Raw genomic sequence first — 72,089 nt, 5'->3', positions numbered from 1 at the left:
CTATTACAGTGAAAGAATACCCTGCTATTATTTGAGGAGAGTGCACAATTTTGAACATGAAAAGTTATTAATAAACAAATAAGGCACATTTGGGCAGTCTTGATACAAAACTTTGAACAGAAATGCAATGGTTCATTGGATCAGTCTAAAACTTTGCACATAGACTGATGCCATCTAGTGTCCAAAATCTAAATTGCACCTGGGCTGGAATAATACATTATGGCCTTTCTCTTGCATTTCAAAGATGATGGTACAAGAAAATACAAAAGATTGGTTGGTTTTCTCTTTGTATTATCTTTTACCAGATCTATTGTTTTATATTCTACTACATTCCTTTCACATTTCCATAAACTCCAAAGTGTTTCCTTTCAAATGGTACTAAGAATATGCATATCCTTGCTTCAGGGCCTGAGCTATAGGCAGTTAGATTTGGGTGTGTCATTTTAGACATAACTTTAAAAAAGGGGCTAATCCTTAAGAGTTGTTAAACAAATCAAAATATATTTTATATTTGAGATTCTTCAAAGTAGCCACCCTTTGCACACTCTTGGCATTCTCTTAACCAGCTTCATGAGGTAGTCACCTGCAATGCATTTCAATTAACAGGTGTGCCTTGTTAAAAGTACATTTGTGGAATTTCTTTCCTTCTTAATGCTTTTGAGCCAATCAGTTGTGTTGTGACAAGGTAGGGGTGGTATACAGAAGATAACCCTATTTGGTAAAAGACCAAGTCCATATTATGGTAAGAACAGCTCAAATAAGCAAAGAGAAATGACAGTCCATCATTACTATAAGACGTGAAGGTCAGTCAATGCGAAACATTTCAAGAAGTTTGAAAGTTTCTTCAAGTGCAGTTGCAAAAAAAAGTCAAGCGCTATGATGAAACTGGCTCTCATGAGGACCGCCACAGGAAAGGAAGAGCCAGAGTTACCTATGTTGCAGAGGATAAATTCATTAGAGTTACCAGCCTCAGAAATTGCAGCCCAAATAAATGCTTCACTGAGTTCAAGTAACAGACACATCTCAACATCAACTGTTCAGAAGAGACTGCATGAATCAGGGCTCCATGGTCGAATTGATACAAAGACACCACTACTAAAGGACACCAATAAGAAGAAAATACTTGCTTGGGCCAAGAAACATGAGCAATGTACATTAGACCGGTGGTAATCTGTCCTTTGGTCTGATGAGTCCAAACTGGGCGCGTTCCCAGTCATCAGCGTTATCTGCATTGCCTCTATTCAAATGACTCTCTCCTAACACACACGCCATATGTTGCTGCTAGTATTATTATTTTTTGATCCTGCATATAACTACCTCATTGTCACGCCTACTCCAGCTCTTCCCCTCCGGCGTTCAACGTCGCCGGTATACTAACCACCGGTCCTGGGTTCCACCATGATACTCACCTGGACTCCATTACCTTCCTGATTACCACCCCTATATCTGTCACTCCCTTGGGTTCCTTCCTCAGTAAGTATTGTTACTGTGTTCATGTGTAAACTCTACTGTTATGTTGTCTCGTTTCATGTTTGTTGTTTTATTAAACGTTTCTCCTGCACCTGCTTCTCGACTCACAGCGTCTCCGTTACAGAATACTGACTCAAACAATGGAAGCTGCAGGAAAACCGAATATCTCTCAGATGGTCGACAAGCAGGGTTACCTTCTACGTTAACACCATGACCAGCAGGCACAACTGGGGACGGATATGGAAGAGGTTCTTCGCAGTTTGCAATGTTTCGAACACACCCGGGAGGTCTTGCCTTCAACTAACGGAGGATACTCTACAACCAGCCGACCCAGCGAGCCAGCACAACAGCCCATTCAGCAACCCGCTCAGGTCAGCGATGCTCGTCTGTCCCTCCCAGATAAATATGACAGTACCTCATCCAAATGCCGTGGCTTACTACTTAATGTGCTCCCTCTTCTTTACATATCAGATGGGAGCTCCCACCACCGAGAGGACCAAGGTTGTCACGGTTATTTCTCTGATGACTGGGCGGGCGTTGGAATGGGCTACGGTCGTATGGGAGAGAGGAGGAGCTAGAATCCTATGAGGGGTTCATGGCTCTATTTAAATGTATCTTCGATCATCCCCCGGAGGGCAGAGTAGCGGGGGGGGGGACGGGGGTGGTGAGTGTCTACTTCAAATACGGCAGGGGCACCAGACGGCTGCCGAGTATGCGCTCACCTTCCGGACAGTGGCAGCATTCCAGCGGATGGAATGAGCTGGTGCTACATATGCTATTCAGAAGAGGTCTAGGTGAGGAGGTCCAGACGGAACTGGCATGTCGACACGAAGACCTCACCTTGAAACAAACTCATTGCGATGGTCATCCGTCTGGATAACCCACTTCGTGAGTGTCAGTACTCTCATCACATCTCTCCCTCCCTTAGCGAACACTCGGGATCAGAGCCTAAACCCATGGAGGTAGGGGTCACACGCTTCCCCGCGGCGGAGCACCGCAGATGGATACAGCTGGGGCTCTGTCTGTACTGTGGGCAAGGAGGGCACAAGCTCCAGCGGTGTCCGGCACTTTCGATTCCGGGATCCACAAGAGCAGAGGGACGGTCACGTGATCTTCCACCCCCTGGGGCAGCAGTGAGTATTCCATCTTCATCACTTTCTGCTAGGTTCTTTTTGGTGTCCATCACACTAGTTGACTGTCCCTCATGTACTGTGTCTACGCCATTAGTGGATTCCAGGGAGACGCAGCTAAATTTATTGACCAGACCCTTGTCTCCTCTCTTAATATCATCTCATACATGCTCTCCTCTCCTTTTCCGGTTCAAGCCCTCGATAGTTGACCATTAGGATCTGGAACCGTCACACACATCACCCAACCACTCACCCTCACCATGGAGTCCACTCATCAGGAGAACATCCCCTTCTGCATTACCAGTGCACCAGTTCACAAGATCATCCTTAGCCTCCCTTGGCTTCAACGCCATAACCCTACCTTCTTATGGTCGAGGATGAGAATCACAGACTGGTCACCCGAATGCCGGAGCACCTGCTTCCCTGCTTCCCTGTCCCCTGTGGTTCCACGTCAGTTGAGAGTCCTGTGGTTGCCCTTCAGCCCAACATCCTGGAGGTATACCAAGACCTGCGGGAGGTATTCTCAAAGACCTGCGCCACCTGTCTTCCTCCTCATTGCCCCTGGGACTGTGCCATCGACCTGCTTGCAGGTTCAGCACCTCCGTGCAGACGCATCTACCCTCTGTCGGTGGCTGAGACCCAGGCCATGGAGGATTACATCCAAGAGGGGCTCCAACAAGGTTTTATCCGCACGACCACTTCTCCTGCGTCGGCTGGTTTCTTCTTCGTGGCCAGGAATTGACTACAGTGGACTCAATGAGATTATCACAACGTATCGGTAGCCTCTCTGGTTGTTGCCAGCAGCCATCGGACAGCTCCGCGGGACCCGGATTATTACCAAACTGGACCTGTGGAGTGCTTACAATCTCATCCGTATCCGGGAGGGGGATGAGTGGAAGATTGCGTTTAGCACGATGTGTGGTCACTACGAGTACTTGGTGATGCCATTTGGCTTAGCCAATGCTCTGTCAGTGTTCCAGGCATTCATTAACAAGGTGTTCAGGGACATGCTCGGACTCCAGGTGGTCATGTATATCGAAGACATCTTGATCTACTTGGCTAACCTGGAGGATCACATCACTCACGTTCGAGCAGTCCTGGAATGCCTCCTGGCTAACCACCTGTAGGTCAAGGATGTGAAGTGCCAATTTCATCAGAGGGCTGTCTCCTTCTTATGCTACCAAATCAGCCTGCAGGGAATTGAGGATGGATGACAAGAAGGTAGATGGGGCAGGGGCACCAGACAGCCCCATCAGGTCATGGCCAGTCCCAACCACCATAAAGGGGTTACAATGGTTTTTGGGGTTTGCCAACTTCTACCGTCATTTCATCAAGAACTTCAGCTCTGTCACCAGTCCTCTCTCCTTAAGGCAGGCCTCGTAGGTTGTTGTGGAGGCCAGCAGCCGACGAGGCCTTCTGTCTACTCAAGGGATGTTTCATCTCCGCCCCATTGCTCAAACATCCAGATCCCACGATATCCTTTGTGGTGGAGGTGGATGCTTCATAGGTAGGCATGTGGGCAGTTCTGTCTCAACAACAGGGTAATCCATAGAAGTTGTACCCGTGTGCTTTTTACTCTAAGAAACTGTCCCCTGCAGAGAGGAATTATGACGTCGGTGATCGTGAGCTCCTGGTGGTGAAGTTGGCATTAGAGGAGTGGAGACACTGGCTGGAGGGCACCAATGAACCATTTGTCATTCTCACCGACCATCAGAACCTGGAGGACATACGGACAGCAAGAAGGCTGAATCCGCACCAAGCAAGGTGGGCCCTTTTCACAAGGTTTGACTTCACGCTGACCTATCACCCAGGTTCAAAGAACACCAAGGCCGATGCTCACCTCTACAATTCGGGAGAGGGTCCTGTCCAGAATGCGCCTATGATCCCATCCTTCCGAGTTGTAGCTCCTGTGGTCTGGGATGAAGATGTGGACATCCGCCAGGCTCTGGAGAGGGGGCCCGCATCCAACTCTCCTCCCGAGCACATTTACATTCCTACAGGGATAAGGGTCTGGCTGATGACCTGGGCAAACACAGCTGTTGTCGCTGGACATACATGTATTTCTCGCACTACCCAATCCATCTCTGGGAAATACTGGTGGCTCACCTTAGCACAGGATGTAACTTGCTACGTCAACTTCTGTTCCGTATGTGCCCAAACCAAATCCCCCCGGAATGCTCCAGCAGGGAAGCCCCCTCCCCTTCCTGTGCCTCAGCACCCCTGGTCCCATCTATCCATTGACTTTGTTACAGATCTCCCCTCCTTTGATGGTTTCACCACCATTTTGGTGGTTGTGGATAGATTTTCAAAATCCTGTCGTTTAATTGCTCTTACTGGTCTCCCTACTGCTCTCCAGGTCACTGAGGCACTCTTCCAGCAGGTCTTCCAGCATTATGGCCTTCCCGGAGGACATTGTCTCCGACCGTGGCCCCCAATTCACATCATGGGTATGGAAAGCCTTAATGGAGAAGCTCTGTGTCACGGTCAGCCTCACTTCCGGGTACCGACCTCAGTTCAACGGGCAGGTGGCGAGGATGAACCTGGAGCTGGGGAGGTTCCTGAGGAGTCACTGTCAGGACCGGCAGGGAGAGTGGGCACGATTCCTTCCATGGGCAGAGTATGCCCAGAACTCGCTATGTCACTCCTCCACTGGGTTGACCCCCTTGCAGTGTGTTCTGGGCCCTGGCTCCGTGGACCCCGGGCCAGACCGATGCTCCTGCGGTTGATGAGTGGTTCCGGCAAGCAGAAGAAGTGTGGAGCGATGGTCACTTGAGAATCCAGCGAGCCGTCCACCATCAAAAGGAGCAGGCAGAACGCCACCGCAGTGCGACCCCTGTGTTCCAGCCTGGGGATCGTGTCTGGCTTTCTACCAGGAACCTCTCACTCCGCCTGCCCTGCAAGAAACTGAGCCCTCGGTTTGTGGGGCTGTTCAAGGTTCTCCGGAGGGTCAACGAGGTGACTACCGTATCTCACCTTCTTTTAATGTCTCCCTTCTCAGGCTGGTGGTTCCTGGTCCCCTAGCTGATGCTGTCCCCACGACACCCCTCCACCCCCCCGGACATCGAGGGGAGTCCGGCATATGCCGTCAGATCCCGACTGGACTCCCGACTTTGTGGGTGTCGGCTCCATTTCCTGGTGGACTGGGAGGGGTATGGCCCAGAGGAGCGGTGTTGTGTTCCGGTGGAGGACATTCTGGATCCCAACATTATCCGTGATTTCCACCTTCGCAGCACAGACCAGGCCGCTCCTCATCCTCAGGGTTGTTCCTCTAGGTGGTGTCGTCCTGCGGGACGGAGGAGCCGCACGTCAGGGGGGGGGGGGGGGGGGGGGGGTGTACTGTCACGTCTACTCCTGCTCCTCCCCTCCGGCGTTCAACATCGCTGGTATACTAACCACCGGTCCTGGTTTCCATCATTACGCGCACCGCACCTGGGTTCCTTCCTCAGTCAGTATTTTTCCTGTGTTCATGCGTAAACACCACTGTTATGTTGTCTTGTTTCATGTTTGTTGCTTTATTAAATGTTTCACCTGCGTCTCCATTACACTCATCTATCACTGATATCGTTATCGATATTGTTCTTGTACATATAATTTTTTAAAATATTGACACTATCTAATTTGGATATTGCTACTATGCAAGTAACCATTTCGCTGTACAGTTAACACCTTCTGTAGAGACCCATCCAGATGTGGCTGGGGGTTATAGCATTTCTTTCATATGACCCATTAATTTAGACAAGTGTATCTGGGTAAGCGTCATCTAATATTTATTAAATATTTTTATCTGGACACTTGCTGTTTACCTGCAATTTTTCCTGAATGTAGGCTATTACTTTAACCTCTCTTGGGTAGGGGGCAGTATTTTCACGTCAGGATGAAAAGCGTGCCCAGAGTAAACTGCCTGCTACTCAGGCCCAGATGCTAGGATATGCATATTATTAGTATATTTGGATAAAAACACTCTGAAGTTTCTAAAACTGTTTAAATGATGTCTGTGAGTATAACAGAACTCATATGGCAGGCAAAAACCTGAGAAAAAATCCAACCAGGAAGTGGGAAATCTGAGGTTTGTAGTTTTTCAACTCTTTGCCTATCCAAGATACAGTGGAAATGGGGTCATATTGCACTTCCTAAGGCGTACACTAGATGTCAACAGTCTTTAGAACCTTGTTTGATGCTTCTACTGTGAAGTGGGGGCGAATGAGGTCAGAGGTCTGCCAGAGAGCCACGAGCTGACCAGGCGCGTTCACGTGAGAGAGTTAGCTTGCGTTCTATTGCATTTCTGAAGACAAAGGAATTCTCCGGTTGGAACATTATTTTGAAATCTGACAGCGGTTGCATTAAGGAGAAGTGGATCTAAAATTCCATGCATAACAGTTGTATCTTTTAGCAATGTTTATTATGAGTATTTCTGTAAATTGATGTGGCTCTGCAAAATCACCGGATGTTTTGGAACTACTGAACATAATGCGCCAATGTAAACTCAGATTTTTGGATATAAATATGAACTTTACCGAACAAAACATACATGTATTGTGTAACATGAAGTCCTATGAGTGTTTATTTTATCTCTATTTCTGCTTTTTGTGACTCCTCTCTTTGGCTGGAAAAATGGCTTTTGGTTTTTCTGGTTTTTCTGTGACTTGGCTCTGACCTAACATAATCATCTGGTGTGCTTTCTTCGTGAAGCCTTTTTGAAATCGGACACTGTGGCTGGATTTACAACAAGTGCATCTTAAAATGGTGTAAAATACTTGTATGTTTGAGGAATTTTAATTATGGGATTTCTGTTGTTTTGAATTTGGCGCCCTGCAGTTTCACTGGCTGTTGACGAGGTGAGACGCTACCGTCCCATATACCCTGGAGAGGTTAAGAGCTTTCACACATTATATATCAGATGTACATCTAAATGTTGTAAAACTTATATGATTAAATATGAAACTATTTTTGAAAAGATAGAAATGTGATTTTAGTCTTCTAATGAGATAATGTTTTCTCATGTCTGTTGCATACTAAGACACGCCACTAATGAGGTCAGAGTTCGTGTCAACATGATGGAACCACCTTTCAGGCCAGAGTGCTTAAAAGGACTCGCTGAGAATGTAAATACAGACCAGAGAACGTAAGGATGTGGTCCACACAACATTTCAGATGTCATACCCTCTAAGTGTTTGTCTAACTTTTTGGAAAAGTGGTCAAAGTAGCTGATTTATGGCAAGTGACATTGTTTACAGTGAATGTTGGATGTCATGATGTCACAATGGGGAGCTTTAGAATGTTGAAAGAAGGGTCATTAAAGTGAATGAAAAAAATGGTTTAAAAAGTATAAAAGATATCAAAAAGTTAAATGAAAGCACACTATTCCAGATCATAATACACTTTTTAAAGTTTGAATGGCGTTTCCAGCTTAAACGGTGTAAGAAGAGTAGTGTGCAGAATAATAATAATAAGATGAAGTGTGACAAAGATTTTAAGTCGGGAATTTGCTTCGCAAGTCTTATCTAATAATTTTAAATGACGTGCCTATGTATCATCAGTAATAATAGTATTCTTAGTGCTTGCTAGAGCATTATTAACTGCCGTAGCGCAGTGGTCTACGCGGCGTGCTCCAGCTCCGAGCCTCATGAGTTTGCGCCCAGTGCTGGCAATCTAGTGACAAGCCTGAGCCTACATTAGGCCCACAAGTTAATTGCATTTATTTAAATATTTTCAAGAAGTTAAATGAATAGTGTGATTTACACATCAGAGAAAAACTTCTTAGCTCAACTAAATCGTCTTTGGATAGGCTCAAATGTATAAACATATTGACAGCTTTACGAAATTAAATATTAAAGCCACACAATACAGGCTTTCAATCCACACCAAAGATCATAACTAAATCAACAAAATATACATAACCTAACTATAAAACGTGGGCGAGCATCCACGAGTATCCACACTGGACAAAAGTTTATCGTTCTACAGTAGGCCTACATCTGTCAATCAACTGATGGCCTAAATCAATTTAGCCAGGGAAACACAAACAAATCAAATCAAATTATTCACATGCTTACTCACAAGCCCTTAATCACACCTTTCATTTTGTGCCAATGGATAGGCTAATGGGTAGCCTACAGAATGTAGCCTGTTGGAATATAGCCAAATAACAAGGGGCTTATTGCAAACATCGATGGTACTAGATTAATGCTGGCTGACGGCTCTGGCAGGTCATGGCTGGCTGACGGCTCTGGCAGGTCATGGCTGGCTGACGGCTCTGGCAGGTCATGGCTGGCTGGCGGCTCTGGCGGCTCCTGTCTAGCGGACGGCTCTGGCGGCTCCTGACTGACGGACGGCTCTAGCGGCTCCTGACTGACGGACGGCTCTGAAGGCTCAGGACAGACGGGCGGCTTTGAAGGCTCAGGACAGACGGGCGGCTCAGATGGCGCTGGGCAGACGGGCAGTTCAGACGGCGCTGGGCAGACGGGCAGTGCAGATGGCGCTGGGCAGACGGCAGACTCTGGCCGGCTGAGGCGCACAGTAGGTCTAGTGCGTGGTGCCGGAACTGGTGGTGCCGGAACTGGTGGTACCGGGCTAAGGACACGCACCTTAAGGCTAGTGCGGGGAGCAGCAACAGGGCGCACAAGGCTCTGGAGACGCACAGGAGGCTTGGTGCGTGGTGCCGGAACTGGTGGTACCGGGCTGGAGACACGCACCACAGGGCGAGTTCGTGGAGGAGGAACAGGGCTCTGGAGACACACTGGAAGCCTGGTGCGTGGTGTTGGCACTGGTGGTACTGGGCTGGAGCGGGGAGGTGGCGCCGGATATACCGGACCGTGAAGGCTCCCTTGAGCACCGAGCCTGCCCAACCTTACCTGGTTGAATGCTCCCCGTAGCCCGACCAGTGCGGGGAGGTGGAATAACCCGCACTGGGCTGTGTTGGCGAACCGGGGACACCATGCGTAAGGCTGGTGCCATGTATGCCGGCCCGAGGAGATGCACTGGAGACCAGACGCGTTGAGCCGGCTTCATGGCACCTGGCTCAATGCTCAATCTAGCCCGGCCGATACGTGGAGCTGGAATGTACCGCACCGGGCTAAGCACACGTACAGGAGACACCGTGCGCTTTACCGCATAACACGGTGTCTGCCCGTACTTTCGCTCTCCACGGTAAGCTAGGGGAGTTGGCGCAGGTCTCCTACCTGACTTCGCCACACTCCCTTGTGGCCCCCCCCAAGAAATTTTTGGGCTTGACTCTCAGGCTTCCGTGCTAGCCGCGTACCTTCATAACGCCGGTTCCCTTTCGCAGCTGCCTCCGCTCTCCTAGCTGCCTCCACCTGTTCCCATGGAAGGCGATCCCTTCCAGCCAGGATCTCCTCCCATGTGTAGCAACCTTTTCCATCCAACACATCCTCCCAAGTCCATTCCTCCTGACATTGCTGCTCCTGCCGCTTACCACGTTGCTTGGTCCGAGTGTGGTGGGTGATTCTGTAACGCTCGTCTTTAGGTGGAAGAGAGGAGGACCAAGGCGCAGCGTGGTGAATGTTCATGATGTCGAATTTTAATGATATCCAACAAAACAGAACACTGACAAAATACAAAATAACAAAACGACGTGAACAGACCTGAACTTGAGAACATAAAACATGAACGCACGAACAGGTAGGAACAAACGAACGAACGAACGAAACGAAACAGTACCGTGTGGTGAAACAAACACAGACACAGCAACAATCACCCACAAACAAACAGTGAGAACAGCCTACCTTAATATGGTTCTCAATCAGAGGAAACGTAAAACACCTGCCCCTGATTGAGAACCATATCAGGCTAATGCAATGAACCCAACATAGAAACACATAACATAGAATGCCCACCCAGCTCACGTCCTGACCAACTAAACAAGGCTAAACAAAGGAAATAAGGTCAGGAACGTGACACCTATACTGTATGTGCACACTGCACGTAGCGTGCCAAATCGCTAGAGCACCCCAGGCCGCATTTGAACTTCCTCATTTGAATTTCCTGGTACAGTAGGAAAATCCTCAGTGACAAAAGAGTGATCAAGTTAAGAGCTGACATCTGTAGATGCGTGTTGATTCACAACATTGTGAGACATGTACTGTTGGACCTATATACATTCATCAAATTCACTTTCAAAATAGTTGTATATAAAGCTGCTATAAATAAAATAATCAATAATTCAGTGATTTACTGAGTCCACCCTCTCCCCCAACACATTGTTTCAAATAATGACACTTAAAATGGTTTAAAACGGTTTCAGATACTCTAGTTATTGGGGATACATTTTTCAAACCTGTCCAAGTATTTACATAAATACCTGTTGACATTTCTCTAAGATATTGAACTTTTTATATTTAACCATGTTAAAACAATTTAGGCACTACTGAAACTACTACTTTGTGATTGAAAACATGTCCAATGAAGGCTTATGAAGATTTAAAACAATAGCCTATTCTAATTAGGTGGGCATGTCTGTCAAAATTGTACAATCCGACACCCAGTTTTGATCAGAAGCAAGCTTCTGGAACTCCTGTTGCAATATAATTTCACTATAGTCACTTCAGGAGATTTTAAAACGCCTTTTAAAATGGACCCCATATTTAGTTTTGGCAACTAAACTGACCAGACTGATTCTGAGCAATTGATAGGCTACATATTTATTTAAGCATAAACATGTTTTACAGAAGTTGTTGTTGCTGTGGCTGTTTTTATTAGCCTGTTGTGTTGCATAAATGAATGCATTATAATTCCCAACAAGAAAAACAAATGGCAGCCCTGTATATTTGGAGTAGGCTGTATTTGAAAAGCCTTGTTTGAATACAATCTTAATATCATTCACATAGTGGTCCTTTGTAGCTCAGTTGGTATAGCATGGTGCTAGTAACTTTAGGGTAGTGGGTTCGATTCCTGTGAACACCCTTTGTAAAATGTATGCACATATGACTTTAAGTCACTGGATAAAAGCATCTGCTAAATTACAGATATTATGCAACCTATACTCATGTATAATAACCTATAGCACTATAATAGAAAATGTACATGTATTTGTTAGATACAACATAGGCCTATACTACTAGGTGTGACAATTTGTTATGCATATTGAAATTGAATATAACCCAGTTGCAACAAGCCTCATTTACATTCAGTAGCATACATTAGACTAATCCAACAATCACATATCGCCGCAGTTATGTGCACTCGCCTTTGATAGGAAAGTGTAGGACGAAAAACCTGGCTCACCGTATGACAGTCTTCCCAGTGTCTTCCCGTCAAGGTCCAAGGTAACCGAGGCTTATCGCCATCACATTTCTTCTTCCCTTGTTATCTAGTGTCGCGCCCTGTCGGTGAGTCACTGTGGATCTTGAGGTCCCATCTGCCCGTGTCCGACTGCTATCTCCCCTTCAATGCGGTAGCGCGAGCACCGTAGCATCAAGACCTGCACAGATTTATCTTCAGTGGTTGCTGTGGCAACAACACAAAGTGCAAGCTGCATGCAGCTGAGCTGCGCAAGACTCAACCGTCAAGCGTGGCTGTGGTCTGTTATGGCTGGAGACAGCAGAACCATTCAATTTCACTGTCAATCAGTGGTAGGCTGTATAAATCTTTGCATGAAAATATATGTTTTGTTTGCAATTTAAATGCTCATATCACAATTTGTTTTTGTCCAGGATATGTATATTGATGAATAAGCCTGTACACCAATAGCCTACACAGGGCAGTAACCAGGGTTAGAGTTTCAGACCTCACAAAAATTTCATTTTTGAAAGTTGGAAAAAAAATTGGAAGTTGAAGCTCATTTACTGCATTTCTATACAATTTATGAGTCATGACCTCAGTAAAATTACACGTGACTGTTTGAGTCACATATCTCCTCTTATGCCCCCTGGATATACGTTGGTGGTACCCAACTCTCTAACGACCAGTGCATCATTTGTAAAACGGGAGGGGGGGGGGGGGGGGGGGGGGGGGGGTTCCCAAACACAATGTAGCAGCGCAGCAGACTAGACGACTAGTCTACTGTCTATGGTGGTGAAATGGACGGCACTCTCCAAGGTGCTGATTCATTCAAACACTTTAGACAACACTGCAGCATGCCCACATACTTGAGTGTAGCTGCGGGGCTTACACAAGTCCAAATTTTTCATAGCTTAATTTTCTAGACACTAGTGTACAGCAACAATTTCAGATGCCACTGCAGAACACCCTCCATTTGCCAATGCACACATACTCAGCTGTGGTGCTTACAAGACCCGAATTTCATATCATTTTCAAGACATCAATGTAGCAGTAGAACAAATATCACAACATTGGAATATAACTTTAAATAAAATAAATAAATGTAGGCTACACCAGCACACACATTTGATAATATATAGGCGTCCTGCCTATGTGATAATATGAGGCACATATTCCGATTAACTTCACACTACATAGGTTTTCAAAACCTCCCACAATGACTCTTCCCATGCCAAGTCCATTTAACTCCTGACAGTCACTTTCTTGCTCATAGCCATGAATGGGCTTGTGGCTGTGACGTTTAGTCTCCTAAGGATGTTCGGAAGACTGGCTTTTTCCTAAGAGCTCTTCATTTTTTTATGTCGGAGGCAGAGGATGGGGCGGCAGGAAGGCTAGGGGTTAGAGTGTTGGTCTAGCAACCAAAAGGTTGCAAGATCAAATCCCTGAGCTGACGAGGTAAAAATCTGTTGTTCTGCCCCTGACCAAGGCAGTTAACCCACTGTTCCTAGGCTGTCATTGAAAATAAGAATTTGTTCTTAACTGACTTGCCTAGGTAAAAGAAATGTTACTGTACATTCCACCCACACTTTTGATACCTCCCGTTGTTTCTAGACCCAAGCTCCCTACTTTTTTGCATGTTGAATTCTGCATGACAAGCCAGGGGTTATATGTTTGCTTGTTCTTGAACTGTAAAGTGCACCTGCTCCGAGCACTTGTTGGTGGATGCACTGTCCCGTCTCAAATCAAATCAAATTGTATTGGTCACATACACGTTTAGCAGATGTTATTGCGGGTGTAGAGAAATGCTTGTGTTTCTAGCTCCAACAGTGCAGTAAAATCTAACAAGTAATATCTAACAATTGTGGTGGCTTATCCCAGTATTACCAAATGACAAAAGAGAGAGACAAACTTCACACACAGTCAGAGTTATACTTAAACTACATCTTTAATGAGCTTTAAGATTTAGCCTTTGACTTTCAACAATTCACTATCTATAATGAATTTTGAGAGTGACTACAGAAGAATACAAAGATCTTTTATAGCCAAAATACACCCCTCTCAACTTACATGATGAACCACAGATCTTAGGAACTCTTCACAAAGGGACTTTTACTTGAGAAAGGAGTATCCCTTAGCCAGATAGCATTCACTATAAATTATCGCTCAGTTTGGTCTCTAAAACGAGGTTATAATCTCGTTCCTGGTACTTCATAGTCCAAAAACATTACCTCATCCAAAGCATAACTCAATTGTCAACTCTAGATACTCCCATCTCAAGTAAACCCCTCTTGACCCCACTCCTGGACAAGCTCACTGAGGGGAGTGAGCCTTTAGGTCATACACTATCCCAGGATAAGTGTAAGATGAGAGAGGACCTACAATGTTTCCAGACACTGCCATACACCTCCCCCCAATGGGAAAAGGAGGGAGTGACTGGCGCACAGACATTGTGGAGACAAGTAATTGGTTCCCCATTAATCACGCCATCCCTTCACATGGTTTAAGAATAGGTAAAGACACATTCACATATGAAGACAATGTTCCATTCTGTTCTCTTCCCTTTCTGATATTCTGCATAACACCAGGGACATGTGAAAGACAAGCTTGACCTCTCCCCTCTCTGGACCCCAAGTGACTGAGCCCTAGCTGAGGGAAAAGTGCAACTGCCAACACTATAGTCCAAAAGGATACATTCTAATGACAAGTATCTCACATTAGCATATTATATAAATAAAACATCTTATTTATCTATGTTACCCAAGTAATTCTGATTAATCCGCCACACAATTCACAACAATACACAAAAATCTAAAGTAAAGGAATGGAATTAAGAATATATACATATTTGGACCAGCAATGTTGGAGCGGCATAGACAAAAATTCAGTAGAATACAATAGAATACAGTACATACTTAAATATGAGATGAGTAAAGCAAAATATGTAAACATTATTAAAGTGACTAGTATTCCAATATTCAAGTGGCCAGTGATTTCAAGTATATGTATATAGGGCAGCAGCATCTAAGGTGCTAGTGATGGCTATTTAACAGTCTGATGGCCTTGAGATAGCTGTTTTTCAGTCTCTCGGTCCCAGCTTTGATGCACCTGTACTGACCTTGCCTTCTTGTTGACCTTGCCTTCCTTGTTGTCCTTGATGATCTTTTTGGCCTTCCTGTAACATCGAGTGCTGTAGGTGTCCTGGAGGGCAGGTAGTGCCGGTAGTGCCCCCGGTGATGTGTTGGGCAGACCGTACCTTCCTCTGGAGAGCCCTACAGTTGTGGGCGGTGCAGTTGCTATACCAGGCGATGATACAGCCCGACAGGATGCTCTCAATTGTGCATCTGTAAAAGTTTGTGAGGGTATTAGATGCCAAGACAAATTTCTTCAGCCTCCTGAGGTTGAAGAGACTCTGTCGCGCCTTCTTCACCACACTGTTTGTGTGGGTGGACCATTTCAGTTTGTCAGTGATGTGTACACCAAGGAACTTGAAGCTTTCCAACTTCTCCACTGCGGTCCAGTCAATGTGGATAGGGGGGTGCTACCTCTGCTGTCTCCTGAAGTCCACGATCAGCTCGTTTGTTTTGTTGACGTTGAGGGAGACGTTATTATCCTGGCACCACACTCCCAGTGCCCTCACCTCCTCTCTGTAGGCTGTCACGTCATTGTTGGTGATCAAGCCTACTACTGTTGTGTCGTCTGCAAACTGGATGATTGAGTTGGAGGCATGTGTGGCCACGCAGCCATGGGTGAACAGGGAGTACAAGGGGGCTGAGCATGCACCCTTGTGGGGCCCCTGTGTTGAGGATCAGCGAAGTGGAGGTGTTGTTTCCTACCTTCACCACCTGGGCTCGGCCCGTCAGGAAGTACAGGACCCAGTTGCACAGGTCGGGGTTCAGACCCAGGGCCCCAAGCTTAATGATGAGCTTGGAGGGTACTATGGTGTTGAATACTGAACTAAGTACCGATACAGATATAGCCCTTGGTTCACTCCAGACTTGACTGCCCTTGACCAGCACAAAAACATCCTGTGGTGTACTGCATTAACATTGAACAGCCCCGGCGATATGCAACTTTCAGGGAAGTCAGGAACCAATATACACAGTCAGTTAGGAAAGCTAAGGCTAGCTTTTACAAACAGAAATTTGCATCCTGTAGCACTAATTCCAAAAAGTTTTGGGACACTGTAAAGTCCATGGAGAATAAGAGCACCTCCTCCCAACTGCCCACTGCACTGAGGCTAGGAAACACTGTCACCACTGATAAATCTATGATAATCGAGAATTTCAATAAGCATTTTTCTACAGCTAGCCATGCTTTCCACCTGGCTAACGTGAACCCGGCCAACAGCGCTGCACCCCCCGCAGCAACTTGCCCAAGCCCACCCCCCGCTTCTCTTTCACCGAAATCCAGATAGCTGATGTTCTGAAAGAGCTGCAAAACCTGGATGCCTACAAATCAGCTGGGCTAGACAATCTGGACCCCCTCTTTCTAAAATGATCCGTCGAAATTGTTGCAACCCCTATTACTAGCCTGTTCAACCTCTCTTTTGTATCGTCCTGCCTTTCTAAAGTCTTCGAAAGCCAAGTTAACAAACAGATCACCGACCATTTCGAATCCCACCGTACCTTCTCCACTATGCAATCTGGTTTCCGATCTGGTCAAGGCTGCACCTCAGCCACGCTCAAGGTCCTAAACGATATCATAACCGCCATCGATAAAAGATAGTACTGTGCAGCCGTCTTCATCAACCTGGCCAAGGCTTTCGACTCTGTCAATCACCACATTCTTATCGGCAGACTCAATAGCCTTGGTTTCTCAAATGACTGCCTCGCCTGGTTCACCAACTACTTGTCAGATAGAGTTCACTGTGTCAAATCGGGGGGTCTGTTGTCCGGACCTCTGACAGTCTCTATGGGGGTGCCATAGGGTTCAATTCTCGGGTCAACTCTTTTCTCTGTATATATCAAATGATGTTGCTCTTGCTGCTGGTGATTCTCTGATCCACCTCTACGCAGATGACACCATTCTGTATACATCTGGCCCTTCTTTTGACACTGTGTTAACAAACCTCCAAACGAGCTTCAATGCCATACAACACTCGTTCCGTGGCCTCCAACTGCTCTTAGGTGCTAGTAAAACTAAATGAATGCTCTTCAACCGATTGCTACCCGCCCGACGGATTAGCATCACTACTCTGGACGTTCTGACTTCGAATAAGTGGACAACTACAAATACCTAGGTGTCTGGTTAGACTGTAAACTCTCCTTCCAGACTCACATTAAGCATCTCCAATCCAAAATTAAATCTAGAATCGGCTTCCTACTTCGCAACAAAGTCTCCTTCACTCATGCTGCCAAACATACCCTCGTAAAACTGACTATCCTACTGATCCTTGACTTCGGCGATGTCATTTACAAAATAGCCTCCAACACTCTACTCAGCAAATTGGAAGTATTCTATCACAGTGCCATCCGTTTTGTCACCAAAGCCCAATATACTACCCACCACTGCGACCTGTATGCTCTCATTGGCTGGCCCTCGCTACATATTCGTCGCCAATCCCACTGGCTCCAGGTTATCTATAAGTCTTTGCTAGGTAAAGCCCCGTCTTATCTCAGCTCACTGGTCACCATAGCAACACCCACCCGTAGCACGCGATCCAGCAGGTATATTTCACTGGTCATCCCCAAAGCCAACACCTCTTTGGCCTCCTTTCCTTCCAGTTCCCTGCTGCCAATGACTGGAACGAATTGCAAAAATCACTGAAACTGGAGACTTATATCTCCCGCTCTAACTTTTAGCATCAGCTGTCAGAGCAGCTTATCTATCACTGTACCCGTACATAGCCCATCTGTAAATAGCACACCCAACTACCTCATCCCCATATTGTTATTATTATTTTTTTCTTCTCTTTTGCACCCCAGTATCTCTACTTGCACATCATCATCTGCACATCTATCACTCCAGTGTTAATGCCAAATTGTAATTATTTCGCCACTATGGCCTATTTATTGCCTTACCTCCCTAATCTTACTACATTTGTACACACTGTACATAGATTTTTCTATTGTGTTATTGACTGTATGTTTGTTTATTTCTAACTCTGTGTTGTTGTTTGTGTCGCACTGCTTCTCTTTATCTTGGCCAGGTCGCAGTTGTAAATTAGAACTTGTTCTCAACTGGCCTACCTGGTTAAGTAAAGGTAAAATCTATTATTTTAAATGTCAGGGATAGGCAACCCTGTTCCTGGAGTGCCGCAGGTATGGGGGGCATAGCGGGGAATATAAATATGATTCAAATTTATTTAGCCTGTTGTGCATGTTATTTGGGCATTCATACGTATCACATATCACATACGTATCACATATCAGTTTGTGATACATAGTGCTTTGTGTGCTGGTGGGGCAGCCAGCGGAAAATACAGAGCATAGAGGTTGGTAATGTTCTCTAATTGCGCCGTGATTGGCTCAGTGTTCTGTCACTCATGGGGACATTACATCACCTCAAAATCTACAGGGAGAGCTCAAAAATTCAAGCTCCTTGGGTGCTGCCATAGAAGTGCCCATCCAAGAAGGTTCAAGGTCATTGGGCACAGATAAAATAACGTCAAATCATGTTACCTACCGTAGTTTTGATTGGACTGATCATGTCAACATCATACTTTCAAAATCTTAGCTAGCAAGCTAGCAGTCATCATGAATCAAGTCGATAATCTACAGGCAAATCCTTCTCAATTCTTGTCATATGAAGAGAAATTATGAAGAGAAATTATAGATAAAATGTGTCGGTTTTCATCGGCAATTGGACATAAACAAGTTAAACAATGAGTTGTTTGGAAGGAATCAATGGCTAACTGCAAGCATTGCAAAGCAATTACTAGCCTGCTATTTAGTGGAGTGGTGTGTGGTCCAAGTCTGGGTTTAAGGGTCTCTTTTCCAAGTGTCGTGTCTTGACTATCATTAATGTTAAGATGCCTCCTAGGAATCAGGAGCAGGAGAGCAAGGAAATCCCAGTGGCAAAAGTTTAACTTCTCTGCGCTAAGGATCCCTTTAGCGGGATCATTTTCCTAAACAACCGCTGAATTGCAGGGCGCAAAATATTACTACAAATATTTATAATCATGCAATCACAAGTGAAATATACCAAAACACAGCTTAGCTTGTTGTTAATCCACCTATCGTGTCAGATTTTGAAAATATGCTTTACAGCGAAAGAAATCCAAGCTTTTGTGAGTGTATCAATCAATGCTAGAACAGTTAGCCCCAAATTAGCATGGTCACAAAAGTCAGAAAAGCAATAAAATGAATCGCTTACCTTTGATAATCTTCGGATGTTTGCACCCACGAGACTCCCAGTTACACAATAAATGTTCTTTTCGTTCGATAAATATTACTTTTATAACAAAAAAACGCCATTTGGGTTGCTTGTTAGTTCAGAAAACCAAAGCCTCGTTCCGTTCGACGAAAATTCTAAAAAGTATCCGTAATGTTCGTAGAAACATGTCAAATGTTTTTTATAATCAATCCTCAGGTTGTTTTTAACCTGTTTGGGCTGCAGCCCGACACCGGTACACTTATGACAACATCCAGCTCAAGTGCAGGGCGCGAAATTCAAAAGATATTTTTTTTTAAATATTTAACTTTCACACATTAACAAGTCCAATACAGCATATGAAAGGTACACATCTTGTGAATCAAGCCAACATGTCCGATTTTTAAAATGTTTTACAGGGAAGACACAATATAGCGTTATATTAGCATAGCCACAATAGCCAGAAACACTTGGGCGCCGACGACCAGTTCACATGCACGACAGATATTAGAAATAGCATCATAAAATGTTTCTTACTTTTGGTGATCTTCCGTCAGAATGTTGGACAAGGTGTCCTTTGTCCAGAACAGTCGTTGTTTGGATCTGGAACGGCAAATTTCCCTCTTGATTTAGCATGGGCACTTGCCAAGTGGCACGGATCTCTCCAACGTCAACAAAGTCAGAGAACGGAACACGGCAAAACTCCCGAAAAAATGTCAATAATCTGATTAAACTATATTGAAAAAACATACTTTACGATGATATGGTCACAAGTATCAAATAAAATCTAAACCGGAGATGTTAGTCGTCCATAACGACAGCTAAACAGAAGGCAAATCCATGTCCCCTTTCGCGCGCTCCAGAAACAGGAAATGGACGGTCACGCCATACAAAGAGCTTTAATTCCACCTCAGACCAAGATAAACACGAAATTTCTTCTCTCACCGCCTCTTGACAACCAGGGGAAGGTGTATGAAGTGTACGTAGACTCTTACGTATCATGCCCATGTATAGGCAGGAAGTTGAACAGAGCATCGATTTCTGACATTCCACTTCCTGGTCAGGAAATGTGCTGCAGAATGAGTTCTGTTTCACTCAGAGAAATAATTCAAACGGTTTTAGAAACTAGAGAGTGTTTTCTATCCAATAGTAATAATAATATGCATATTGTACGAGCAAGAATTGAGTACGAGGCCGTTTGAAATGGGCACGATTTAACTGGCTACTCAATACTGCCCCTTGCAGCCATAAGAAGTTAGCAAACATAATCGATAATATTTCAACCGGACCGTAACCTATTCAATAAAAGAGAGAAAGAAAATGGAGAGCTACCCCTCTCGCGCGCAGGAACTAATCAAAGGAGATCTCACTAGTTTTGAAAAATCTCGCTCATTTTTCAAAATAAAAGCCTGAAACTATGTCTAAAGCCTGGTCACAGCCTGAAGAAGCCATTGGAAAAGGAATCTGGTTGATACCCCTTTAAATGGAAGAAAGACGGGCAAGGAAACACAGATTAAAAAAAGTGTTCCCTTTATTTTTTTGAGCAGTGTATATATATCACTTCCGGGTTAGATTTCCTCAGGTTTTCGCCTGCAGAATCAGTTTTGTTATACTCACAGACAATATTTTGACAGTTTTGGAAACTTTGGAGTGTTTTCTATCATAATCTGTAAAATTATATGCATATTCTACGATCTGGACCTGAGAAATAGTCAGTTTACCTTGGGAACGTTATTTAAAAAAATAAAAATAATAATCTGACCCCTAGCGTCAATGAGCAGTCCCAACACAACTACAACATGGGACTAAAACACGCCCAAAACGAGATTGCCACACACACAGGGAATAAAGCGTAACACACACGGAGGAGAAACCTCTACTACTAAACTCAATACCAAAACTGCAAAACTGCCGAGAGAAAAGAAACCCTGTGGTGCAGACACGCACCCCTAAATAATATCACCACAGAAAACAATCCCGCACAAAGACTCGCAGGCAGCGGAGGTAAATATACCCACCGAAATCAACTAACAAGACACAGGTGTAAACAATACAGACAGACACAAACGAAAAGGAAAAATGGATCGGTGGCAGCTATTAGGCCGGCGTCGACGACCGCCGAGCACCGCTCGAACAGGGAGAGGAGCCACCTTCGGTGGAAGTTGTGACAGTACCCCCCCCCTGACGCGCGGCTCCTGCAGCGCGCCGACTCCGGCCTCGAGGACGACCCAGAGGACGAGGCGCAGGGCGTTCCGGATGGAGGTGATGAAACTCACTCAGCAGAGATGGGTCCAAGACTTCCTCTATTGGCACACATCATCTCTCTTCCGGACCGTACCCCTCCCAATCCTCGAGGTACTGCAGGCCCATCATCCGACGCCTGGAATCCAGTATGGATCGTACTGTGTACGCCGGGGCCCCCTCGATGCCCAGGGGGGGCGGAGGGACCTCACGCACCTCAGCTCCTTGAAGCGGACCAGCTACCATCGGCCTGAGGAGAGACGCATGAAACGAGGGGTTAATAGGGTAATAAAGGGGAGCTGTAACCTATAACACACCTCGTTTATACTCCTCAGGACTTTAATGGCCCCACAAACCGCGGACCCAGTTTCCGGCAGGGCAGGCGGAGGGGCAGGTTTCGGGGCGAGAGCCACACCCGGTCCCCCGGGGCGAACACCGGGGCCTCACTGCGGTGGCGGTAAGCGCTCGTTTTCTGTCGCCCTTCGGCCCATTTCAGGTGCCCGTGGACTGCCTCCCAGGTCTCATTCGAGCACTTCACCCAGTCCTTCACCACAGGAGCCTCGGATGCCACGGTACCAGGACCGGCTGATATTCTAACACGCACTGAAAGGGCGAAAGGTTAGTTGAGGAGTGGCGGAGTGAGTTCTGGGCCATCTCTGCCCATGGCACGTACCTCGCCCACTCCCCTGGCCGGTCCTGGCAATACGACCGCAGAAACCTACCCACATCCTGGTTTACTCTCTCCACCTGCCCATCACTCTCGGGGTGAAAACCAGAGGTCAGGTTGACCGTGACCCCCAGACACTCCATGAACGACCTCCAAACCCGAGACGTGAACTGGGGACCCCGATCAGAAACTATGTCCTCAGGCACCCCGTAGTGCCGGAAGACGTGAGTAAACAGGGCTTCCGCAGTCTGTAGGGAGACCGGGCAAAGGGAGGAGACGACAGAACATAGAAAACCTATCCACAACAACCGGGATCGTGGTGTTACCCTGGGACGGAGGAAGATCGGTCAGGAAGTCTACCGACAGGTGTGACCAAGGCCGCTGTGGAACGGGGAGGGGTTGTAACTTCCCTCTGGGCAGGTGTCTAGGAGCCTTGCACTGAGCGCACACTGAACAGGAGGAGACATAAACCCTCACGTCCTTAGCTAAAGTGGGCCACCAGTACTTCCCCTTAAGGCTTCGCACCGTCCTATCAATACCCGGATGACCAGAGGAGGGTAACGTGTGCGCCCACCGAATCAACCTATCACGGACACCAAGTGCGACGTACTTCCGTCCAGCTGGGCACTGAGGTGGGGAAGGCTCTGACCGAGATGCCCGCTCAATGTCCGCGTCCACCTCCCACACCACCGGCGCCACCAGACAAGAGGCCGGAAGTATGGGGGTGGGATTGATGGACCGCTCCTCTGTATACAGACGGGACAGTGCGTCTGCCTTAGCATTCTGGGAACCCGGTCTATACGATATCGTAAATCTGGTGAAAAACATGGTCCACTTTGCCTGGCGAGGGTTCAGTCTCCTCGTCGCCCGGATGTACTCCAGATTACGGTGGTCAGTCCAGATGAGGAAAGGGTGTTGAGCCCCCTCAAGCCAATGTCTCCACACCTTCAGGGCTTTTACGACAGCCAGCAACTCCCGGTCCCTCACGTCATAGTTTCGCTCCGCCGGGCTGAGCTTCTTCTAAAAGAAACCTCATTGGCGGAGCTTCAGTGGCGCGCCCGAGCGCTGGGAGAGCACTGCTCCAATCCCAGCCTCGGATGCGTCCACCTCCACCATGAATGGCAAAGAGGGATCCGGATGAGCCAACACGGGAGCCTCGGTAAACAGAGTCTTCAAGCGACAAAACGCTCTGTCCGCCTCAGCCGACCACTGCAGACGCACCGGTCCCCCCTTCAGCAGTAAGGTAATGGGAGCAGCCACCTGCCCAAAACCCTGGATAAACCTCCGGTAGATATTGGCAAACCCTAAAAACCGCTGCACCTCCTTTACCGTGGTGGGAGTCAGCCAATTACGCACGGCTGCAATGCGGTCACACTCCATCACCAACCCTGATGTGGAAATGCGATAACCCAGGAAGGAGACGGCCTGTTGGGAGAACACGCATTTGTCAGCCTTGACTTATAGGTCATGCTCCAACAGTCGCCCAAGTACTCTGTGCACCAGAGACACATGCGCGGCGCGTGTGGCGGAATATATCAAGATGTCATTGATATACGCCACCACACCTTGCCCGTGCAGGTCCCTGAGAATCTAGTCTACAAAGGATTGGAAGACTGCTGGGGCATTCTTTAACCCATACGGCATTACGAGGTACTCATAATGGCCAGATGTGGTACTAAATGCTGTCTTCCACTCATCACCCTCCCGGATACGTACCAAGTTATACGCGTTCCAGTTTTGTGAAGAAGCGTGCTCCGTGAAATGACTCAGTCGCCGTAGCGATGAGAGGTAGCGGGTAACTGTACCCCACCGTATTAGAATTTAGACCTCTATAGTCAATGCACGGACGCAGACCTCCCTCCTTCTTCTTCACAAAAAAGAAACTCGAGGAGACGGGTGACGTGGAGGACTGAATGTACCCCTGCCTCAGAGATTCAGAGACATATGTTTCCATAGCCACCGTCTCCTCCTGTGACAGGGGATACACGTGACTCCTGGGAAGTGTGGCGTTTACCTGGAGGTTTATCGCACAATCCCCTTGTCGACGGGGTGGTAATTGGGTCGCCCTCTTTTTACAGAACGCGATAGCCAAATCGGCATATTCGGGGGGAATGCGCACGGTGGAGCTTTGGTCTGGACTCTCCACCGTCGTTGCACCGATGGAAACTCCCACACACCTACCTGAGCACTCCTCTGACCACCCCTTTAGAGCCCTCTATTGCCACGAAATAGTGGGTTGTGAAGGGCCAACCAGGGAATCCCCAGCACCACCGGAAACGCAGGTGAATCTATGAGGAAGAGACTAATTCTCTCCTCGTGACCCTCCTGCGTAATCATGTCCAGTGGAGCCGTGGACTCCCTGACTACCCCTGACCCTAATGGTCGACTATCTAGAGAGTGCACATGGAATGGCATCTGAACCAGGGGAATCCCTAACCTATGCGTGAAACCGCAGTCCATGAAATTCCCCGCTGCGCCTGAATCTACTAGCACCTTATGCTGGGAATGGGGAAAAAACTCAGGGAAAGAGATTAACACATACATGTGACCAACAGGGGGCTCTGGGTGAGCCTGGTGCTGACTCACCTGGGGTGCCCAAATAGTACTCGGCCTGCCGTCTCGACTCCCAGACGAGCTCCTGCAGCACCGTTCGGCAGTGTGCCCTCTCCGACCACACCCAGTGCAAGAAGAGTCTCCTCCTCCGATCGCCCTCGCTGCAGCACCCCCTAACTCCATGGGGGTTGGAGCGGAGGCGCTGGGGGGTGGAACCAACAGGACCCGATCCGGACGCCCGTGTGTAGCCAGCAAGTTGTCCAACCTGATGGACATGTCCACTAGCTGGTCCAGGGTGAGGGTAGCGTCTCTACATGCTAACTCCCTGCGGACGTCCTCACGTAGGCTGCACCTATAGTGGTCAATCAGGGCCACTATATCGTTCCACCCTGCGCCAGCGGCCAAGGTCCTGAACTCCAGCGCGAAGTCTTGAGCTCTACTCGTCTCCTGCCGTAGATGGAACAGACGCTCACCCGCCGCTCAACCCTCGGGGGGGTGGTCGAACACGGCCCGGAAACTGCAGGTGAACTCTGGGTAGTGGTCCCTCGCTGAGTCTGGTCCATCCAAGACCGCGTTGGCCCACTCCAGAGTTTTGCCGGACAGGCAGGAGACGAGGGTGTTCACGCTCTCACCTCCCGAAGGAGTCGGGTGCACGGTTGCCAGGTAAAGCTCCAGCTGGAGCAAAAAACCCTTGCATCCGGCAGCCGTCCCATCGTACTCTCTCGGGAGCGCGAGCCGAATAACGCTGGGTCCGGATGGCGCCGGAGAAGGTGGTGGTGCTGATTGGAGTGTGGTAGGTGGAGGCAGAACCGCCTATCTCCCATCTCTCCATCGTTGCCATCACTTGATCCATAGTGGTCCCGAGACGATGGAGAACGGTGGTGTGGTGTTGAATGCGCTCCTCCATAGAAGTGGAGAGCGTGTCAGCTCCTGCTGATTCCATAGCTCTTGGTGCGGGATTCTGTCAAGGTGCCTCCTAACGGAGGGAGGTGCAGGAATCAGGAGCAGGAGAGCAAGGAAATCCCAGTGGCAAAAGTTTAATGAGCAGTCCCAACACAACTATAACATGGGACTAAAACGCACACAAAATGAGATTGCCACACACACAGGGAATGAAGCGTAACACACACGGAGGAGAAACCTCTACTGCTAAACTCAATACCAAAACTGCAAAACTGCCGAGAGAAAAGAAACCCTGTGGTGCAGACACGCACCCCTAAATAATATCACCACAGAAAACAATCCCGCACAAAGACTCGCAGGCAGCGGAGGTAAATATACCCACCGAAATCAACTAACAAGACACAGGTGTAAACAATACAGACAGACACAAACGAAAAGGAAAAATGGATTGGTGGCAGATAGTAGGCCGGCGACGACGACCGCCGAGCACCGCCCGAACAGGGAGAGGAGCCACCTTTGGTGGAAGTCGTGACAATTAAAAGTGAAGACTGTTATATTATCAAATCAATTCTCTAGGTTTAATTATTACGGGATTAAACTAATCATGTAAACATTAACTAGGATTTCGGGGCACCACAGGAAAATGTCGTTACAGAATTATTATTTCCCGAAAATAACTCTTCTGATATTTTTGAATCTTGTCAAAACAGTCGCTTGTTAATGAAATTTTCCTCGATCAGTTTCGTTCTTGAACGTCGTAATTCCTTCGTCTGCACGAATCCAGACTTTACTTGATGAATCATCCATCCAGAAATTGGCTCAATTATTTATTTACTAGCTAATTAAACAATTACAGAATATATAAAACATCCTAACATTATACAGTAAATACTGTCCCTAGAGGACTTAACAAAACATGACAGTTTGGTTATAACACAATAGATACAGAGAGAAAAGGGGGTGGAAGGAAAGGAGACAAATAATTCGGTCTATAGGACAATGGGGAAGCTACTCTCACGGAAATGCAAATTCACTTCTTTTGTGATCAATAGTTCAGAGTTCATACCATTTCCAGCCGTGTAGCTCACGCTCCACGCCGTCTGGTCTTTTGGTAGAGTTGTAGTTTCAAACCATTTGTAACACCTGGCTTACACCGTGGTTTGCATGGTCTGGTGTGAAATGCGTCACAGGGGCTTTAATGCTTGGGTAGAAAAGGGGCCGTCTCATCATGTTCGTGCCCACATGGGCATGGCTATTGACTGTGCATAAGTTACCATTAAACTAACTAGCTAGCTTGCCTACTCCAACAATAACTCCACAGATAAAAGGGTAAACCAAGTTTGTTTCTATTAATCCCTCCTTCAGGCTTCTAATTCTTCTTTGAACTTTATATGGCGGTTGGCAACCAACTAAGGTGCATTACCACCACCAACTGGACTGGAGTGTGGACCTCAGTTCATCTTTCAATCACCCACGTGGGTATATGCTTCTAAAAACCAATGAGGAGATGAGAGAGGCGGGATTTTCAGCGCATCAAGCGTTACAAATAGAACCAACTTCTATTTTAGCACCTGGCTATGCAGACCCTCGTTGACGCGCGCAAGTTGTGTGGGTGCAATGATTGAATAACATGTATGTGCATATTTATTTTGCAAAGCACGTGACGCATGTGGTGTGGTCAGCATGTATGTGTATGTTATCCTACGGTTCTGACTTGGTGTACAGGGAGAATACTGTAAAAATGGCCCATGTTCTGAATTCTGTCACTGTACATTTCAAAAGTTTGTGGGCACCTTTTGTCACCATAATTATGCAATTAATGTATTGTTTAGTGTTGTGTTGTGTAGTAGCTTTGCTGGCATGCATCAAAAACATTTTGGGGGAGTTTGCTCCACCAAGATTTACAATGCCTTCGGAAAGTATTCAGACCCCTTACCTTTTCCCACATTTTGTTACATTACAGCATTATCGTGCTGAGGTTTTTTTTCAGCGGCAGGGACTGGGAGACTAGTCAGGATCAAGGGAAAGATTAACAGAGCAAAGTACAGAGAGATCCTTGCTGAAAACCTGCTCCAGAATGTTCAGGACCACAATTTCTGGGGAAGGTTCAACTTCCAACAAGACAAAAACTCTAAGCACACAGCCAAGACAATGCAGGAGCGGCTTCCTTAAGTGGCCCAGTCAGAGCCCAAACTTGAAGCCGATCGAACATCTCTGGAGAGACCTGAAAATAGCTGTGCAGCGACGCTCCCCATCCAACCTGACAGATGTTGAGAGAATCTGCAGAGAAGAATGGGAGAAACTCCCCAAATACAGGTGTGCCACGCTTGTAGCGTCATACCCAAGAAGACTCGAGGCTGTAATTGGTACCAAAGGTGCTTCAACAAAGTACGGAGTAAAGGGTCTGAATACTTATGTAAATGTGATATTTCAGTTTTTTATTTTTAATACATTTGCAACTCTGTATAAAAACCTGTTTTTGCTTTGTCATTATGGGATATTGTGTGTAGATTGATGAGAAAATTAAAACAATTTAATCAATTTTAGAATAAGGCTGTAAAGTAAGAAAGGGGTAAAGGGGTCTGAATACTTTCCAAATGCACTGCAGATAGGACCCATTATTTATGGACTGAATACATTTTCACCCAAATATAATTGCTTTTTAAACATAGCAATTCGGGGTTGTGATCATTAGGCACGAAACAGAAGAAAAACTGAAACAGAGAGTACCTGGACCTATAAGAAACGGTCATTTTTGTTTCTGTTGCAAAACATTTTAAAGCATTTTCTGTTGTGTGAATGAATACGGACAGATTTCAGACTTTCACTTTTTTTTTCAAGTGAAAAATAAGTGCGTTCTCTGGCCTCCCGGGTGGCGCAGCGGTCTAAGGCACTGCATCGCCTCGTGTTCGATCCCAGACTATGTCACAGCCAACCGTGACTGGGAGCCCTATGGGACGGCGCACAATTGGCCCAGCGCTGTCCGGGTTTGGTTGGGGAGATTTCCTTGGCTAATCGTGATCTAGCGACTCTTTGTTGGCGGTCCGGGCGCCTGCAAGCTGACTTTGGTCGTCAGTTGGATGTGGTTTCCTCTGACACATTAGTGCGGCTGGCTTTCAGGTTAAGCAAGCAGCGTGTCAAGAAGCAGTGCGGCTTGGCAGGTCATGTTTCGGAGGACGCATGCCTCTCCCGAGTCCGTTGGGGGGTTGCAGCGATGTGACAAGATTGTAACTACCAATTGGATATCATTAAATATTTTGTTATCCGTAAAAGTGTCCATAATTTGCAGGATGCTGGATGAGTACTTTGAGGAGCAGATGAAGGAGATCATCAGGATGTGTGCCTACCAGACAGACCATGCTCTTCTCTGCCACCATGAGCGAGGAATACAGACACAACCTGTATTCCTTTATTATCACATTGGTCACCAAACCCGGTCTTGGGGAGCTACAGGGTGTGCAGGCTTTTGTTCCAGCTCAGCATTAACTCACCTGATTCGACTTGTCGCCGTCATCTTGATGATTGGCTGATGAGTTTGGTCATGTGTGGTAGTGTCTGGTGATGGTATGCCATTATGGTTTGTGTTGACAAATATGGCATATTGTTCAATTAGATTCTGATCGTCGTTGCTTTGTTTTTCCATTACTTTACCCTCTAGTGGCTGCATTGTTTATTGAAATGGTGTTATCTTTCTCTCTCTTTGTCCTCCAGGTGAAAGACTTGGCGTCGGTCTCTCTGAAGCTGCCAGTGCGTAATCTTTGTGAAAAGCAACACAGGATCCGACCAGCCAGGGAAGGAGACAAGGAGGCCGTTGTGGGCGGTGAGTTGTCTGGACAACTATCACAATACAGTGCTGAGTTATTGTGAAGTAAAGTACAACATGTAGCAGAAAGTTCACTGCTCACCTTTTTCACCTTCGTCATTTTCCATTGAACAGAAATGGAAAACCATGAGGTTGAAAAAGGTGAACATTGAACTTTCTGATACATGTAGCAATCTTGACTAACTGTGGGTGTGTCACCAGTTAGTGCATGTGTGTCTCTTGTGTCTCCTGCCTGTGTGTGTTTTGTGTTTATCTCCTGTGTCAATGTCTGTGTGTCTCAGCCCTGCTGACGCAGACGTTCCAGGACCACGTGATGGTGTTCACCCAGACTAAGAAGCTGGGCCTGATGGGGCTAAAGGTGGGGAAGCTGCACGGGAACCTGTCCCAGACCCAGAGACTGGAGAGCCTCAGGTACCTAGACACTTTCCAACTAACTGGCCTTACACCTGGGCTTGCGCTGCTCCGCAAAGAATTACACTCTGTTTTTATTTTCAACAATTGAACGTGCGGCTCACGCCCAAGAACACTTGATAAATTGCTATGCAAAAGCTATGCATCCAGTGTAGCAGCTTAAAACCTACTCTTTTTGCGATGCCACAGGGTAGCTCCCCTGTAACACTTACAGTGTTATACACTATTACCTACTTACACACTATTGCCTGATTTACACTATTGGACCAAGCGAAGTCGAGCTGTACTGAGCTGGCCTGGTTACGCATCCACCATAGTTGCGGCAACCGTGCTGAAAAGGACAATGTGAAATGAAACTACGTTTTGTGTCGTTTGTTTTGTGTCAATCAGGCATTTGACATTGCTAAAATAATAAGTAGGCATAATACATACCCAGCCATCTTTTCTCAGAAATTAATCGAGTAGCTGGTGCAAGATTTTTGTTCTGTTGTGCTGAGATAAGTGAGTGAGGTCAGGGTGGGAAATACATTTTTGGGTCAGCCAGCAAAAAATCTACCAGCCACTCAATATTTACCAGCCCAAATATATATTTTTACATACATTTTTTTAAATCAATGGATGAGCATGCTTTGTAATGTTTCTAAAGCAAAAATGTATTACTAGTATGTATTACATTCTCAATCAAGCACGAACATTTCAGCTGTCCCTTTAAAGGACGGGACGTTACCGTGGTAACTGGGCACACTCTTGTCTTCCTAGCAGCAAACTCAAACTAACATTGAAAAACAACCTAGTGTGTGAACAAAACTATGTAACTGGCCAAGAAACACAACGACAAAGTCACACTTTAGTAGCTTTTCTTGTCAATTGTGACCAACTTCTACATGTGGGCTTTTGATTGAAAAAACGGTTCCCAAATGCTCTGTGACTACCCACCAACGTGGCAAATGAAATAGTCATTCTTACCCACCAATGACAAAATTTGCCCGCGTTTGGCCGGTGTTCATTTTCCATCCTACTTGTGGCTATAGTTTATATAAAAGCTGCCCTTCACTGTAGAAATTAACCATTTCTCCTCAGATGATCAACTTGACCATGCCGATGAAGCCATTTTCAGATTGAGATGCACCCGCTAACATCGTCGTTCTCCTCCACAGGTGATCAACTTCACCATGCCCAACACAATGAAGCACTACATTCACAGGGTGGGCCGCACAGCCAGATCCGGCAAGGTGGGTTGCTCTGTGTCCATGGTGGGCGAGACAGAGAGGTAGATGCTCAAGGACATTGTCTGGAAGGCCAATACTCCTGTGAAGGCCCGTGTCCTGGCACAAGATAAAAGCTCAACGCCAAGACCCTTTTAAAATAGTGCAGAAATGCATCTTTCCTTCCTTGTGTACTTGAGATAATATCTATAAGTGTTTGGATAGGTATAGGCAGGGATATCACCCTGTTAATTTGAAAAATTCAAACAATTTAGATCACTGATTACTGAAAGGAAGGTAAGGATTCATTTCTAAAGTTTTAAAAATGTTGAAGTCGATTTCTATTGCAACGGGACTCATCTGACTAAATAAAATAAAAGGAACCTCGGCATACCTACTCCTCATTCAAGAGGGACTCTAGTCCTCCAAATTTGTAGAATTTTATGTTATTCTTAAAGGATTATTCAATTTGATGGCCACAAGGTCAATTGATCTTTTTTCTCTGGTTGTGCTTTTGTGATGACTGAGCTGTTCTCTCTCTTCTTCAGAGGTGATTTAAAAATTCCGAGACCTGATTGAGAAGCTGGAGAAGGACGTGTACGCCGTGATGCGCCTGGAGAGAGAGGAGAGGGCCATGGCCTACTCGGAGGCTCAGGTAAAAAGCAGCATATTGTGTGTATTCAAATACATGGTAGTGTGTTCCTGTGGTCATATGTGTGTATGTGTATTTTGTGTGTGTGTGTGTGCGCGCACGTGTCATTCAGATCAGTGTGTCACAGAAGCAGCGAGCACAAAACGCAGACGAGACAGACCTCCAGAGGACGTGGTTCCAAATGCACGACGAGCGCAAGACCGCAGTGAGTACCGACGACCAATACTTACTATAGGCCTACCAACCCCCCTACCATGTTCCTCGCTGCTACAAGATGGCATCTTCATATCACAACATCCTGCCCTTTCGATGTTATATACACAGTACACGCAGTGCATTACCATGGACAGCATAGCTCATCTCACTGCAACCAATGCCCACGACCTCGACTACAGCTCAACTAAAACCGGCCCTTGACCAGACCCATAATTCATGATTTAACCTTTGTTTCTGCCAGTGACCAAAGCTCTGGCGGACTTTGACTTGACCCTAAGGGGAAAGAAGAGAGAGAAGTTCATCAAAGAGGGGAAAAAGAAAGAGTTATCGGTACGAGTGCTCATATTAGTTCCCTGTTTGACTGGTACCATGTTTTCATTTTGTATGTTTTTTTCCTAGATTTTTCGGTCTTTTTTTTCTGTATAATTAAAATGAATGTTAACAGAATTCCCCATCAACGGTGTTTCCACTCAGGAATCTTTTACTTAATCATTTACATACTTTATAGCATCGAAACCATTACATTTGACTAATAATTTGCTATTTATGTCCTCTGTACACTAGATATGGTTTTGAACTAGTTATAAACTGGTAAGGGATGCAACAGTTGAAAGTTCAACTCAGGCAAGCCAGCTCAAATCTCCAAGCGGTCAGTTCTGTCATATAGCTAAATTACATTTATGTTTACTTAGCAATCTTAGAGTATCCTGTAGTTATCCGGGTATACATCAGTCCATATAGTAAGGAGCCTTGTCCGAGCCAGAACGGTCCATATGGCAGGAGCCTATCCTCTGTCTGTAGCGCGAGGCAGCTTGATGTACAAGTACACTTCCTGGATAGGACGCTACTCTATCTCAGCGTTATTACTTTGACTATGCAGTTGGAGCTAGATACCCTTTTCTTCCCTAGTCGTCTCCACTGAAATTCAATTTGCTAGAGTGACATTTACTGTATTGTGCACGTCTCTCTATAATTTCCGTATAACATACAACTACATAAACATTGTAAAGCAAAGCAGACGTGTGTGTATATACATCATCTTTGGGTCAAGTACTTTTTCAGTTAGCTGTGTATCTTGTCCAATCACCGTTTTCTCTTTGTGCCTCTCAGTCTGAGGACAAAGCCCAGTTTGAGATCCTCAAGTCCCAGATGTACGCCGAGCGAGCAGCCAAGAGGGACCGCACACCCAAACGAGCCAGGGCCATGCCAGAGGATGAGCCTGTCCAGAAAGGTGGGCTTTTATCACACACTTTTAAACAGCTAATTACTCATATTCTATAAAGAACTGGGCCGTGTTCGTAAAGCATCTTAGGAGTAGGCGCTGATCTAGTATCAGTTTGTCTTCAAGATCAAAATGAATGATTACATGGAGTATAGTACTCCTACTCTGAGACACTAAGAATATGAACCATGGTTTTTCATATTTTGTGTTCCAAGTAGGTGGCTTATTAAATTAATGTTTTACTACTTTAATGGCCATCACCATCATCACAATCTGGCCATGAACAAGGAGAATTGCATTGCTCCCCGCTCTTCTATGCTGCTGCTACTCTCTGTTATTAACTATGCAAAGTCACTTTAATAACTCTACCTACATGTACATTCTGTCACGCCCTGATCTGTTTTACCTGTCCCTGTGATTGTCTCCACCCCCTCCAGGTGTCGCTTATTTTCCCTGGTGTATTTATCCCTGTGTTTCCTGTCTCTCTGTGCCAGTTCGTCTTGTTTTGTCATCCAGCGTGTTTTTCCCTTGCTCCTGCTTTTTATTATCTCTCTTTTTCTAGTCCTCCTAGTTTTGACCCTTGCCTGCCCTGACTTTGTACCCACCTGCCTGACTGTTCTGCCTGTAGCTCTCTACCTCCTGGACTCTGACCTTGTTATGAACATTTTGCCTGTTTACGACCATTCTCTTGCCTGCCCCTTGGATACTAATAAATATCAGAGACTCTAATCATCTGCCTCCCGTGTCTGCATCTGGGTCTCGCCCTGTGCCCTTATAGTACAAACTGGCCATGACAGACCGAGCAGACTTGGACCGGCTCCGACACGCTGTCTCCCTGAGACTACTGAACCTTTTGGAATGGCTTCGTTCCATGACGAATGCCACGACCAAGGGTTTACCTTCTTATGGCTGCAATCCCGTTAATGGGATGATATGACAACAGCCAGTGAAAGTGCAGGGCGCCAAATTCAAACAACAGAAATCTCATAATTAAAATTCCTCAAACATACATGTATTTTATACCATTTTAAAGGTAATCTTCTTGTTAATCCCACCAAAGTGTCCGATTTCAAATAGGCTTTTCAGCAAAAGCACCACAAACGATTGTAAAATCACAGACAAACACAGTCATTTTTCCAGCCAAAGACAGGAGTCACAAAAAGCAGAAATAGATAAAATGAATCACTAACCTTTGATGATCTTCATCAGATGACACTCATAGGACTTCATGTTACACAATACATATATGTTTTGTTCGATAAAGTTAATATTTATATCCAAAAACCTCACTTTACATTGGCGCCATGTTCAGAAATGCCTCCAAAATATCCGGAGAAATTGCAGAGAGCCACGTCAAATAACATAAATACTCATCATAAACTTTGATTAAAGATACATGTCTTACATAGAATTAAAGATACACTTGTTCTTAATGCAACCGCTGTGTCAGATTCCGGCAAAAGAACAATATTCAATAATCTGAGAACAGCGTTCAGCCATAAAAGCAAGCCATACAGTTACCCGCCAAATTGTGCAGTCAACCAAACTCATAAAAAGCATTATAAATCTTCACTTACCTTTGCTGATCTTCTTCGGAATGCACTCCCAGGACTCCCACTTCCACAAGAAATGTTCGTTTTGTTCGGAAATGTCCATCATTTATGTCCAAATAGCTATTTTTGTTAGCGTGTTTGGTAAACAAATCCAACGTCAGGAAGCGCGTTCACTAAAAGCAGGCGAAATGTCAAAAAGTTCCGTAACAGTCAGTAGAAACATGTCAAACTATGTATTGAATCAATCTTTAAAATATTTTTAACATAAATTTTGAATAACGTTCCAACCGGAGAATTACTTTGACTTCAGATGTGTGATGGAACGTAACTCCCTCTCATGTGAACGCGCGTGGTCAGAGCATGGTCAGGTCATGATAGACCTGACTAATTCCTGTCTCCTTCAGCCCCACTTCACAGTAGAGGCATCAGACAAGGTTCTACAGACTGTTGACATCTAGTGGAAGCCGTAGGAAGTGCAAACTCATCCATATCTGACTGTGAATTCAATAGGGTCTTGGTTGAAAATCGACCAGCCTCAGAATTCCCACTTCCTGTTTGGATTTTTTCTCAGGTTTTTGCCTGCCATATGAGTTCTGTTATACTCACAGACATCATTCAAACAGTTTTAGAAACGTCAGAGTGTTTTCTATCCAATACGAATAATAATATGCATATATTAGCAACTGGGACTGAGGAGTAGGCAGTTTACTATGGGCACCTTTCATCCAAGCTACTCAATACTGCTCTGCAGCCATAAGAAGTTAAGGCTATTATGGAGGAAATCAGGGAGTTAGCTTATAGGCAGCCTGCCACCTCTGAGAACCTCCAACCAGCCAGTAAACTTTTTTTTATTCGTGGTGAGTTTCTACAGCCTACCCCAGCTCCCCAAGAACCCCACTTACCTCCTCCGGAGTGATATTCTGGGGATCCTGGAACCTGCCTGGGTTTTCTTTCTCAGTGCTCCCTTATTTTTGAGCTACAGCCATCTTTGTTCCCTTCGGACCAATCAGAGATAGCGTATATTATTACGCTAGTGTCGGGAAGTGCGCTCTCCTGGGCTACGGCAGTTTGGGAGCAACAATCCACCATTTGTCATCATCTAGAGGATTTCTTGGCAGAGGTGAGGAAGGTGTTCGATTCTCCGGTATCCGGGAGAGAGGTGGCCCGTAAACTTCTTGAATTACGTCAAGACTCCCATAGTGTGGTAGACTACGCTGTAGACTTTTGCACGTTGGCAGCCGAGAGTGCCTGGAATCCAGAGTCCCTTTTCGGTACCTTCCTGAATGGATTATCAGAGGTAATAAAAGATGAGCTAGCTGCTCGGGAATTACCGGTTGACCTCAATTCCCTCATCGCTCACACCATTAGGATTGATGGACGTGTACGGGAACACAGGAGTGAGAGGAGGTCTGGCCTAGGTCACACTCGTTCATCTGCTGTGGCTCGCACACCTCCAAGGGAATCCGGAAGTCTGGATTTCTGAAGAGAGGATCTGAAGCCACCCGAGCTGCCTCGAGAATCATCGACGATGGGTGAGTCGGATACACCGGAACCTATGCAACTGGGAAGAGCTAGATTATCGCCTAGGGAACATTCACATAGGCTAAGCTCCAACAGTTGTCTGTATTGTGGTGCTGTGGGGCATTTCATAGCTACCTGCCCAGTGAAGAGACCTAAATCATTAGTAGGTACAAGTACACTGGAGAGCCAGACTGGGAATACTCTACTTCCTATTACCCGTACCCCTTTTGCTCTTATCCTGCTGTGGGGAGACCAGTCAAAGTCTCTTCGGGTGCTCATTGACTCGGGGGCTGATGAGAGTTTCATGGACGCTACCCTTGTATCGGAATTTGGTATTCCCACTTAACTCCTCTCCATTCCCATGGATGCCAGAGCACTGGATAGCCGTTCCATTGGGAGAGTCACGCACAGCACAGTTCCCATTAATCTGCGGATATCTGGTAATCACAGTGAGTCAATACAGCTTCTCCTCGTTGAGTCTCCTCACATCCATGATATTTTGGGATTTTCTCCAGTAGCACAATTCCGATATTGACTGGACCACGGGTCCAATCCTGGGTTGGAGACCGTTCTGCCATTCACACTGCCTAAAGGTGGCGCAGCCTTCCCCGGAACGTCTGCCTCCAGGGTTAAGGGATTCCTTCCGGTTTGGAGCGAGTAGTCGCATTCCGCTTTGCTCCACACGCTTTGCTCCACAGGTAGTATTACCATTACCATTTCATTTTCATTACAGTACAACGGTTTGATTTGTTTGATCTTAGCTAGCTACATAGCCGTCTTTGTATCAAAGATAATTGTGTAGTTATTGAGGTTCGCTAGCCAGCTATTTTCGTCCTAACGTAACGTAACGTAGTCAACACTGCTAGCTAGCCAGCTAGCCAGCTAGCCACCGAATAGCAGCACTGCAGAAACGATTACATTACAACGGAACGACTTGATTAGTGTAGTGTTAGCTAGCTACATAGTTGTCTTTGCTATCTTTGCATCTAAGATAATTGTGTAGCTTAGAGTAGTTTAGAGTAATTATTCGGTTAGCTAGCCAGCTATTTTCGTCCGCCGCGCTGCCGTTCTCCTACCTAGTCAACACTGCTAGCTAACACTGCTAGCTAGCCAACTTCTACCGAATAGCAGCACTGTAGAAACTCACATTACAACTTACATTACAACGGAACGACTTGATTAGCGTAGTGTTAGCTAGCTACATAGTTGTCTTTGCTGTCCTTGTATCCAAGATAATTGTGTAGTTTTGAGAAATTGTCGAGGTTACCTAGCCAGTTAGAGGTTACCTAGCCAGCTACACTTTCAAACAAAGTCAACAACGCAGCCACTGCTAGCCAGCCTACTTCACCGCCAGCAGTACTATATCATTTTAGTCAATAAGATTTTATTTTATTTTTGCAACGTAAGCTTAACTTTCTGAACATTCGAGACGTGTAGTCCACTTGTCATTCTAATCTCCTTTGCATTAGCGTAGCCTCTTCTGTAGCCTGTCAACTATGTGTCTGTCTATCCCTCTTCTCTCCTCTCTGCACAGACCATACAAACGCTTCACACCGCGTGGCCGCCGCTACCCTAACCTGGTGGTTCCAGCGCGCACGACCCACGTGGAGTTCCAGGTCTCCGGCAGCCTCTGGAACTGCCGATCTGCGGCCAACAAGGCAGAGTTCATCTCAGCCTATGCGTCCCTCCAGTCCCTCGACTTCTTGGCACTGACGGAAACATGGATTACCACTGATAACACTGCTACTCCTACTGCTCTCTCCTCGTCTGCCCACGTGTTCTCGCACACCCCGAGAGCTTCTGGTCAGCGGGGTGGTGGCACTGGGATCCTCATCTCTCCCAAGTGGACATTCTCTCTTTCTCCCCTGACCCATCTGTCTATCGCCTCCTTTGAATTCCATGCTGTCACAGTTACCAGCCCTTTCAAGCTTAACATCCTTATCATTTATCGCCCTCCAGGTTCCCTTGGAGAGTTCATCAATGAGCTTGATGCCCTGATAAGTTCCTTTCCTGAGGATGGCTCACCTCTCACAGTTCTGGGTGACTTTAACCTCCCCACGTCTACCTTTGACTCATTCCTCTCTGCCTCCTTCTTTCCACTCCTCTCCTCTTTTGACCTCACCCTCTCACCTTCCCCCCCTACTCACAAGGCAGGCAATACGCTTGACCTCATCTTTACTAGATGCTGTTCTTCCACTAATCTCATTGCAACTCCCCTCCAAGTCTCCGACCACTACCTTGTATCCTTTTCCCTCTCGCTCTCATCCAACACTTCCCACACTGCCCCTACTCGGATGGTATCGCGCCGTCCCAACCTTCGCTCTCTCTCCCCCGCTACTCTCTCCTCTTCCATCCTATCATCTCTTCCCTCTGCTCAAACCTTCTCCAACCTATCTCCTGATTCTGCCTCCTCAACCCTCCTCTCCTCCCTTTCTGCATCCTTTGACTCTCTATGTCCCCTATCCTCCAGGCCGGCTCGGTCCTCCCCTCCTGCTCCGTGGCTCGACGACTCACTGCGAGCTCACAGAACAGGGCTCCGGGCAGCCGAGCGGAAATGGAGGAAAACTCGCCTCCCTGCGGACCTGGCATCCTTTCACTCCCTCCTCTCTACATTCTCCTCTTCTGTCTCTGCTGCTAAAGCCACTTTCTACCACTCTAAATTCCAAGCATCTGCCTCTAACCCTAGGAAGCTCTTTGCCACCTTCTCCTCCCTCCTGAATCCTCCTCCCCCTCCTCCCCCCTCCTCCCTCTCTGCGGATGACTTCGTCAACCATTTTGAAAAGAAGGTCGAAGACATCCGATCCTCGTTTGCTAAGTCAAACGACACCGCTGGTTCTGCTCACACTGCCCTACCCTGTGCTTTGACCTCTTTCTCCCCTCTCTCTCCAGATGAAATCTCGCGTCTTGTGACGGCCGGCCGCCCAACAACCTGCCCGCTTGACCCTATCCCCTCCTCTCTTCTCCAGACCATTTCCGGAGACCTTCTCCCTTACCTCACCTCGCTCATCAACTCATCCTTGACCGCTGGCTACGTCCCTTCCGTCTTCAAGAGAGCGAGAGTTGCACCCCTTCTGAAAAAACCTACACTCGATCCCTCCGATGTCAACAACTACAGACCAGTATCCCTTCTTTCTTTTCTCTCCAAAACTCTTGAACGTGCCGTCCTTGGCCAGCTCTCCTGCTATCTCTCTCAGAATGACCTTCTTGATCCAAATCAGTCAGGTTTCAAGACTAGTCATTCAACTGAGACTGCTCTTCTCTGTGTCACGGAGGCGCTCCGCACTGCTAAAGCTAACTCTCTCTCCTCTGCTCTCATCCTTCTAGACCTATCGGCTGCCTTTGATACTGTGAACCATCAGATCCTCCTCTCCACCCTCTCCGAGCTGGGCATCTCCGGCGCGGCCCACGCTTGGATTGCGTCCTACCTGACAGGTCGCTCCTACCAGGTGGCGTGGCGAGAATCTGTCTCTGCACCACGTGCTCTCACCACTGGTGTCCCCCAGGGCTCTGTTCTAGGCCCTCTCCTATTCTCGCTATACACCAAGTCACTTGGCTCTGTCATATCCTCACATGGTCTCTCCTATCATTGCTATGCAGACGACACACAATTAATCTTCTCCTTTCCCCCCTCTGATAACCAGGTGGCGAATCGCATCTCTGCATGTCTGGCAGACATATCAGTGTGGATGACGGATCACCACCTCAAGCTGAACCTCGGCAAGACGGAGCTGCTCTTCCTCCCGGGGAAGGACTGCCCGTTCCATGATCTCGCCATCACGGTTGACAACTCCATTGTGTCCTCCTCCCAGAGTGCTAAGAACCTTGGCGTGATCCTGGACAACACCCTGTCGTTCTCAACTCACATCAAGGCGGTGACCCGTTCCTGTAGGTTCATGCTCTACAACATTCGCAGAGTACGACCCTGCCTCACACAGGAAGCGGCGCAGGTCCTAATCCAGGCACTTGTCATCTCCCGTCTGGATTACTGCAACTCGCTGTTGGCTGGGCTCCCTGCCTGTGCTATTAAACCCCTACAACTCATCCAGAACGCCGCAGCCCGTCTGGTGTTCAACCTTCCCAAGTTCTCTCACGTCACCCCGCTCCTCCGCTCTCTCCACTGGCTTCCAGTTGAAGCTCGCATCCGCTACAAGACCATGGTGCTTGCCTACGGAGCTGTGAGGGGAACGGCACCTCCGTACCTTCAGGCTCTGATCAGGCCCTACACCCAAACAAGGGCACTGCGTTCATCCACCTCTGGCCTGCTCGCCTCCCTACCTCTGAGGAAGTACAGTTCCTGCTCAGCCCAGTCAAAACTGTTCGCTGCTCTGGCACCGCAATGGTGGAACAAACTCCCTCACGACGCCAGGTCAGCGGAGTCAATCACCATCTTCCGGAGACACCTGAAACCCCACCTCTTTAAGGAATACCTAGGATAGGATAAAGTAATCCTTCTAACCCCCCCCCTCCCCCTTAAAAGAGTTAGATGCACTATTGTAAAGTGGTTGTTCCACTGGATATCATAAGGTGAATGCACCAATTTGTAAGTCGCTCTGGATAAGAGCGTCTGCTAAATGACTTAAATGTAAATGTAAATGTAAGTACATTCATTCGACGCCATCACCTCACGTTTCAGCATGATGATGCACGGCCCCATGTCGCAAGGAACTGTACACAATTCCTGGAAGCTGAAAATGTCCCAGTTCTTCCATGGCCTGCTTACTCACCTAACATGTCACCCATTTAGCATGTTTGGGTAGCTCTGGATCAACGTGTACGACAATGTGCTCCAGTTCCCGCCAATATCCGGCAACTTTGCACAGCCATCGAGGAGGAGTGGGACAACATTCCACAGGCCACAATCAACAGCCTGATCAACTCTATGCGAAGGAGATGTTTTGCGCTGCATGAGGCAAAAGGTGGTCACACCAGATACTGACTGGTTTTCTGATCCACACCCCTACTTTTTTAAAGGTATCTGTGACCAACAGATGCCTATCTGTATTCCCAGTCATTAGGTTCTACTGAATTTGTTTGAATTTACTGATTTCCTTATATGAACGATAACTCTGTGAAATCTTTGAAATTGTTGCCTTTATATTTTTCTTCAATGTATTTTTTAAGATAATGTGGGCTATTTACTTCATTTTTCTGTTTTAATCAAATACAAAATTTGAAGAACAAACAAGTTTGTGGCAATTCATATCTTGTAGTAAAACTGTAAATAAGAATTTAGACTCAAGAGAAGACCGGTTAAATGTTAACTTACTTAGAAAATAGTCCTGATCATATAGGCCTGGACCTAGACAATATTCGAAACAACTAATGATCCACTGAATTCATACATTTTCAATCATTTAAATGGTAAAGCCATGTCTTTCTACACAAGACCACAACACATTTTTCCAATCTGGGAAGAAAACTCATTAAAGTATTCAATAATCTTGCTGTGTATTTCGGATGGAGTCAAGTCATTGGAATGTACCAGAGGCACCAAAATAGAGCTCCTTCTGAGAAAGAAAATGTAAACCCTGCATGGCTGGCTACTGTATCTCTTTGTGGAAAACACTGAGAAGCTGCATTTTGGTATTCAGGCACATTCATATCTGATTGCAGTACTATGCTTTTCCAGTTTTACCCAGCGGCGAACACATTGCCAGTTTTCATATTTTTATTTGTTTGCTTTCTTGAGACAATTACACAAGTTTACAGGGCACCCCTCCTGACAACTCTATTAGTCCAATTCACCTCTGATCTCCAACTCCATACTACCTTGTTGGCTGCATAAATACTGGGTCCTACAACAACTCAGGAATGAAACAGAAAACCGGTAGACCAGCCAAGAAGTTTATTTGACAAGGAACTTACAAACACCAGTAAGAAAGCACTCAAGCAATACAGAGTTGGATAAGTGTCTCTTTCATAAACTTAGTTAATACCTTAACACCACTGAGACATTGACAACAAAACAGGGAACCTGGCTGTATGTACAGTTGAAATCAGAAGTTTACATACACCTTAGCCAAATACATTTAAACTCACTTTTTCACAATTCCTGACATTTAATCCTAGTAAAAATTCCCTGTCTTAGGTCAGTTAGGATCACCACTTTATTTTAAGAATGTGAAATGTCAGAATAATAGTAGAGAGAATTATTTATTTCAGCTTTTATTTCTTTCATCACATTCCCAGTGGGTCAGAAGTTTACATACACTTGTCGTAGCTGAATCAGAATTAGTTAGGTAACATAGATAAATAAGATGTTTTATTTACTTTCATAATATGCTTATGTGAGATACTTGTCATTAGAATGTCTCTTTTTGGAGTATACTGTCAGCAGTTGCATTTTCCTTTCTTCTCTAGGGAAAAGTCACTTGGGGCCCAGAGAGGGGAGAGGTCAGGCTTGTCTTTTACATGTCTGGTAATATGCAGAATATCAGAATGGAACATTGTCTTCATATGTGAACAGGTTTGAACATTGTCTTCATATGTGAATGTATCTGTTAAACCATGTGAAGGGCTCCACAATGTCTTTACTCCAGTCACTCCCTCATTTTCCCATTGGGGGAGGAGTATGGCAGTGTCTGGATCCATTGTATTACCCATCTGATGTTGAACTTATCTTGACCTAGTATATGACCTAGAGGCTCACTCCCCTCAGTGAGCTTGTACAGGAGGGCGTGTATTTGAGATGGGAGTATCTAAAGTTGACAATTGATATATGCCATTGGATGAGGTAATGTTTTGGTACTATGAAGTACCAAGAACGAGATTAGAACCTCGTCTTAGAGAGCAAACTGAACGATAATTTACAGCTAATGCTATTTGGCTATGGGATACTCCTCTCTCAAGTAAAAGGCCCTTTGTGAAGTTCCTAAGATCTGTGGTTCGTCATGTAAGTTGAGAGGGGTGTATCTTGGCTATAAAAGATACTAGAAATCTTTTGTAAGGACTCTCAGAGAATTCATTTATAGACACTGAATTGATCTGAGAGTGAAAGGGCTATGGTGAAGCTCATTTGATTAAAGATGAAGTGTAAAATATAACTCTGACTTGTGTGTGGTTTGTAAACTCTCCTCATTTAGTAATACAGGAAATTACCACGACACACTCAATTAGTATTTGGTAGCATTGCCTTTAAATTGTTTAACTTGGGCCAAACATTTCGGGTAGCCTTCCACAAGCTTCCCACAAAAATGTGGGTGAATTTTGGCCCATTCCTCCTGACAGAGCTGGTGTAACCGAGTTAGGTTTGTAGGCATCCTTGCTCGCACATGCTTTTTCAGTTCTGCCCACACATTTTCTATAGGATTGAGGTCAGGGCTTTGTGAAGGCCACTCCAATATTTGACTTTGTTGTCCTTAAGCCATTTTGCCACAACTTTGCAAGTATGCTTGGGGTCATTGTCCATTTGGAAGACCCATTTGCGATCAAGCTTTAACTTCCTGACTGATGTCTTGAGATGTTGCTTAAATATATCCACATACATTTCCTACCTCATGAAGCCATCTATTTTGTGAAGTGCACCAGTCCCTCCTGCAACAAAGCACCCCCACAACATGATGCTGCCACCCTCGTGCTTCGTGATTGGGATGGTGTTCTTCGGCTTGCAAGCCTCCCCCTTTTTCCTCCAAACATAACGATGGTCATTATGGCCAAACAGTTCTATTTTTGTTTCGTCAGACCAGAGGACATTTCTCCAAAAAGTATGATCTTGTCCCCATGTGCAGTTGCAAACCGTAGTCTGGCTTTTTAATGGCGGTTTTGTAGCAATGGCTTCTTCCTTGCTGAGCGTCCTTTCAGGTTATGTCGATATAGGACTCGCTTTACTGTGGATATAGATACTTTTGTACCCGTTTCCTCCAGCATCTTCACAAGGTCCTTTGCTGTTGTTCTGTGATTGATTTGCACTTTTCGCACCAAAGTACGTTCATCTCTAGGAGACAGAATGAGTCTCTTTCCTGAGCGGTATGATGGCTGCGTGGGTCCATGGTGTTTATACTTGCATACTATTGTTTGTACAGATGAACGTGGTACCTTCAGGGGTTTGGAAATTGCTCACAAGGATGAACCAGACTTGTGGAGGTCTACAATTGTTTTCTGAGGTCTTGGCTGATTTCTTTTGATTTACTCATGATGTCAAGCAAAGAGGCACTGAGTTTGAAGGAAGGCCTTTAAATACATCCACAGGTACACCTCCAATTGACTCAAATGATGTCAACTAGCCTATCAGAAGCTTCTAAAGCCATGACATCATTTTTTGGATTTTGTCCAAGCTGTTTAAAGGCACAGTCAACTTAGTGTATGTAAACTTCTGACCCACTGCAATTGTGATATAGTGAATTATAAGTGAAATAATCTGTCTGTGAAGAATTGTTGGAAAAATGTATTGTGTCATGCACAAAGTACATATCCTAACCGACTTGCCAAAACTATAGTTTGTTAACAAGAAATTTGTGGAGTGGTTGAAAAACGAGTTTTAATGACTCCAACCTAAGTCTATGTAAACTTCCGACTTCAACTGTAGGTGACATGTACAGGGTTGTTTTAATCCTCAGACCCTCCTTTGAGGATAAGAAGAGGCTGAGAATTGCAAGAAACAAGAAAGGAGGCCGCTTCAAGTCGAAGGCCAAGTAAGTGAATGGGTCATCTGTAGTGGATTCATCTTGACCATAGTACAATATCCATTGAAGACGCATCATGCAATGGCTCATGTTATACACATGCTTTTCTGTAGTTTTTGCAGTGACTTAATTTATACCGGTATTGAAATATAATGCCAATGGCATGCTAAGTAAAACCTTGACGTGACTAGTGATTATGAACAATGAATATTCCCAGCTTTTGGGCTGTCGAAGTGGGGGCTTGGCAGGTGCTTTGAGTCACTGTTCAAATGACCCTAACAGCTGCTCTAGTGCTATATCAATGTGTACTGTGTACATGTGCACTGTAGTAATCTTTTGATATGTTTGTTCTGTTTCAGGTTTAGGAGAAAGTAAGGGTCACATCGATGGGAAAATGACAAGAAATGCAGTTTGGATGGATCGATTCACCTTCAGTGTATTTTTTATTGACGTTAAAAGTATCTTTCTTTATAAAGCAGTGCTTTCCCACTTGTCAGCGAGGGCATGATAAAAAAGACACTCACACAGGTTGTGTGGTTGCGGTGTGTAACCATACCAGGGTTTCATGTAACCTGTTGAAGCCTCACAAAATAAAGATATAAAGTTTTCCTTTTTAGATAAAACCATACTAAATATATTCATTTCACCAAATAATTGATTAAAACACTGTTTTGCAATGAAGGTCGACAGTAGCCTCAGCAGCACTCCGTAGGCTAGCACCATGGTCTAGCCGGAGGACAGCTCACTTCTGTCCTCTGGGTACATTGACTTCAATAAAAATCTAGGAGGCTCAAGGTTCTCACCCCCTTCCATAGACGTGTACAGTAATTATGACAACTTCCTAAGGAAGTCCTCCAACCTATCAGAGCTCAGGCAGCATGAACTGACATGTTGTCCACCCAATCAAAGGATCAGAGAATGAATCTAGTACTGAAAGCATACAGTGCATTCGACAAGTATTCAGACCCATTGGCTTTTTCCACATTTTGTTACTTTATAGCCCTATTCTAAAATGTATTAAATAGTTGTTTTCCCCCTCATCAATCTACACAAAATACCCCATAATGACAGAGCAAAAACAGCTTTTTAGAATTTTTTACAGATGTATTAAAAATAAAAAACAGATATCACATTTGCATTCAGAAAGTATTCCGACTCATTGAATTTTTCCAGATTTTGTTACGTTACAGCCTTATTCTAAAATGGATTAAATAAATAAAAACTCTTCATCAATCTACACACATTACCCGATAATGACAGAGTGAAAACAGGTTTTTATAAATTGTTGCTAATTTATTAAAAATAAAAAACATACCTTGATTACATACAATACCAGTCAAAAGTTTGGACACCTACTCATTCAAGAGTTTTCTACTATTTTATACATTGAAGAAAAATCGTGAAGATATCAAAACTAGGAAATAACACATATGGAATCATGTAGCAACCAAAAAAGTGTTAAACAAATCAAAATATGTTTTATATTTTAGATTCTTCAAGGTAGCCTCCCTTTGCCTTGATGACAGCTTTGCACATTCTTGGCATTCTCTCAACCAGCTTCACGAGGAATGCTTTTCCAACAGTCTTGAAGGAGTTCCCACATATGCTGAGCACTTGTTAGCTGCTTTTCCTTTACTCTGCGGTCTAACTCATCCCAAACCATCTCAATTGGGTTGAGGTCGGGTGATTGTGGAGGCCAGGTCATCTGATGCAGCACTCCATCACTCTCATTCTTGGTCAAATAGCCCTTATACAGCCTGGAGGTATGTTTTGGGTCATTGTCCTGTTGAAAAACAAATGATAGTCCCCCCATGCGCAAACCAGATCGCTGCAGAATGCTGTGGTAGCCATGTTGGTTAAATGTACCTTGAATTCTAAATAAATTACAGACAGTGTCACAGCAAAGCACCATCACACCTCCTCCTCCATGTTTCACTGTGGTAACCACACATTCGGAGAAAATCCATTCACCTACTCTGCGTCTCACTAAGACATAGCGGTTGGAACAAAAAATCTCACATTTGGACTCCTCAGACCAAAGGACAGATTTCCACCGGTCTATTGTCCATTGCTCGTGTTTCTTGGCCCAAGCAAGTCTCTTCTTATTATTGGTGTCCTTTAATAATAGTTTCTTTACAGCAATTTGACCATGAAGGCCTGATTCATGCAGTCTCCTCTGAACAGTTGATATTGAGATGTGTCTGTTACTTGAACTCTATTAAGTATTTATTTGGACTGCAATTTGAGGTGCAGTTAACACTAATGAACGTATCCTCTGCAGCAGAGGTAACTCTGGGTCTTCCTTTCCTGTGGCGGGTCCTCATGAGAACCAGTTTCATCATAGTATTTGATGTTTTTTTTTGCAACTGCACTTGAAGAAACTTTCAAAGTTCTTGAAATTTTCCGCATTGACTGACCTTCATGTCTTAAAGTAATGATGGACTGTCATTTCTCTTTGCTTATTTGAGCTGTTCTTACCATAATATGGACTTGGTCTTTTACCAAATAGGGCTATCTTCTGTATACCACCCCTACCTTGTAACAACACAACTGATTGGCTCAATCACATTTCGAAGGAAAGAAATTCCACAAATGTACTTTTAACAAGGCACACCTGTTAATTGAAATGCATTCCAGGTGACTGCATCATGAAGCTGGTTGAGAGAATGCAAAGCTGCCATCAAGGCAAAGGGTGGCTACTTTGAAGAATCTCAAATATAAAATATATTTTGATTTGTTGAACACTTTTTTGTTTACTACATGATTCCATATATGTTATGTCATAGTTTGGATGATTTCACTATTCTACAATGTAGAAAATAGTAAAAATAAAAAACCCTTGAATGAGTTTGTGTCCACACTTTTGACTGGTACTATATATGCTTGTCAACAACAGCCAGTGTTAATTAATATTATATTTTTTTTTTACCTGAACCCTAATTTGACTGACTGTTACCATCAATCAAATGCTTTTTAACAACTGATCACGGTGTGGTGGGGGGGACTAAATAGCCTATCTAGAACTGCTAAAAAGTTGTCATGACGTGCGGGCCTCTCTCAGTCACGTGATTCATCCAATAGTGGACTAAGCTGCCTGCTGCAGCCCTCTGAACACACACACACCCCTCCCCACAGCCTGATAGTCAGCAGAAGCAGGTCACAGTGAAATATAGATAAGCCTATTTTTTTTTTTTATTTAACTAGGCAAGTCAGTTAAGAACAAATTATTATTTACAATGACGGCATACCGGGGAACAGTGTGTTAACTGCCTTGTTCAGGGTCAGAAGGACAGAATGACTTCGTCAGCTCAGGGATTCGATCCAGAAACCTTTCAGTTACTGGCCCAACGTCCTAACCACTAGGCTACCTGTCATGGCTGCAGCAATGCAACTTAGAAGTAGCCCAAAAACCTGCAACCAATACATTTTCATCCACAACATCGTTTTCAAAGTAGACCAATTTCGGGAAAACCTCGAACATGGCAACCCTGTGCGTACTTGAAGTATAGCAAATGTTTATAACTAAGCCAAGACAGACCACAGCCTGCCATTCCCATGGGAACAAATGAGTCATAGGGCAGAACAGGCAAGGAGAGGGGCAGAGCCAAGAACGAGCTAGCGGGACCCTGCTTGCTCCTTGTAGCATGTATTTGCATATTTCTGTTCGGGAACACCTACGCTGTGAAGTGCGGGTGTGCAAAAACTCAATTCGTCCTAAACAACACCATTTTATAAACATTAACAAAGGATACAGTCTACAAAACTTAATTCACTCTGTTCGTAGCAGATTCTAGGTTTGGGAATAGAAAACTGTATTGACATCAAATATTTCATCAGTGAGAACATTTGCAGAATGTCCTCTAAAATCCATCTCATTCCCTCTACCGGCCTGAGATTCCTCTCACCATCATATCTACTATTTTTTTTATTTTTTTATTTTATTAATCTTTATTTAAAAATGCAAGTCAGTTTAAGAACAAATTCTTATTTACAATGACAGCCTACACCAGCCAAACCCTGCTGACGCTCGGCCAATTGATGGCGCTGGGTCAATTGTGCGCCACCCTATTGGACTCCCAACCACAGCCTGGACTTGAACCAGCAGTGCCTTAGACCACTGCACCACCCGGGAGCCCTTTTGGTAATGAGCGGAACCGCTAAGCAGATGCTTCACATTTATACATCTAGTGAAATATCTGTCTCATTGTTCTATTTGTGGTATAGGCTTTATTGGCATTTAAAGCGCACTTCCGGGTTTTTCTATCACTAGTAAATCGTATTACGAGTTTAAAGTGTGATAAAACGGATACAACGAGTTCGGCACACGCCTACTGTATATTGCTGCATTCAAAACAACTAGGAACTCCGAAAAATACGAGGTCAATTCATGACTTCAGTGATTTTAAGGTCGGAAATTCAGAGCTCTAGAAAGAGGCCAGAATCCCGAGTTGGCATTCCAAGTTGTGTGACCGTTCAAATCGATTTTTCCCAGCCAGGAGCAATTTTTTCCTGAGTTCCCAGTTTTTTTTCGAACACTCGGAAGTCGAACATTTCCGACTTCCCACTGGAACGCAGCATATAATTTGGAAAACGAAACTAACAGGAAACGGCCAGGGCCCATTTGAAAAGCGCCTCATGGAATCAGTGTTGCCAACAATTTTTATGTGAGAATCGCTATTGGCTCCTTGATTTGAAGCTAGATTACGTTTCGTTGCCGCGACGACATCACAGCACCAATTTGGCTTGCTGCGGCACGACCGCTGGACGAAAAAGGTATTCAAATGTATGCAATCACTACTGTAACTCGCTCTGGATAAGAGCGTCTGCTAAGTAGTACATTTTTGCCCGACGTTACGTTATCACCCCCTCTGGGCACCGCACCTATGTGAAGCTGGCCACAATAAGAATGATCTTTGCCACAATAGCGGAATTTGCTTGTTGCCTTCAAAATAAAAGTCCTCAATTGAAAGTAATTCCAACGGATACAAATAGTGGAATCATGTCATATTTGAACTAGACAATGATAGTCAAGGTCAGAATATTGTTCAATAAATTCAACAAAAGTCAATAACTAGATAATTTGACCAAAAAAAAGATATTGAAATTGCACTGTTGATGTACTGTATGAGACTTTAGAATTGCATTGGGGGCATACTTATATACACTATACAGCCGCCCTAACCTATGGATGTTGGACCCATGAAATGGGGTATCAGCCTACTTAGTGATACTCACAGAACACAACTATGTAGAGTTTACACAAATATTAGCATCTTAGTGTAACAGTCTTGCTTCCGTCCTCCCTTTGCCCCAATCTGGGCTCGATCCAGGGACCCTTGAACAAATCGATAACATTCACCCCCGAAGCATCGTTACCTGTCGCTCCACAAAAGCTGTGGTCCTTGCTGAGCAAGGGAAACAACTACTTCAAGGTCTCAGATCGAGTGACGTCGCCGACTGAAACACCACTAGCATGCACCGCTAACTAGCTAGCCATTTCACACTGGTTAGCCTCACAAATTTATGTAAACTCTAGACAGTTGTGTTCTGTGAGTGTCACTGAGTAGGGTGATCTCCCATTTAATGGGTGCAACATCCACAGGCTGTACAGTGCTATAATACAGTTCAAACGGCCCAAAACAAACTAATGACAATTTATTCTCAAGCTCAGCTCTAGGACGGCATTGGTCCTAATCATTTCAGGGAACTGAACTGGCTTCCAGTTGATCTCCGCATAGTGCAGATCAAACTGTTGATGGTCATGACCTTGCCCCCAGTTACCTGTCTGGTTATTTTAATTTCATGAGAGGTTCAAGCCATGGATTACAGGCAACATTTGCACTGAGCTAAAGGGTAGAGCTTTCAAGGAGCGGGACTCTAACCCGAAAGCTTATAAGAAATCCTGCTATGCCCTCCGACGAACCATCAAACAGGCAAAGCGTCAATACAGGGCGAAGATTGAATAGTACTACACTGGCTCCGACACTCGTTGGATGTGGCAGGGCTTGCAAACTATTACAGACTACAAAGGGATGCCCAGCCGCGAGCTGAGTCTGTAATACCAACATGTTTCAAGCAGACCACCATTGTCTCTGTGCCCAAGAACACTAAGGGAACCTGCCTAAATGACTACCGACCCGTAGCACTCACGTCTGTAGCCATGAAGTGCTTTGAAAGGCTAGTCATGGCTCACATCAACACCATTATCCCAGAAACCCTAGACCCACTCCAATTTGCATACTGCCCCACAGATCCACAGATGATGCAACTCCACACTGCCCTTTCCCAGCTGGACAAATGGAACACCTACGTGAGAATGCTGTTCATTGACTACAGCTCAGCATTCAGCACCATAGTGCCCTCAAAGCTCATCACTAAGCTAAGGACCCTGGGACTAAACACCTCCCTCTGCAACTGGATCCTGGACTTCCTGATGGGCCGCCCCCAGGTGGTAAGGGTAGGTAACAACACATCCGCCACGCTGATCCTGAACACGGGGGCCCCTCAGGGAGGCCCTAAAAATTGCCAAAGACTCCAGTCACCCTAGTCATAGACTGTTCTCTCTGCTACCGCATGGCAAGCGGCATGCCAAGTCTAGGTCCAAGAGGCTTCTAAACAGCTTCTACCCCCAAGCCATACGACTGCTGAGCAGCTAATCAAATGACTACCCAGACTATTTGCATTGCCCCCCCCCCCCTTTTAGGCTGCTGCTACTCTCTGTTTATTATTTCTGCATAGTCACTTTAACTGTACCTACATGTACATATTACCTCGATTAACCGGTGCCCCCGCACATTGACTCTGTACCGGTACCCCCTGTATATGGTTTGATACTTTTATTTTACATCTATTTTTTACTTAACACTTATTTTTATTAAAACTGCATTGTTGTTTAATGTCTTGTAAGCATTTCACTGTAAGGTCAACACCTGTTGTATTCGGCGGGTGTGACAAATAACATTTCATTTGATAGTCATCACACCAGAGCTAGTGTTGCCAGTATCAGACCGCTGCGCTATAGGAGCATGGCAGTAAAACACTTTTTCCTTAACACTGGTGCAGAGGAATGGGATGGTGTACCAAACCATATAAAATCTATCCCTACGCTAGAGAGTTTGAAGATACAGTGAACCTTAAGTAATGGTTTATGGGCAAAATGCGTAGGCTTAAAGAAAGTATAATTATTTCAATGAATGTTACTTGGTAATCTATTTTATTTCTTGTACGGTTTCCTCCCTATTGATGAGATGTATTTTGTTTTCATGTTATAATCTTGTTTAGGTTTTATTTTCATGTATTTTCATGAGGACCATAATGGAAATACGTCTTAACTTTTTTGTGTCATCCTTGATGATTTTAATGGCATTGTACTGTATCCACATGTGTGGTTTCATTGTGCCTAAAATTGTTTAAAAAAAAATATATAATAATAATATAAATGTCCAACACATACAATAGACAATAGATAGTGATTTCCCACAGTCAAAGTCCTGCAATGAGAGCTAAGATGCTGGTATTTGTGTAAACTCTACACAGTTGTGTTGTGTGAGTAGTCTGATACCCCATTTCATGGTTTCAACATCCAATTAGGCTGTACAGACAGTGCTTATAAGTATGGCCCCATAGCCATTCTAAAGTCTAATACATCGACAGTGTTGTTGTTGTGTCAAATTAACTAAATATTGTCTCTTGTTGGATTTATTTAACATTATTATGACCTTGTTTAGCATTATTTACTTCAAATATGGAATGATTCCACTATTTGTATCCATTTGATTCACTTTCAAATGGGGGACTTTTATCTTGAAGGCGACCTGCAAATTCCACTATTGTGGTTTATTCTTATTGTGGCTAGCTTCACATAGGTGAATTCACCAACACTGACCAGCAGAGAAGGACTAAACTGATCATTACTGTCAACCAGACAAGGACAACTGAAATCCACATATTAAAACGTTTGATGTAGTCTGAAAATTGGGACAGGAATCACAAAAACAATCACAAGTTCATAACAAGGTATGTTTTTCCTTTTACATCGCTTTGTTTTATCGAACGCTCTAGAATAGAAAATGTATCAGGCGACCACACTTTCGGCTCTAGTAAATAACGAGTAAATATATTGAATAAAAATATAAACGCAACATTCAACAATGTCCGGTTTTACTGAGTTACAGTTCATATAAGGCAATCAGTCAATTGAAATAAATGCACGAGGCCCTAATCTATGGATTTCACATGACTGGGAAGGGGCGCAGCCATGGGTGGGCCTGGTAGGGCATAGGCCCACCCACATGGGAGCCAGACCCACCCAATCAGAAGGAGTTTTTCCCCACAAAAGTACTTTATTACAGACAGAAATACTCCTCAGTTTCATCAGCTGTCCGGTAGTCTGGTCTCAGACGATCCCGCAGGTGAAGAAGCCGCATGTGGAGGTCCTGGGCTGGAGTGGTTACACGTGGTCTGCGGTTGTGAAGCCGGTTGGACATACTGCCAAATTCTCTAAAATGACGTTGGAGATGGCGTATGGTAGAGAAATTAACATTCAATTCTCTGACGAGAGCGCCGGTGGAAATTCCTGCAGTCAAGCATGCCTATTGCACGCGCCCTCAACTCGAGACATCTGTGGCATTGTGTTTTGTGACAAAACTGCACATTTTAGAATGGCCTTTTATTGTCCACCACAAGGTGCACCTGTGTAATGATCATGCTGTTAAATCAGCTTATTGATATGCCACACCTGTCAGGTGGATGGATTATCTTGGCAAAGGATAAATGCTCACTAACAGGGATGTAAACAAATTTGTGCACAACATTTTAGGGAAATAAGCTTTTTGTAGGTATGGAACATTTCTGGCATCATTTATTTCCGCTCATGAAACATGGGGACCAACACTTTACATGTTGCGTTTATATTTTTCTTCAGTGCACAAAATTGTATGTAATATCACAGTCACTTGGTTTACACACTTGGCAAAAAAAAAAAAAATTTCAAAATTAGCAAAGGATTCACAATTTGCATCATTGCATAACTGTCATAAAAAGACAGTCCATGCTAAAACTGACATTTTGAGGGTGAAATCGTCACCTTTGGTTTCGAAGGTATACAGATTTAGTTTGATAACAGACTGTTACATTGTATCATGTATTCACTGACTGTATCCAAGTGATGTAATTTCTGTAGAAATTAAACCAATGCCATTTCAATGTAATCTCTTGTTGTATCCATTAGATGGCACACGTCATCCACCACAATATAAAATAACCATGCATAAATATCAAGTTTGCCTCTGTTTTGGAATCCATTTGAAGAAATTGTAAATTCCATTGTTATAAACATTCAAATTGTTTTGGGTTTCATTACTTGTCTTAGAGGACCAATAGTAAGTCATCCTGAATGGATCCCCCAAACAGAGGGGGGCAACGGAGAGATAGAGGAGGAGCCAACCATGTCGATCACAGAAGAGGTAAGGAGATTTATTTTTTCTTTTGGACAAGCAAAACATGATTGGCATTTCCTTCTTTAGATTGATATAGATTTCCCTGTTGTTTGCCTCAGGTGCTGAGGCTGGTCAGAGAGAAGAGGAAGGGATAGCCAACCAAGGGAGAGGGGGAAGAGGTAGGGGGGCCAGGGAAGAGAGGAGAGGGGTTAATGGGGGGAACCCGAGGGAGGATAGGAGAGAGCGAGATGACAGAGCAGGGAAGGGAAGAGGAAGAGCAGGGGAGGATGCCAGGGGTAGGGGTGGTCGAGCGGGAGGAGGAGGAGGAAGGGAGATAGTGGGAGGCAGAGAAAATAGAGGGGGAGGGAGAGGCAGAGGAGGAGTGAGGGGGCGAGGTAGAGGAAGAGGGGGAGGGAGAGAAATATCTATAGGCGGTGGCACCCCTCAGGTTCATCCAATGGATTACCCAACCTTGGAGGAGCTGTCAGGGAAAGACCCTTTAGAGCTAGCCATCACTCTGTACTCTATGAACCATGAACTGCAAGCTCTCCTCGACGAGAGAGAGATGCGACAGGACCTTGTTCAGCTTCTCTGCCAAGTATTATGCAAGGCCTTCTTGTCCAAAACCAACCACCAAACCGTACAGTACTTGACTGGCTTAATCAAGGATTCCGGATTCCTCCGAACCATCCTGCCCCATTACGTGATGGGAATGGGATCCGAGTTTGACCACACTCGCCGGGAACAATACCCCCAGCACTTGGACAACATCATGATCCTTCTCTCCAAGGTGCTCAGCGTCTTCCCAGCTAGCTCTATAAAGGGCGTGTCCATGATAGTTGCCCTCTTCAGACCAGTCATCATCAGCCTGCGAGCCGTGGGGGTGGACGTCCTGGAGCAGACGGAGGAGAACCTGGATAGGATCCAGGGCCTGGTCGAGCACCTCCAGGAGAGAGCCAGGGAGGGCACCCTGAGGTCTGACAACTACTCCTTCATCACCCCCCAGGAAGACGCCCCACCCGGGGAGGCCGACTTCAGGACCCTGCCAATCTACCCCATCCCCAAAGAGTTCCACCAGGACCAGAGATCCTACCTCAGGCCCAACCTCATCTCCCAACGCTACGCCAGCGGACTGCTCTACCTGGACACGCACTTCCGGCTCATGCGAGAGGACTTTGTGAGGCCTCTTCGAGAGGGCATCCAGCAGCTGATTCAGAGCCAGCAGGACCTGGGCAATAAAGACATCCCTTTGAGAAAGTGCCGCTTTGATGACATCAGAGTGTACTTTGACACTCGACTGGTGGTTCCATTGTGCACCCCGTCTGGTTTGGCCTATAAGGTCCAGTTTGACTCCCATCCTCTTAAGGTCAGTGAGTTTGATTCAGAGTATTTGAATAGAAAAATGATAACTTACCAACATTGTGTAGTTATATAACTTAAAATATAGTGAGATTATACAATACTCTTTGAAATTACATTAATACATACAATGTTTATCCATATCCGAAGAGTGTATTCAAATATATGTTCATGTTCTTCTCTGTCCCGCACAGTTTGTCCGCTGGCAAAACTCCAAGCGGCTGATATACGGCTCCCTGCTCTGCATGTCCTGTGACAACTTTGACACCTTCCTGTTTGCTACTGTGTCGGACCGGGACCCCAAGGAGCTAGAGAAGGGCTTTGTCCAGCTCAGTTTCTTAGGGGAGAGCAGGCGAGCCCTGGCCGGAGTGGAGGCCCACCAATCGTTCCTCATGGTGGAGACCACAGCCTACTTTGAGGCCTACCGCTACGTCCTCGAAGGGCTGCAGGAGCTGGAGGTAGAGGATCTGCCCTTTCAGAGGTCGGTGAACTGTCTGTCTGTCGTTCTTAATTTCAGCAATTAGCTTGTGAATGCACCAGTGTTGTTGATGCTATGACATAGAGAGTCGGCTAATCAGCCTTGGGACAAGCTTAAGACAAAATGTTGGGTTTTCATCATGCTTTTCTGACAATGAGAATTACAGATTGTATTGATACAGTTCCATGCTTCTGATCTTAAAGTGCTTAACATGGTTTGTGAGTGACTTAATTCTTCCACCAGCTGCTAGATGAATTTGGCTGAAATTATGTTCACCACATGTCAATTCTTGTAATGAAGAATGACATTCGTGATTTATGACGACATGTAAATTACAGGTATATAGTGGAATGCAGCTCAGACGTCGAACCTCCTGCCTACCTGCCCAGGGCAGATACGTATGACTTGTCTGCTATTGCAGTGCCTGAGTTTAAGAGCAGTATCAAGAGCTTCCACACCCTGGATCCTGAAGCCTGGCCCCCCATGGAGCAGCTGGGATTGGACGAGTCTCAGATGAGAGCCCTTCAGCTCGCACTCACCAAGGAGCTGGCTATCATCCAGGGACCCCCAGGCACAGGTGGAATACATTTTGAATAAGTCATACATATTGAATAGATCATGTTTACGTACATGTACAGTACCGGTCAAAAGTTTGGACACACCTACTCATTCAAGGGTTTTTATTTATTATTTTTTAAACTATTTTCTACATTGTAGAATAATAGGGAAGACATCAAAACTATGAAATAACACATATGGAATCATGTAGTATCCAAAAAAGTGTTAAATCAAAATATGTTTTATATTTTATATTTTTCAAAGTAACTACCCTTTGCCTTGACAGTTTTGCACACTCTTGGCATTCTCTCAACCAGCTTCATGTGGAATGCTTTTCCAACAGTCTTCAAGGAGTTCCCACATATACTGAGCACTTATTGGCTGCTTTTCCTTCACTCTGCGGTCTAACTCATCCCAAACCATCTCAATTAGGTTGAGGTTAGGTGATTGTGGAGGCCAGGTCATCTGATGCAGCACTCCATCACTCTCCTTCTTGGTCAAATAGCCCTTACACAGCCTGGAGGTGTGTTGGGTCATTGTCACGTTGAAAAACAAGTCCCACTAAGCGCAAACCAGATGGGATGGCGTATCGCTGCAGAATGCTGTGGTAGCCATGTTGGTTAAGTGTGCCGTGAATTCTAAATAAATCACAGTGTCACCAGCAAAGCACCCCCACACCATTATACCTTTTCCTCCATGCATCACGGTGGAAACCACATATGCAGAGATCAACCATCCACCAACTCTGTGTCGTACAAAGACATGGCGGTTGGAACCAAAAATCTCAAATTTGGACTCATCAGACCAAAGCACAGATTTCCACCGGTCTAATGTCCATTGCTCATGTATCTTGGCCAAAGCAAGTCTCTTTTTATTGTTGTCCTTTAGTAGTGGTTTCTTTGCAGCAATTCGACCATGAATGCCTGACTCACGCAGTCTCCTCTGAACAGTTGATGTTGAGATGTGTCTGTTATTTGAACTCTGAAGCATTTATTTGGGCTGCAGATTCTGAGGCTGGTAACTAATGAACTTATCCTCTGCAACAGAGGTAACTCTGGGTCTTCCTTTCCTGTGGCGGTCCTCATGAGAGCCAGTTTCATCATAGTGCTTGATGGTTTTTACGACTGCACTTGAAGAAACGTTCAAAGTTCTTGAAATTTTCCGTATTGACTGACCTTCATGTCTTAAAGTAATGATGGACTCTCGCTTCTCTTTGCTTATTTGAGCTGTTTCTGTCATAATATGGACTTGGTCTTTTACCACTGTTATTATTCTACAATGTAGAAAAGATTCAAAATAAATAAAAACCCTTGAATGAGTACGTGTGGCCAAACTGTTGACTGGTACTGTATACGCATAAAAATGTCCAGGCCAAAAGCTGAGAAATTGTGCCACGTTGCTTCATGTAACGTAGTCTTTAGTGCAACAGCTCTGCAGGAGTGTAACACTTTTAGACATTTGTTTTCTTTCCTTACTCATAATCCCAGGGAAGACCTACACAGGACTAAAGATCGCCCAGGCTCTGCTTACCAATCAGGAGATGGGGAGAGGTTTCACCTCGCCCATGCTGGTGGTTTGTTACACCAACCACGCTCTGGACCAGTTCCTAGAAGGTAGTCCTCCTTTTTTCTCAACATTGCACTGTGGATGCAATGCACACACCTCACGCTACTTTTGCTTCTCAAATTAAGTTATTTTCCACCTCAAGCCATTCTTGAAGAATTTCAGATGCTACATACCATAATTTTGTGTTTGACCAAAGATAATTCTGAAGGGCACTTTTGTTGTTGTATGTATGAGCACCTTTTAAATTTGTTAAACAATGCGCACCATAGGCATCCACAAGTTTTTACCAGACGGTATTGTGAGAGTGGGTGGGCAAAGCAACAGTGAGGTCCTGAAGCGTTTCACCCTGAGGGAGCTGAAAAGCTCCCATTACTTCCGCCGCAACCTACCGCAACATCTTCGCCGTGCAAACAGTAAGGTGTGGCCCAACTTGAAACCGGAAAGTTACACTGACCAATATGTGAACATTTTAGAAATAGTCTTTAAATGTAAATTGTAAATGTAGCTATTGAAGTGAATGTAGCTCAGCTTTCATTTTTGTCAGGAATGTAACAGTCAGGTTGGCTATCTTTTGGGAAAAGTCAATAAGCGAAATAATATCACATAGTGATGTTAAGAATATTGTTTCCCCTCAGATCTATGATGCATTGCGGACAGAAGAGACTAAGATCCAAACTCAGTCTGTGCAGCTGGAGTGCAGTCTTCGGGGCGTCCTAAGGGAGCAGTACCTCCAAAAGTTCATCTCAGAGAAACACTGGGATAGCCTGACGCTACAGCCAGTGAGTCTTTGATAGCCTCTCTGTCCGACCTTTATAATTACAACTATCAGGCTGGTGACTACTTCTACGACTATAACTAATAGTTCCATCCCCACAGCTACTACTAGAACTATGTACCCGCAATCGCGCGCATGTTGACCCAATGTTTATATCACGCGTCTGGTGTGTCCACCCACACCAGACGCGATCAGGACACGCAGGTTGAAATATCAGAACGAACTTTGAACCAGCTATATTAATTTGGGGACAGGTCGAAAAGCCTTAAACATTTATGGCAATTTAGCTAGCTAGCTTGCTGTTGCTAGCTAATTTGTCCTGTGATATAAACATTGGGTTGTTATTTTACCTGAAATGCACAAGGTCCTCTACTCCAACAATTAATCCACAGATAAAATGGTAAAACGAGTTTGTTTCTAGTAATCCCTTCTTCTTTCGACTTCATATGGCGGTTGGCAACCAACGTTAAGGTGCATTACTACCACCAACTGGACTGGAGTGTGGGCCTCAGTTCATCTTTTAATCACCCACGTGGGTATATGCTCCTAAAAACCAATGAGGAGATGGGAGAAGCGGGACTTGCAGCGCATCAAGTGTCACAAATATAACCAACTTCGATTTTAGCACCTGGCTATGCAGACGCGTGTGAACAGTATGGGTGCAACGATTGAAAAACATGTATGTGTACTTTTATTTTGCAATGCAAAATGTGGTCAGCATGTAAATGACTACTGACCCGTAGCACTCACGTCTGTAGCCATATAGTGCTTTGAAAGGCTGGTTATGGCTCACATTAACACCATCATCTCAGAGACCCTAGACCCACTCCAATTTGCATACCGCCCCAACAGATCCACAGATGACACAATCTCTATTGCACTCAACACTGCCCTTTCTCACCTGGACAAAAAGAACACCTAAGGGAGAATGCTGTTCATTGACTACAGCTCAGCGTTCAACACCATAGTGCCCTCAAAGCTCATCATTAAGCTAAGGACCCTGGGACTAAACACCTCCCTCTGCAACTGGATCCTGGTCTTCCTGACGGGCCGCCCTCAGGTGGTAAGGGTAGGTAACAACACATCCGCCACGCTGATCCTCAACACGGGCTTAGTCCCCTCCTGTACTTCCTGTTCACACATGACTGTGTGGCCAAGCACAACTCCAACACCATCATTAAGTTTGCTGACGACACAACAGTGGCAGGCCTGATCACCGACAACAGTAAGACAGCCTATAGGGAGGAGGTCAGAGATCTGGAAGTGTGATGCCAGGACAACAACCTCTCCCTCAATGTGATCAAGACAAAGGAGATGATCGTGGACTACAGGAAAAGGATGGCCGAGCACTCCCCCATTCTCATCGAACGGGGCTGTAGTGGAGCAGGTTTAGAGCTTCAAGTTCCTTCGTGTACACATCACCAACAAACTATCATGGTCCAAACACACCAGTCGTGAAGAGGGCACGACAATGCTTATTCCCCCTGAGGAGAATGAAAAGATTTGTCATGGGTCCTCAGATCCTCAAAAAGTTCTACAGCTGCACCATCAAGAGCATCCTGACTGTTTGCATCACTGCCTGGTATGACGACTGCTTGGCCTCTGACCGCAAGGCGCTACAGAGGGTAGTGTGTACGGCCCTGTACATCACTGGGGCCAAGCTTCCTGCTATCCAGGACCTCTATACCAGGCAGTGTCAGAGGAAGGCCCTAAAAATTGCCAAAGACTCAAGCCACCGTAGTCATAGACTGTTCTCTCTGCTACCGCACGGCAAGCAGTACCGGAGTGCCAAATCTAGGTCCAAAAGGCTTCTAAACAGCTTCTACCCCCAAGCCATACGACTGCTGAACAGCTAATCAAAGGGCTACTCGGACTATTTGAATTGACACCCCCCCCTTTTTTTACGCTGCTGCTACTCGCTGTTTATTATCTATACATAGTCACTTTACCCCTACCTACATGTACATATTACTTCAATTACCTCAACTAACCTGTACCCCCGCACATTGACTCGGTACCGGTACCCCCTGTATATAGCCTCCTTATTGTTATTTTAGTGTTGCTCTTTTATTTTTTATTTTAGCTTATTTAGTAAATATTTGTTCTTAACTATTATTTTTCTTAACTGCATTGTTGTTTAAGGGCTTGTAAGTAAGCATTTCACGGTAAGGTCTACACTTGTTGTGTTCTGCGCATGTGACAAATACAATTTGATTTGATGTTATCATCAGATAGGACAACTAATATGAGTACGCTAACCCCAACTGCCTCTACAAGGCTTGAGATTCAAAAAGTAGGTCTGGCATTCCCAGAAAAGCTTTATGAAACGATGTTGAACTGTGATAATCTGTCATTGGCCAGAGAGGAGACAATACTTACTATTAATATGTAATCCTCAGGCACTGGATGGCTTTGAGGGCTGTGGTGGGAAGAAGCCGTCTCTTGTTATGGAGTGGCTGGGATTAGGTTTCACTGCCTTCCAGCAGAGGACGCCACATCCTCAAAATTGCAATGCAGGTGAGAAGCCACTGCAGTGCCACAGAGAGTAGACAAGACAACATGATCAGACAGATAATAAACGGAACAGGTGCAGAGAAATGCTTCTCTTTGTGGGATTGTATGTAGCTATTAACACAAGCATTTCGCTGCTTCTGCGATAACATCTACAAAACTGTGTAGGCGACCAATAAACTTTATTGATTTTATTTGATATTATTTAGTCTCTTTGAACTCTTTTTTGTTTCATTTAAAACTCCCTTTGATCCTAACTGAAACTATATGGGGGAAAAAAGAGTTCAGTGCTCATTTTCATGTTGAGACAACTCCTAGGAAGTTAGAAACTCTGGTCCTCACTCCTCACCCATTTTCACCTCTCTATTTGATAATAGATGGGGAAATGGACGAAGCTGAAGAGGAAGAGGACGACCTGATCGAGATAGCGGAGGAGGCAGACCTGATCCAGGCGGAACGCTTTGTAGAAGCCTCAAACATGCATCATGGTCGGGATGAAGATCTTAGAAAGACGGAGGAGACAGTCAGAGATATGGCGGAACTGATGCTGGCCATGAACCTGGAGAACACTGAGATACAGGCAGAGCAGAGTGAAGAAGGCTGGGAGGTGAGAACCAATAATTAACCTTGATCCAACAATATAACCAAAAGACATTGCATCATAAATCATGTGAATCATAAACCAACTGAGCTGCTTATTGATTTAAAATGACAACCTCCTGCTCTAAAGTATTTAGCTTAGGAGTATTGTAGAAAGACAGGTGCTGAGTTAAAGTGTTGTTAAAGTTATTTGAAAAGCCTGCGTGTCTCTCTGTATGTGCGCAGATGCAGCGGGTACAGAAGAGGAAGATGAAACATCGTATTAGGAGGGAGCTGGGCAGGAGCTCAGCCGTGAGTGAGGATGAGGAGGACACCATTCTGGATGTGTGGACTCTCAGTCTGCCAGACAGATGGAGACTGTACCGGTAATACTCCACCTCATCCCCTAGGCAACAGCATTCTGCGAGAGCGTTTATTCCCATTGAGCATAATTATGTCAACTAATTACAGAGAAAATGTATGCACTGATCCCCTCACCTCAAAGGCAAGATTTTGCTCTATAAAACGTTCTGTCACCGTGGCAATGTAACTGTGCTTAGCTTGTGAATGCATAGTCATCATTGCCACACAGGTGTGCACTTGGCTTGATATAACTGGGGAAAAGACTAGTGCAAGGCTCAGTTGTGTGCCGGCCAAAAAGCTATCTTGGATTAAACCCAAAAATGTAATGTTAAGTCACAGCTTCAGCCTGTTTGATTGACTCTGCTCAATGCATTATTACGAATCTCAGATATTCTGATTTTGATTGTGCTGTATGAGGATGCCTGGTAAACACACGTGTTCTATGGGTTTTATATCATTCTTATGACATACTTATTTCGACTCGATAAGTGGTCTTGCAGTGAAATTCTACTCAATGACGTAATCTACTGCTGCTCTGTGTCTGCAGGTTATGGGTGAGGCGTTACCGGACTGAGCTGCGTATGCGAGCCCAGCAGGCGGAGCAGGACTATCAGGACACAGCCGAGCGTCTGGCTGAGATTCGTTTCCTTGAGGACTTATTTGTCCTGAAGCATGCCAAGGTCATCGGCATGACGACTACGGGGGCTGCTAGATGCCGCAAAGCTTTGCAGGAAGTGAGTCCCCGCCTGGTGATCGTGGAAGAGGCGGCGGAGGTACTGGAGGCCCACACCATCACCACTCTGAGCAAGGCTTGCCAGCATCTCATCCTCATTGGAGACCACCAACAGGTACAGGACACTCATTGGTCAGGCATGGTCAACTCCCTCTTAAAGATTTCACTGTTATTCCAGTAAATCCAGGAATTCAACTGGACATCGTGCTTGAACATTTTTCAAGTTCCTAATGTAAACTGGGCTTTTTTTTTTTTTTTAATTGAAAGTCCATGGTCATTTTCATTTCTTAATTGGCTGGGATTGAAATGCAATCAACTTCCAACTCTGCTTGGAGTTCACCCAGCTATAAGGTCTTACATAACTTGACTTAATTCCCTTTAGCTCTGAGTGAATACAGTGTCGTCAGTAAGTATTCACACCCCTTGACTTTTTCCATATTTTGTTGTGTTACAGCCTGAATTTAAAATTGATTAAATATACATTTTGTGTCACTGGCCTACACAATATACCCCATAATGTCAAAGTGGAATTACGTATTCAACCACTTTGTTATGGCAAGCCTAAATAAGTTCAGGAGTAATAATTTGCTTAACAAGTCACATAAGTTGCATGGACTCTGTGTGCAATCATAGTGTGTAACATGATTTTTGAATGAGTACCTCATCTCTGTAACCCACACATACAATGATCTGTAAGATCCCTCAGTCGAGCAGTGAATTCCACTGCCTCATAAAGAAAAAGTACCTATTGGTAGATGGGTAGTGCTGAACAATTTTCTTTTTTTAAACAACTAATTGATCAACATCAGTTCATTCCATTTAGTTAATATTTTTTCTGTGAGCTCAATGTGCACGTTGCACAGAGATAAATCAGATCCAGTAGGAAGTTGTAGTTTCCAACAGGCCAATATTCTACATAGTATTCACATAAAACGTGGAAATTAACTACAGTAACCATAATTCATTGTGCATCTACTTATCGGTATATAGACGGTATATAGAGAGCAGCTGTTGCTTTGCGAGGTACACTACGTGGCCAAAAGTATGTGGACATCCGCTCGTCGAACATCTCATTCCAAAATCATGGACATTAATATGGAGTTGGTCCCCTCTTTGCTGCTACTGTATAACAGCCTCCATTCTTCTGGGAAGGCTTTCCACTAGATGTTGGAACATTGCTGCGGGGACTTGCTTCCATTCAGCCACAAGCGCATTAGTGAGGTCGGCACTGCAGTTGGGCAATTAGGCCTGGCTCTCAGTCGGCGTTCCAATTAATCCCAAAGGTTTTTGATGGGGTTAAGGTCAGGGCTCTGTGCAGGCCAGTCAAGTTCTTCCACACCACTCTCTACAAGCCATTTCTGTATTGACCACGCTTTGTGCACGGGGGCATTGTCATGCTGAAACAGGAAAGGGCCTACCCCAAACTGTTGCCACAAAGTTGGAAGCACAGAATTGTCTAGAATATCATTGTATGCTGTAGCGTTAAGATTTCCCTTCACTGGAACTAAGGGGCCTAGCCTGAAGCATGAAAAACAGCCCCAGACCATTATTCCTCCTCCACCAAACTTTACAGTTGGCACTATGCATTCGGGCAGGTAGCGTTCTCCTGGCATCCGCCAAACCCACATTCGTCCATCGGACTGCCAGATTCATTCCAGAGAACGCGTTTCCACTGCTCCAGAGTCCAATGGCGGCGAGCTTTACACCAATCCAGCTGATGCTTTGCATTGCGCATGGTGATTTTAGGCTTGTGTGTGGCTGCTTGGCCATGGAAACTAATTTTATGAAGTTTCCGACGAAATGTTGTTGTCCCGGTCCTGTTCTGTGTGCTTGTGTGGCCTACCATTTCTCGGCTGAGCCGTTATTGCTCCTAGACGTTTCCACTTCACAATAACAGCACGTACAGTTGACCGGGGCAGCTCTAGCAGGGCAGAAATTTGACCAACTGACTTGTTGGAAAGGTGGCATCCTATGACGGTGCCATGTTGAAAGTCACTGAGGTCTTCAGTAAGGCCATTCTCCTGTCAATGTTTGTCTATGGAGATTGCATGGCTGTGTGCTTGATTTTATACACCTGTCAGCAATGGGTGTGGATGATATAGCTGAGTCCACTAATTTGAAGGGGTGTCCTTTTGGAGATGCTTTTGGAGATGTAGCGTATCTCTACCTGAAAGTACATAAAAGTATGCCTTATTTACTTTGAAGAACTCCAGAATAGTGATTTTGTCAGACAGCATAGGCAGCAGCTCAATAGAGATGTGACGATGACTTGGAATAAAATAATAAAGTCATCAAATAAAACAAATGAAATATAAGCAACTGAAATATTTTAGTAAAGTAATGTTAATAAGTGATAAGCAGTAATAGGCAATCACTACCATCAACACAAGGCCAAATCGACACTGGAGTTGCTTACCACGAAGACAGTGAATGTTCCTGAGTGGCCAAATTACAGTTGACTTAAATCTGCTTGAAAATCTATGGCAAAAAAAAATATTGTTGTCGAGCAATGATCAACAACTAATTGGACAGAGCTTAAAGAATTTTGAAAATAATAAATTGGGCAAATGTTGCATTATCCAGGTGTGGAAAGCTCATAGAGATTTACCCAGAAAGACACAGCTGTAATCGCTGTCAACGGTGCTTCTACAAAGTATTGACTCAGGGGTGGGAGACCCATGAGGCGGGGTCATGTTTTGGAGGACGCATGGCTCTCGACCTTCGCCTCTCCCGAGTCCGTACTGGAGTTGCTGCGATGGGACAAGACTGTAACTACGAATTGGATATTACGAAATTGGTGAGAAAAAGGGGTAAAACGTACCCCTAAAAATAAAAAATATACAAAAACTTTACTCAGAGTTTATTTGCCAATACACTGAGTATACAAAACATGACATAGACTGACCTGGTGAATCCAGGTTGAAGCTATGATCCCTTATTGTCACTTGTTAAATCCACTTCAATCAGTGTAAATGAAGGGTAGGAGACAGGTTAAAGAAGGATTTTTAAGCCTTGAGACAATTGAGACATGGTTTGTGTATGTGTGCCATTCAGAAGGTGAATGGGCAAGACAAAAGATTTAAGTGCCTTTGAACGGGGAATGGTAGTAGGTGCTAGGCGGACCAGTTTGTGTCAAGAACTGCAACGCTGCTGTTTTTTTAATGCTCAACAGTTTCCCGTGTGTATCAAGAATGGTCCACCACCCAAAGGACATCCAGCCAAACTGACACAACTGTGGGAAGCATTGGAGCCAACATGGGCCAGCATCCTTGTGGAACACTTTCGAAACCTTTTAGAGTCCATGCCCCGACGAATTGAGGCTGTTCTGAGGGAAAAAGGGGATGGGGGGGGCAACTCAATAATAGGAAGGTGTTCCTAAAGCTTGGTATACTCAGTGTATATTTCCCATACTCTTTACTTTATTACATTTATTCGACAAGGACAATGCACATTAAAAACGAAATTTCTGCAAATGTTTCAGGTTTAGTCGAAAGCCTAATATTCATCTGTAGTGAGCAGCATATTAAAAACAGTGATCTCCTTGACTCTATTGTCTGTTTATATTGTCTAAAACTGTTGAAATGAGGTGGTCCATGCCATCCTCTCTTGAGGTTCAGGGGTACTTATGTAGCTTGCAACCTCCATTGTCCCCCTAGCTCCGGCCCAGTGCAACAGTGTTTGACCTGGCCAAGAACTTCAGTCTTGAAGTGTCCATGTTTGAGAGGCTGATCAAGATGGACATTCCGTATGTCAGACTTAACTATCAGGTATGTGTGGGAATCTTAAGGGAAGTTTATATGGACAAACCAGATAAACCAATTACCCTTGTTCTTCATTCCTTGTTCTTCACTTCATTCCATATCCATTGACCAATCTTCTCACTGGGTCTATCCTACACAGCATCGTATGAGGCCAGACATTGCCCGTCTCCTGGTCCCTCACATCTACTCTGAGCTGGAGAACCACCCCTCAGTGATGGACTTTGAGAATGTTAAGGTAAATTAATGCATACATAAATTAATGCATACATAGATTTTTGACATGGTATTTTCCCCCCTAGCAGGAGTACATTTGAAGCTGTTTATCAATGAATTTCCCCATGTGGTCAATTCAATGTACCATTAATAAAGCATGATAAACCGTCCATATGTGTAGGCTTTAGAAGTTAGTTGCCGCCCAATATACATTGTATTCAACCCCCTGTTGTATTGCAGGGGCTTCACTCAAACATGTTCTTTGTGGAGCATAATTATCATGAAGAGGAGATCAAGGATGGAAAAAGTCACCAGAACCGCCACGAGGCCCTCTTCGTGGTGGCACTGTGTCGCTACCTCCTGTTACAGGACTACCAGCCGTTCCAGATCACCATCCTCACCACTTACACAGGCCAACTCCACTGTCTGCGCAACCTCATGCCAGCCAAAGAGTTCAATGGGGTCAAAGTTCATGTTGTTGACAAATATCAAGGGGAGGAGAATGATATTGTCCTGCTGTCCCTGGTTCGAAGTAACAAACAGGGGAAGATGGGTTTCTTGAACATCCCCAACCGTGTCTGTGTAGCCCTGTCAAGGGCTAAGAAGGGCCTCTACTGCATTGGAAACATGGACATGTTGGGAAAGGTCAAGCTTTGGAGCAACATCCTGCACACGCTGCGAGAGAAAGACCAAGTGGGCCCTGCAATGACTTTGTGCTGCCAGAACCACCCTGAGCGACACATTAAAGTGTCCTGCGGAGACGACTTCAAACAAGCTCCCGAGGGAGGCTGCAACCTGCCCTGCGAGTTCCGCTTGAACTGTGGTCACGCGTGCTCCAGTGCCTGCCACCCGTACGACCAAGAGCACAAAAAGTACACATGCAACAAGAAGTGCCAGAAGGTCCTTTGTGAGCTGGGGCATCGATGCCAACGTCAGTGCTACCAGGAGTGCCCTACTGACTGCCTTAAGCGGGTAGAAAAGATTGTGCCACAGTGCCAGCACAAGCAGATGGTGCCCTGTCACCAGGCTCCGGAGAAGTTTGTGTGCCAGGAGCCCTGTCAGCAGAAGCTCATGTGTGGGCATCCATGTGCCTTGGTGTGTGGGGAGTCCTGCACCACCACCTGCATGGTGATGGTCACATTGGAGCTCAAATGTGGACACAAGCAAGAAGATCCCTGTCATTATAAGAGATCTACCATACAGCCAGAATGCAGGACACATTGCAAACAGATGCTGAAGTGTGGCCACCCCTGTCCTGGTTCCTGCCAGAGGTGCCACCAGGGCCGCTTCCACATGGGCTGTCTCCACCAATGTGATCGCCTCCTAGTCTGCTCCCATAAATGTCGGGAGCCCTGTACACGTGGATGCCCACCCTGTCAAATGCGCTGTGAGAATCGCTGCATCCATAGTGTCTGTATGAAGCCATGCGGCCAGCTCTGTGCCCCCTGCATAGAGCCTTGTGCCTGGAAGTGCCCTCATCAGCGCTGCAGCAAGCTTTGCCATGAGCCTTGTGACCGTCCACCATGCACCCAACCCTGTACCAAAACCTTGCACTGTGGGCACCCATGCATCGGCCTGTGTGGAGACCCCTGCCCCAACAAGTGTCGTGTTTGCCACCACGAGGAGGTAACAGAGATCTTCTTTGGTACGGAGGACGATGTTGAGGCCTGTTTCATTCAGCTAGAGGACTGCGGACACTTGTTTGAGTCCACGTCCATGGACACATACATGGGAATGGATGAGAACCAGCAGGCTACCGGAATAAAGTTGAAGGAGTGCCCCAAGTGTCGCACACCCATCCGCAGGAATCTCCGGTACGGGGCTCATGTCAACCGGAGTCTGGTGGAAATTGAAAAAGTGAAGGAGAAGATTAATGGAACACAGTCAGATATTGAGGCACAGAAGGTGGTCCTTAAGCAGCAATGGACTGACAAGGAGGATTTGCTAAGGTACCTACCTATGGAGTACATACAGATCAGAGATACACTGAGAGCCTCCGACCTCACAGCAAAGGAACTATGGATCACTGAGAACAAGATGGCCTTACTTGAGAGACTGAACAAGCTGCTGAAGATTCGTAGAGGGCACATGTCAAGCGTAGAAACCTTTTACTTTGACGAGAAGGTTCCGGAGTTCCTGAGGTGGCTGATGGATCATCACCAAAAGTTCTCAGAGCAGCAGGCATCTGATCTGCAGAGCGAGCTACAGAGGCTCTCCTTTTTGGCAGAGCTTAACGCCCGCTGCAAGATGGCTAATGGAACAGGCCGTCGGGTCCACGTTCAGGCTGAGGTCACAGCCATGAGGAAGGTTCTGGAGAGAATGCAGCCATTCACTCAGCAAGACAAGGACTTGGTAAAGCAGGCACTTAAAGAACTGGATAAAAAGCTACCAAGCACTGGCCTGGGGATCACTGATGAAGAAAGGATGATGATTGTTAAAGCTATCAACCTGAGTGTTGGACACTGGTACAAGTGTCCCAACAATCACATCTACGCCATCGGAGAATGTGGACGGGCCATGGAGCGTAGCAACTGCCCAGAATGCAACGCTACGATTGGTGGAGCAAGCCATGCTCTGGTCAGTGGCAACAGAGTGGCATCAGAGATGGATGGGGCGCAAGAGGCTGTGTGATCTGAAGTCAATAATGTGCTGAACTTTGATCTGATGCACCTTGATGATTAAAACCAGATTGTTTTCAGGTTAATTGTGAGTTGTCATAACTGATGTGACAGTTATCACAATTGGCACTCCAGAAAGCATAGCCGTATTAATTGATATATTTAATTCTGAAATTACAGTAAATGATTCATTGAATGTGATGAAATTAATCTGCTTCGCGAAGTATAATACATATTCATTTTTATTTCACAGAGGTGATGTTTAATAATGTCACCCCAGAGTACAATACTGAAATTATATGTGACTTTTTGCTACTGTATCTGTGTGATCTTGAAAGTTGAAAATGAATGATTGATCAAAAAAAAATCATTACACACTGTACAATAATGAATTATGCAAACGATTAGACTGGATTTTTATGTGTGACGATGGGCCTACATGTTTAGACAACTGAGTGTTTTTTTTCCCCGTCACACCAATGGAGGGCAGCAGTGTATTGTTCATTTAACAAAGAGTTGGCTTGATACTTGCAATGTTGGCCTTTTACACAAATGTAATACAATTATCTGAGATGATCCAATATGTTTGCAAAACGATTTTCTAACACACACATTCACACATGAATCATTCAGCTGACTCAGTTCATATAATATGATAAAGGGGCTGAAAAACAACTCTGGCATGAAAAGAGAACACTGTAAAAGTAGGTAATATTCACACACTTGTGCACAAACCAAGTGTTCAGGATACAAAGTGCTGGATACTGTATGTATTTTGGGGGAAGCCATATTATTTTTTTCTACTGTCTGCAACTTGATATGGGAAATTGCTGTTATTTGAATAGCACTGGGAAAAGAGCAGAGATGAGATGTGGGCAGGGTGAGCATCCACAACATCCTTGCATGGAATAGATTAGGGTTGGTGTCTCTCCCATTTTGACCTGGTTAATTATGGAGGTAAACTGCAACTCCACTTTGTGTCTTGGACGTTGGCCATTTATTTAAATTAGGATAGGCCTACTTTATGTATTAGTTGAATACATTTACTGAACATTTTGTTAACTGAGTTATAGCGTATAACCTGTAAGTGATGGTCAGGTGATTAGGTGGCAGGGCGGAGGGGTATGACTTGGTGTGGAACCATCCAGAGACAACCCTTACTCCCTAGGCACTTAAGGCACTGGCAGATCAGATCAGTGTAAGCAATATATAATGAACAATGGTCCAATGTTTCATGAGCTGAAATAAAAGATCCCAGAAATGTTCCATATACACAAAAAGCTTATTTCTCTCAAATTGTGGGCACAAATTTGTTTACATCCCTGTTAATGAGCATTTCTCCTTTGCCAAGTTAATCCATCCACCTGACAGGTGTAGAATATCAAAAAGCTGATTAAACAGCATGGTAATTACACAGGTGCACCTTGTGCTGGATACAATAAAAGGCCACTCTAAAATGTGCAGTTTTGTCATACAACACAATGCCAAACGCCTCAAGTTTTGAGGGAGAGTGCAATTGGCATGCTGACTGCAGGAATGTCCATCAGAGCTGTTGCCAGAGAATGTAGTGTTCATTTCTCTACCATAAGTTGTGTCTCTGTCGTTTTAGAGAATTTTTCAGTACATCAAACCGGCCTCACAACCGCAGACCACGTGTAACCACGCCAGCCTAGGACCTCCACATCCTGCTTCTTCACCTGCAGGGCCGTCTGAGACCAGCCACCTGGACAGCTGATGAACTTGTGGGTTTGCAAAACTGAAGAATTTCTGCACACACTGTCAGAAACCATCTCAGGGAAGCCCATCTGCATTCTTGCCGTCCTCACCAGGGTCTTGACCTGACTGCAGTTTGGCATGGTAACTGACTTCAGTGGACAAATGATCACCTTCAATGGCCAATTTCGCAAGAATCTGTACACAATTCCTGGAAGCTGAAAACGTCTCAGTTCTTCCACGGCCTGCATACTCACCAGACATGTTACCCTTTGAGCATGTTTGGGATGCTCTGGATCATTTCAGCTTGATCAACATTTCAACATTTCAGCCTGATCAACTCTATGTGAAGGAGATGTGTCGCACTGCATTAGGCAAATGTTGGTCACACCAGATACTGACTGGTTTTCTGATCCATGCCCCTACGTTTTTTGTTCAGGTATCTGTGACCACAGATGCATATCTGTATTCCCAGTCATGCCAAATCCATAGATTAGGCCATCATTTATTTATTTAAATTGACTGATTTCCTTATATGAACTGTAATTATATGTAACTATTTATATTTTAGATCAGTGTAGTAGTAGCTTTACCTTGCTCTCTGATAGGTTGGGAAGATTTTGTACCATATTTCTTATACCTATCCAATCTTCTCAGATCTACACAAGTCCATAGGTTTAGGTGCTAAG

General features: G+C 45.1%; 1 protein-coding gene across 1 annotated transcript; it reads left to right on the top strand.

The window, feature by feature from the left end:
• Positions 1 to 54,531: 54,531 nt before the first annotated feature.
• Positions 54,532 to 70,939, top strand: LOC120064422 (NFX1-type zinc finger-containing protein 1-like; the record flags this gene model as incomplete). The annotated part of the gene is made up of 13 exons (XM_039015000.1): positions 54,532 to 55,539; positions 55,727 to 56,013; positions 56,349 to 56,587; positions 58,056 to 58,181; positions 58,404 to 58,552; positions 58,770 to 58,913; positions 61,309 to 61,426; positions 61,798 to 62,027; positions 62,246 to 62,385; positions 62,910 to 63,210; positions 66,752 to 66,862; positions 66,996 to 67,091; positions 67,310 to 70,939. Coding segments are annotated over 13 exons (5,340 nt in total), but the record flags the coding sequence as incomplete, so codon positions are not given.
• Positions 70,940 to 72,089: the final 1,150 nt, after the last annotated feature.

The sequence above is a fragment of the Salvelinus namaycush genome, chromosome 2 (genome assembly GCF_016432855.1).
Source record: "Salvelinus namaycush isolate Seneca chromosome 2, SaNama_1.0, whole genome shotgun sequence".
Taxonomy (NCBI): Eukaryota; Metazoa; Chordata; class Actinopteri; order Salmoniformes; family Salmonidae; genus Salvelinus; species Salvelinus namaycush.
This window is presented reverse-complemented; position numbering and strand designations above follow the sequence as displayed.